Source organism: Amblyomma maculatum, chromosome 3 (assembly GCF_055883805.1).
Source record: "Amblyomma maculatum isolate TAMU_Amacu chromosome 3, ASM5588380v1, whole genome shotgun sequence".
In the NCBI taxonomy this organism is placed as follows: domain Eukaryota; kingdom Metazoa; phylum Arthropoda; class Arachnida; order Ixodida; family Ixodidae; genus Amblyomma; species Amblyomma maculatum.
This window is the reverse complement of record NC_139346.1, coordinates 112,707,037-112,779,125: the sequence shown is the minus strand read 5'-3', so window position 1 is coordinate 112,779,125 and position 72,089 is coordinate 112,707,037. Positions and strand designations below refer to the sequence as shown.

The window sequence follows — 72,089 nt, the reverse complement described above, 5'->3', positions numbered from 1 at the left end:
TCTGAGCGCTTATGCATTTTAGACGTACCAAAGAAACTCTTCACTGTAACTATATGCTGGATAGTGAGGATATAAAGCAAACTAGTTATCTATTTCAAAGACCGAATATGGACGCGTTTCGCGCCGACATTCTACGTCCGAGTATGGGTGAGCAATAATTCACTTGAGTATATTACAATTCATTTTTCCTATTTTGTAATGGTGATGTCAGAATGAGAATTCTAGAGTATATTGCTGATGATCAAATCTTTTTACACGGGGGTCATAAACCGTGCTAGCGATCCCTTTTGAAATCTCTTAGTGGCGTTGCCCTCTGTCATCTCACTTGCGTTCCCATCCATTCACGAGTGGATGCAGCGTAAATGTATTAGGCTGCTAAAGTTCAGACAGTCATCAAGCTATTTCGATTATTTCGTCTATCGCGCATCTGAAAGCTAAATAAATGCTCAGCAAGTATAAATTGAGTGCGTCAACTACCATGTTTTCGCTTGCGGTGAATAGAGAGCATTACTTTTTTTCTCAACTTTTCGTGACAACTTCTTTCCACTAAAAGTTAAAAAACTTTGCCATATTCCTTTCATGCCAGTCGTCCTCAACATCACTGGCGGAACTCAAAAATGTAAAGTAGCACATTCTAAGCTAATACCAAGCGTCCCTGCCCTGCTAAAGGGAACCAAGCTTAAAAGGAAAGGACAGCAATAACCCACTGAAAGTAAGTAAGGATGACTGAGAATTCCTACCCCAGTTTGCTTATAGTTTAATTTCTGCTAAAGTATTATTAGTAAATACTAATTCTAAAATTTTCAAATTACTCGCACGAGTAACTAAGTGAGAGTTCATACCTTGATGATCGTCTTTAAGCACAACTGATTCAAATGTTCGCATCAAAATAACGAACAAATTTGGAGTTTTGGGGTCTTTATCAATATATCGCACACAAATAACCTTCTACGTGGTTGCGGTGGAACTAGAGCGATTTCACACGCATTTCTAAAGACAAAATTATTTTTTCTTCGAAATACTCTTCCATGTAAGGTTGGCGTATTTGCTGTGCAAGCAATACGTGGCAGCTTCGAGTAGCGCAACAGCACCCGTTTAGACCCCATAAATAAGTTAGGTAAACGGCATCGCTGTGATTACTTCCACCAGCTATGTTTGAAGATGATGTTTCGCTTCTGGATTGAGAGCTTCTTACGCAAGCAAACATTTAAATTCTTAGCTAATTATCCTGTACTACTAAATGTTGGAGAACGAAAAATATTATAAGTATCCTTGTCTTCTTTGGTTCACTAATAGCAGCTGAGGCTGGTACTAAGCTGGCATTATTTGATGAATATTACAGCACCTTTATTTCTAAACATCACTAAGACCACCTTTCAATATGAGGACTTCAGTGGGCTGCAGACAATGCCCCCATGAAAGTGCCAGGGTATAGTGAATGTACACGTACGCGCCACGCCCGATGCCGCTCAGTATATAGCGTACGAATTGCTTCTAGACAACGCTGTAACCTCAGTTTAATAGGAGCCAATAGTCATTAGCCGTGACAAGTACCCTAAAACACCCAATCCACTGTTATTCCAGAAAAGTGAACAAAGAGTCAGGAGAAAGTCTCAGTCCAAAAGTAAACGTTTTGACAAGAGTATTGGTCGTCTGGGCTCATGTCAACAGGAATCGCCCAGGCGAAGACAAGACCTCTAGCAGAAACGTTATATTCAAAATTGAGTTTTCCCCCTTAATGTTTATTCGGTTTTCCCCGATAATGTATAGCCGTCTTTTTCTCCTCGTTTTTCTTGGAGTCAATTGTTCCTTGTTATCGCCTTCTTAGATAGAAATATGAATATGTATACAGTGACGCTAAAATGCAACATGCTTTATTATTTTTCTCAAATTGCTCAATCAGTTATGGTCCATAAGAGAACATTTAGTCCAGAATGATTCAATCTTTACATATCCAGAAAGCCCCTACTGACATGCATCGAACAACTGCAAGGTACTGTGATAGTAAAAGATCAGCAACATGCAAAACCGCTACAAGCTGTTCAACGATACGGCTAGGTACAGCGAAACCAAACTGGAGGACGCTTAACATTCGCATTTAAGAGTTTAATGCGACATCGTTTAAAATGTAATGCTTTGAAAAAAATGGATGGATGTATAAGGCATTGAATAGGGCGGCGGCTGGCGCCATCGGTTGCGGCAGCACCGTACGATCGAAGGCATTTGTCAGTGAGCGCAGCATCGCAGGTAAGCAAAGCAAAAATGTTCTTTGATATTCGCTTAACACTTCCTTTCGTAATTAGTTTCTTTCTAATGAGGCATCTAAACATTAGTAGACAGTCATAAGGCAATACATACATTAGGAGCACCTTTATTTGGAGAGAAGCAATACGGTTCTATGGCGGAGTGGTTGCGTGCTCGCCTGGCATTGGGAAGGAACTGTGTTTGACTCCGCCGCTTTTCGCAAGTCTTTTATCACTTGTTTGCTTTCTTCTGATATTCGCGTCAAAAGCACAATGCCTACGCCGGATTTTCTGCGATCAAGGGCATTTAACGATATAGCGTTAAAACAGCGAGTAAATGCTTGTCTACGCTTTAATCTATTGAGTGACAGCAATTATTGCATTCAAATGCCAGCAGCCCCTCCCCAAGCCGTATATCTCAAGCGCACATCATCCCTTTGATACAGACGACGTAACTGAGGCATCATGTACAGGCCGACATAAGCTAGCTTTAATAGAGAATCGCCTTAAATCACAAGCCTAACATGAAGCGTTTTTCGCCTAGAGGATGTTTCCGCCATAAGTTTGATGTTCTTATGCAAAGCAAAGAAGGAACATGGTAGAGTCCTCATCGTCGTCACTATTATGAGCTGTATCCTGCGTCCATTGCGCTCCAGGGCTACCTTATCGCTACGCACTGTCTGGACAGAGCTTCTCATGTCACTGTCTGCTATCTCCAGGTGCGCTGCCTTACTGTTGGAATAAACAGGATAGGTTTAAGGATTATCAGCCATTTTTTTTTATTCCACAGCTCCTGCACATCTTAGGTTTCTCGATTACAGCTAGGGTTTATTTAAACCCTAACCTTTTATTTAAATATTTTTACTTAAAACGTTTGGTGATCTGAAACACTTTGCTTCCTTCATTTATCTGTACTTCATGCCTATGTTTCTTCTGCGCCGCTTGCAGCATTGCCCTTAATTTGAGTAGAAGCGAATGTTTGCCCATATGCCGTTCTGTTTATATGAGAGCGCTGCCAAGGCGCAGGATGTGTAATTTCATGTTGAAAAACAAGGGTAAGTTGTTATTTACATCCTGAAAATAGCTACCAAACTTTTCAATCCGGATCGGTTTCTCCTATTGCACTTTCATAGTTAATAAATTAAGTTTTTACATTCTCTAAGTAAACGTATTAGACAAACACTTCGAATATTTCTTTTCGTGTCATAAAGAGTTCATTTCTTCAACCTTTTAATCACTTTCTTCGCCGTGTTGTTATACAACACTGAAAGCATCACATTCACAATTTGGCGTGCAAAAACAATATTGACGTAACAAAGACGCATAAGGGATATATGGGACGAAATTGAACGCTTTAGAGAAAATGCAACCTGTCCCCTTTAGTTTTATATAGAGACAGCGCTGACAGGCTGTGGAAGTGAGCTCTCTAAATTACTGCGAAGAAGCATCATCAGGCGAAAAGCGAATATGCTTAATCCACATATTCCAAAAATACAAAGACATTATTACGAATATCACCACCTTGCTGATAAGGCCAAAGCAACATCAATGTGAAATCGAGAGCTTCTTTTTTTTGGCAAGGGAGTGCAATCGGCTTGACCTTACCTACAAGTACCACTTTTTTACTGGGATGTTGGTTTCAAATGCGTATTCATGTGTTCCCTCTCCCCTTGCTTAAGTTCAAACTACCACTATACTATAATTGAAAGCGGTAAATAATGATTGAGCCGCTTTATAACGCTTTCCTCTCAGCTTTGAAGTAAAGGCGGGTATATACGCGCTTACATCGGCCTCACACGTCATACAGCTTGGGACGTGAGAGAAAATTCAGGGGGCACTTTGGCTCACTAAAAGGCTTCAAGGTGGAAGCCTTTCCTTGCGCACTGTTAGGCATTGACTGCGAGACTGTGATTGACTAGGGATTGGTTCAATACGAACTGACGACTTCAACGGCGGCGACAGATTTGTTCGTACATTGCACCACTCCCATTGTTACTTTTGCAAGACCGAGCCAACTGTTCGGCGCGGCACGTTCCCAACCGATGAGATCACCACGTTACCCCTACACAGCGCGTTCCGTTCCACTAAGAGTAATTAGAGACGGGTACCATTCGACAGTAAGACGTAGTTACCGGCAACCAAATGACCCAATTCTGTAAGCGTAAACTTTCGTTAATTGCCTATAACCAATGTGCTAATTAGCACAAGCACACTTTTAGCTAATTATTGTATTGCACTTCAGTCAATTACCAGAACAAGGCATACTTATCAGTAAACCTTATTTCCTGTTCAGCAAACGCAAATTTAAGCTAATTGTCTAATTAGCACTACAATGCTAATTAGCTAATTAGTAGACTTGACTATCACTTCGCTCAATTGTAACGACACCCTCACTCTACTATGTCCACATTTAGAAACTAATAATATGATTTAGCCTAATTAAGGTAATTATTCTAATTGGTTTATGAACTAATTGACTAAACTCAGTCCCACTTGCTTGGAGCTTCACTATATCATCCCTTTAATTGGTTACATAGTTGCTTGCCAAAGTACAATTGGCCCTGTTTGAAATCCGCGCACTGTGATGTCGCGACCACTTTTACCAATTGAAAAGCGTGACATTTCTGTCGACAACTCCTGCTTACAACAATGAGGCATTAAAGGCTTCCGCCTTGATAAGGACGCGTTTCATGAAGCTCCTGTCATCACCGAAACGCTGCCTTTCAGGCGAGAAAGAAAGACCTGCCACTTCCACTGTACTTAAGGGAGGGCTTTGTTACGCTCGCGCACAGTATCAAAATGACTATAGCGATGATTTCTACCCCGCTGTTGATGCTGCAGTAGGCTAGGAAAATATTGCTTAAAATAATATAAAGCTACGTTTATTTTGCATGCTATTGACCTTGTCGGCCGATTGAAGCTTTTAAAGAACTCTGTCTTTCTAGAATTGAACCCCACAGGGTCTTCCTAGCTTGACCTGTTAGATGAGCTAAAACATAACTTAGCTCACTCTTAACAACTACCTAAAACTTTTAGTGAAGAAGACCTCATGGGATTGGCGAGCTGAGCATAACCATATTTCTCTAAAAATAACCTCGATTCCGGCGCTGCCAGCCTAAGACGTTGCTGAAAAACACGTCTAGGCTTTATCCATAGCATCCACGTGACGACCATTGCTTGACACAAAGCCCTGCGGACCTGACTGTATGTTTAATGTACACACCTCCATAAAAAACTAGGGGGGCTCTTCTCGCTGAAGCAGTCCAGTTTCCCCAATATAATAATTGAAGGTTCATATTTGAAAGCGGTTTCGCCTTATTCATGTTTGTTTATTTTGATAAGGTACCTTTATATTCGCTATTTTACCAGTGTGTCGAGCTGCTACTTCGTACTGTACACAATTCAGTGATATAAATGTCTTCAGAATCTTGAAGTACCTTGCACTTGAACATATACCTCAGCTGCAATACTTCATATTACGTCATATATGAATTATTAAATTGAATGCAGGCGTTTTACATATTCAAGTTTAATTTAGAGTTGTTAAAGGCGCGCCCACAAGCCGACTAGAACGTTTACATATCTCTTTGTACAATGTTGTGCTATGAAAGTGAGAAGCCACTCTCCATGCTAGGTGAGTCAAGTTAAAAAACTGATATATAATTCAGCTGTGGTCTTTCACTATCTAACATCAATAGAAAGAGGCTATCCAGGATTTGCAACTCCGCTGTGGTTCATAGTTCAGCGGGAAGCTCTCCAGCGTTCTTTGAAAGAGTAATCCGCTTCATGTGCAGAATGCCTGGTTAAATGCTTCGAAAATGTGTTTTGCCAAATCAAACGATTTCCACAGCGTGAATATAGAACCCAGATCACCGCCCCTTCCTTGCATAAGTTTCTTTATTTGAAACAAATTTCTTGCGCCTTCAAAAAGCGGACAACCTGCCTAGTGCTTGCCGACTCTTTAAGCTCTTGAAGAGAAATTACTAGACATTATATGCAGCAGCTAAATTAGGCAGCACTCTTGGTATATTTCGGTATACTTCTGGGAAATATAACTGTAAAGTATTTCTTCCCAGTTAAAAAAAAAGTCCTGTTCCCCGAATTCCTAACACTGATAGAAAAGTTAAAACCCAAGAAAGACGCTGATAATTCTGCAAAAGGATTGTCGCAAACTGTAGTCTTTATTTTGCTTAATTGGGAGGCCCCGCTGCATGGCAGAAGGCTCCGCGCATGCGCATTTGAGGTATTCAAGTTCTGAAGTTCTGCTAAAAGCCCGTATTTGGTAAACTTATGATCCGTAGATCCCGTAGCTGCGCCTCCGATGTTCTACGTGGTGTGCATGTAGTCCGCAAAGACTGAGTGCAAGCAGCTGAAAAGGGCGCCATTCACAGAATGGGGCAGCCATAAGGCTGTACCAAATAAACTCCAGTGACTACAACCGTGGTGTCTGGGGGGTCAAATGTATATCCTCTCTTCTATAAGCTTTTCCTCTCTTCTTTTTCAATCATGCAGCCTGTTTTTTTTTTTTGTCCTTCTGTTCAAGCTATTTGAACTGTGTTTGATTTTATTTTTTGAGGGGAATATTGAAATGAATGGTTAACTTTGTTTTGAAGTTTTAAAATTGCTAACAAACAAAATTCTCCAAACCAATTTCCTTCGCAGTCTAAACTTTCTACCGAAGGCTCATCGCAAAAATTACAAAATCAAAACTTTTAATACAAATATCTATGCCCGTACCTCATAGCATGCTCATAGCAAGAATTCCAAAATCTAAACGTTTATTAGAAATATCTATGCACTTGTTGACCTCCCAAATGCCAATAAAAAATGGCGTTCCATATAGCACTGTTGGCCACAGGCGAAGGAGGTGCAAGACCCTTCTTCAGTCGTTTATGGTCCAATTTCAAAACTTAATTTTTGAAATTGATAAGGCGTCGTACAAAAATATGCGTAATGGGAGATTAGTATCCGTAAGACTTCTGTGCAATCAATTTTTGCACCTTCCTTAGCGCAGTGCGGATTACCGGTCCGCATTGACTACACAGTAGACCGCCGATCGGTACCAGTAGCAAGATAATGTTAGCTCTCCTCCGCCTTTCTTACGGGCGTAATGACCCCCATAAAAACTTAATTGCAGCCATTTATTAATTTTAGGTGACTTCTAATGAGTCTTCCTCCTCCTTTTTGCTAGTGCAAAATGGCAGCTCAAGATTCCAAGTGAGAAGTGAGCCTTAAAAGACGGTTGCTGCGACACAAAACATATTATTAGCCACGCGTTGATAATATGTTCGCACCTATTACGAACTTCGCGGCGGGACAATTTCCTCCAAGGTGAGATCTGTAATCACCTGTAGTGAGTTAACTGAGTGGTCTTGAAACCGGAAAGTGTACGCGGGAGCAGTGTCGTGACCTCTTTATTTTGATCTGTTTCTGGTTGTTCCAAGTCTTCCAAATTGCTGCGACGGCCTCAACAGAAAGCGGCTGGTAACACCTGCTCACGGTTAAGTTCTTGTCCATGCATAAGGTGCCGAGAACAGTGCCAAGCGTCAGTGTGAAAGTGATTGCGATTGGAGCGAGTGAGTTTTCATCCGGTGAGTGGATTCTCCTCGTTTGATATCCTTGCTATGCAGACAGTGTCTTCCAAAGGGTGAAATGAACTTGGCGCTTTGCAGCTGTCGCGTCCATTGTGCTGGCCGCACATATCACGACCGAATCGAGGTCGCGATGTTGTTTCCGCGACATATTTGTGGCCAATACTGTTCGCGAATCTTGTTTGTACTGCGCTTGAAAGCAATACTGTGTTTATCCTTATCTCCGAACACGGCGTTTTCTATGTTTTTTTTTTTTTTTTTCACGCAAAACTGTACTAGCTCGAAATATATCGAGCTGTATTTTGTCACCGCAATAAAAGCATCACTGCCATCTTGCGCTTCCTTGAATTTTGTTCCTTAGGTTTCCTTACAATCGCGTTTCTTTGATACAAAGAAAGGGTTCTCCAAATACTTAGTGTAATGTTTTAAGAAACGGATGTCCATGAACCTGAAAACGAAACTGGCTTCCATTCAAGTGAAGACGTCAGGACTGATAGCCCGGTGACGTCACAACTACTATCCCAAAGCCTTAGTATGTGCATTGTTTGATCGCACAGCTGAATATTAGCAGCAGTTTGGGTGACCATTGAGTTAGAATGACAAGCGCGAAAGTTTGTGCTTCAGCAAAAGTAGAGCGGATGTCGACGTCAGTGCGTCCAGAAATGGTACAAACTTAAGATTGCCGTTGAAGTTGTTTACTTCGAGGGCACAAGTAGAAAATGCCAAAGTTCATTTGCACTGAAATGAAACGGCACCCCACTGTAAAATTTTAAACAAAGAATTACAAAAAGACTTATAGATTAAGAAAGTTTAGAAACATCTTTCGAGGTAAAAAATGCACCCAGTTGTCCTCTTTTGCACGCTTTCGTTTGCAGTCTAACCTGTGCATGGAGCAGGTTTCCATAACTCAATCTCTATTCAATACAGATACACCAAAGGTTTTAAAAACAGTTATTAAGACGTCGTTTCTGCTCACATAACAGTTCCTAGCAAATTCAATATGGGACGAATGCGTAGAAATATAATATAACATGAAACAATGTATAATGGAATATGGGCCATACAGTGGGGCCGCCATCGGTGGCTTATGTTACCCAAAAAGGGCTACCTTACGACTCTGCCTGTCAGCAAATATATCAGTTCAGCTCCGTGGCTACTTTCTCGCTCTGTCGAACGTTTCTTTTGGCACGTTTCGTATTCGAACTACACAACCATGTCAAAAATACGACAAAATATCCTGTAGTTCCGTCTTAAACTTCAGATTTTTCTGTGGTTCTGTAGTACTTTTCAGGGGTTATGCAGTTTTTCAGTAGTATATTTCTGTTGTATGTATTTCTGTAGGACTTTTATGTTGCAACTACTGCAAATTCCGATCTTAATACAGAGCATCTTGTTATCATAACATGTTTCTCGTCAGAAACCGCGCATAAATTCTGTCGTAACCACAGAAAAGTTTCTGTAGTTTTTTCCGACTGCAAGGCTGTTTTAGTAAAGGCAGACAAAATGCAAAGCAAATAAATAACGTTTCGAAGTTTTGGCGTCTTGATAGAGGATACGCTCCTGTCGTCCCCGCTAGTCAGGCCGGTTTGCATCGATGGATCATTCTGTATTGCTCTCTCAAGAATCCCACCGTATTGTTCCTCTGTACTGGCCGGCCCGTGTGATTCGGTATATGAATGACGTAGTCTCGTACATCTCACCCGTAGAACTTGCCACAAATTTCGTGCTTAGAATCTGCAGGTAATATGTACTTATGCTCGGGCTATTGCCGACACCTCCGAAAAAAGGTTAAGGATTGGGGCTGGTGGATGCGCAAACGAGAATGCGGTCTTAGAATTCTTTGTATTCTTAGGAAAGCTGTACCATTACTGCGTTTTTAAATACGTATTGTCTTCGCGACAAAAAATTATTTAAAGTACTGTAGTGAACTCCGCATAGGTGGAACATCTGCAAACCATAACGGCAATATAAAAATTTCAAAGGAACGCGTACACTGAACACAGTAGCGAAAAAAGCAACTTTAAGACGCCTAATCAACTTCCGAAGTACTAAACCATCACCGCGAAAAGGCGGCTTGAGTCTACATCATTTACAAAGCTCAATTATAAAACATGCCTATTATTAAAAAGTTTATCTTTTTGCGCACGGATACAAAGAAAGGAGAGGTATTGAATTGAGCATAGGCGCTCTTGAAATCTGTTCTGCGGAAATTGATGCAATCAGAAAACACGTTCTATGCGGAGGAGAAAGTACAAGATTAACTTGATGTTTGTAAAACTAGATGCCGGTAGTCTCGCTTGGACAGGCACAAAATACTAAGCATTACCGGTCTGCGCTAGTCTGCATAAAAGCGAAAACAGCGAAAGCCACTTAATAGGACAGATTTCATTAACAGCGTCGTCGTTATCATCGTTACTCTAATCAAGAACGCTATCGCTCTATCATCATTATATTTATCCCTAACTTCAGCGTCATTGTCGTCGCTAATTTCATCATCATTACTATTATAATTAACTCTGTCGTCATTGCCATCTCTACTATCCTTAAGCTATACAAGGAGTACTACGACCTGTTCCTCAAGAACTCCTTGTCTACTGAAAGGAAGATAATCATGAGCCAGGCGTGTAGCCTTTTATGGCGTTTTATAAAATCACTACAAATAGTTCTTGTAAAATGCACATTTTCAGTGTAATAAATAGCATGTCCACGCCCGGCGTAGAGTAGCAGTTTACGCGCTCGCTAGGGATCGGAGATGTAGTGATTCAATTTATGGTGGAAACCAATTTTTGAACCAAAAATGTCACCACTCCATTTATCAGACAGGATCAACATTTCCCGCCGCTTGACCTTCGATGAGTCAGAGGTCAGTGTGTGGCTATTAAGTTTAACCATGGTACCATTTGTGATGCACCACCACTTGACCTTTGATCTTTGTAGTAGATTGTAAATTTGTTTATAGGAAACAAAGGTAGAACTTCTGCCGCACTTTCCCTCTAAACACCTTAACTGCGCCGTAATGGAGGGCAGGAAGGTGGCAGTGAAAGTAGAGAGAAAAAAAGAGGCGCCGTAGTGTAGGGGTACGGAGTAATGTCGACCACTTGGAAATCTTTAACGTACTCTGCCATTGCACAGCACACGGATCTCACTCATTCCGCCTCCATCGAAACGCAGCCACCGGTGGTCGGGTTCAAATTTCGAACTAGGGTACTCCGGTTCAGTATTCGAGCGTCTTAACCACATAGTCACTGTGGCGGGGCAACCTCTGATGGCAGATACAGCATCACGTGCTCCCTCTTATATTTGATGGCGTTTGCGACTCCTTAGTCTCAGCATATTAATCGCGGCCATACTATGTCTGCCCTTGCCTAAACCTAAGCCTAACCAAACCAAAACCAAGCAAAACCCTTTTCGGCTAGTGTAACTAGGTTGAGCAGGGATAAATATCTGCCATTTTTTGTTTAAGTGTCAGTGCGAAGGATATTTTGTGGTTAGAGTTAATGCCGACACGTTTTGCTTACGCCAGGAATGAGGGAACAAACGCCTTAACAGACTTAACAGTTAGACGTTAATGCTTAATGGCAACTCCTCGTTTAAATGTCATGGATAACTGCGATGTGTGACTATTTTGGACAAATTGCTTTTGCGACATGCGTCGTTGTTTTATTTCACCATATAACCATTGATCACATCTAAATTGCGCTGATGTATTTTACTAAACTAGTTCTTTTCTGATACAGCAGCTTAAATATGCACCTGAGAAGTGAAATTTTGGGTTAGCGCTCTAATTTATAACTTTATATAAAGCATTTGCATTCAATTTTCACGCCTTCGTTCTCATTAAGTTGAAGCAATTCGAATAAAGGTCTGCCATGATTATCCAACACACCGCTTTCCCAATTAATATGCCAAAACCCGGTTATTATCGTTCCAGACACCTGGTGAAAAGTAGAAGTAATATAGGTGTTCTACAGGAATGTACGCTGGGGCCCCTTTTCATTTTACTTTGCCATAATGACTTGCCTAATTGTCTCACATCCTCTTATAACGCTTTCTTATGACAGCGATGCTAAGCTCCAATAAGATGGTTATCCAACTTAGCCATTACATAACTAACGCCCTTGCTCGAAGTCAGCTAAATCGGCTTGAAGTCAGGCATGGTAAGGCCAATTTTCTGTTGTTCACTTCGTCTCTGAGATTGAATGATATGACTCAAGTTTCCATTCCAGATCATCACTACTCAGTTGTCTTAAGCGGTTCACGTGACTCCGTAAGGAACTGCAGTATTTATAAGCAAATAAATAAATTAAGTAGGAGTGAAACTCAACTTTGTTATCAAGAGTCTTCAACGCATTTACTATGATAAAAATTGCTTAGGGATGTAATATTTGTCTCCCTTTCTGCATATATTTAAAAAAAAAAACATACGCTTATGTCCCTCTATTGCGCACTCATGTACTCCCTTATTAACATTGGGGTACCCTCGTAGAGAGCTAGGCAAATAAATTTGGCAAAATGTCGGGATTAGGAATTAACGTTTCATGCCCACAACACCGACACAAAATGCCTAAAGGTATATGTACTATGGTAGCGAAGGCTCCACAAAAGCCCATACGTTGAAAACATGGTGGTTCATGGGAGTCCAGCATTCAATGAAACCTTGGGGGCCATGACGTTGAATGACGTCACGCGTACGTTTACTTTACACAACACGGCTTTTTATTACACCACCGCGTGGCATTGATGAGCTTCATTTTTTGAAGGTTATTACTTTTCGGCGCGTGCTAACTTTTGAAATTTGAAAGGACGGGAATTTCTGTTGTTCAGGCACGTGTTTATGAGCAGTTGCTCCAGCGCAATGAAATTGGTTGGCAAAGGTGGCGGCATAATAAGGCAGCAACACTTCCAAACATAGACCAAGCATGCAGATTTATAATTCAAATACCGCTGGAAGTGAATGCAGGTACTTTGGGCATGACTTTGTCCCTCAGCACAACAAGGTATGGTCCAGAAAAACTGGTGTAACCGGACAGTCGTCCCCAGTTGCGTACCCAGTTCGCAACAGAATGTACTAAGAGTACAATTATAGTTTTCACATCCTTAGTTTACTACATCAGCCAAGCAAATACAGCACTAGAGCACAAAAATAAAAAAAAATGCATTTCCCAGACAGCACAAACAGTAGCTTTGTTTAAGCAGGCTAATCATCTCAATGATCACAGTCGAGGCACGGAAAAGGCTTGAAGTGCCATAAAACATTTCGAGATAAGAAACATGTACAGAATACAAAGTCATGACGGCGGCAATTGAAATACAAAAGACATGAAAGCAGGTGCATCCAGATACACGTGTAACATGAAGCCCTGGGATTACTGTTCAGATGTAAATTCTTCAGCTGAAAGAATAAACCAGTTTTCAAGGCAATGGTCCGGACAGATTTAGCATCAACAAATGTGCTTAACACAGGAGCATTAGAGCATACACTCAGTCTCCGTACAACCTTCAGACATGCTTCTGATCAGCAACCAGAATTTGAATCAACTGCAATCCACAATTGGTGGACGTTGCAGGCTATACATGAGCATGAAATATCTCAAAAGTTTTCAGCTTTTCAAAGCACAAGGTTAAAACATTTATGGACACAAGAAAGTAAAATCTCGGTATTAGAGTACTAAAATGCTCCGTACATGAAGTAAGGGTGCTACAATATTTGTAGGTCTTTTACCACGTTTTTAGCAGGCATTCCTGTTAACTCAGGTGCACCTTAGAAATTTAAGGTGCGTGCTGCAGGCTACTAAATATTCTCGAAAGCATCAAGCTTGGTACGCAAGAATTCCTTTAGCTATGGTAGAGGCGAAAGCATTCCGAAAAAAGCTATGGAGCTAGAAGCAGACCACACTTACAAGATCTAGTAATACGCCGGTGGTTGAGTCTATGCTGCCGCAATGTGTCACCGAGCCTAGCTTCCTAACCTGGCGCGGGCTCATCTTGGAATAAAGTGCTAAGCGCTTCAACGAAGACCGAGAGGCGTTGTAATGCAATGTTGCAAAAACACCGCATTGCCGGCACGCCAAAGGAGACGAAACCAAAAAGACCTCTTCTTCAGGGGGGATATTAATCTTAGCAAACGGTGAAAGAGCAGCGGGCAGCAAGGATGTCGAAATCTTCGCAAAAGGGACATTTTCAGACTTAAATTGTTACACGCTTTCCCGGGCGCACCACAGCAGACAGCGATAAGAAACCCCTCCCTGACTTCATCAGCTTCGTTCCCTTGGTTACATCCATGATTGCCTACTTCGTTAGAGCCTAACAAGGCCCCCAAAGTCTCCCCAAGACCGATGCAACATCGCGGGGGCCGCATTAAGAGCGTTGCAAGATTTTTAAAATTTGAAGTATGTTTCAACAAAATACCTTGCCTCATTCCCATCCAAAGTTACAACAATATCTATTCTTATGTTGATTCATACTTTTTAATTTGTAGTAATATAGTTTCTGAATTTCAGTCTTTGGACCCCGATCTGTGACTATGCTGCGGTACCACTAAACCGCTTTTGGGCCCAGACTTTCCCACCACTTCAATTCCGCCATAGTGCCTATTGTTTGATAGTCATTATTCAAATATTTATGGTTCTTTTTCGACAGCCGTCGGCATGCGATCTTACCGTTGTGAATCTAGCGCGAGGATCACTTCTGTATACTTTGTTGGTTCCTGTTTGTTGTCGCAAGAGGTGGCTTTATCATTTCCTTGTTGTGGCAGACACTTCGAGATGTATCTCGATGGTTTCCAGCCCCGCGCTTATATCTGTACTATGTTCATGATTATATGTTCGTGGTTTTATATACATATTTCTAAGCCGCTTTTGGTTTGGTTTGGTTTGTGGGGTTTAACGTCCCAAAGCAACTCAGGCTATGAGAGACGCCGTAGTGGAGGACTCCGGAAATTTCGACCACCTGGGGTTCTTTAACGTGCACTGACAACGCACAGCACACGGGCGCCTTGCTTTTCGCCTCCATCGAAAAGCTGCCGCCGAGGCCGGGATTCGATCCCGCGTCCTTGGGAACAGTAGTCGAGCGCCGTAACCACTGCGCCACCCCGGCGGGGTTCTAAGCCGCTTTTAAATTGAGCGTTGACGAGTGAAACGGGCATTTTTTGTTCGACTACTACCGAGCATGATTGTTGCTATCGCCACCGCCGATTGCTTAGTTCTTTTAAGGGCGCAAGTTAGCCCAATACATTTAACTCCTTGTTTCCTTTTTTGTGCTTACAGCCTAACATGACAGCCTACATGACATCCGGTGGAGGTACTGTTTTTTGAGCTACGATCTATCCTTCAAGTGTAGACCTCAGCCTTGTTCCTGCCTCTGGGACCAGCCTACAGGTAACCGAGCCAGCCGCTGACCTCAAGAGCTCCAACCCGAATACAGTGTCCTGCCGGGCCTAGTTCGACACAGGAAGGCCCTGACGTCGACAACGGCCCAGTCTATGGTACCTGTCATGATCCAGCAGGCCCAACAGCTTCCCATTTTCAGCGACACCGTGGTTCAACATCCTAAAGAGTGGATGGACCAGTATGTGAGAGTTGCCACATTCAACAATCGGTATGACGTCATGAAGCTCTAGAACGTATTCTTTTCTCTGGATGGAACAGCGCAGACATGGTATGAGAACCACTAGTCTGCGCTGATGACGTTGGAGGGCTTCACGAAGGAACTCTTGAAACAGTTCACGAGCGTGGTAAGAAAAGAAAGAGCAGAACTCCTGCTTCACTCCAAAACCCAGCTCCCTACGAGTATGTCCTCACTTACGTCGAGGAAATGAAGCACCTCCTCCGCCGTGCTAACCCAAACATGCCCGAGGAGGAGAAAGTTAAATTGCTAATGCGAGGCCTAAAGAGATGCTTATTGCAGGAATTGTCCGAAATCCGCCGAAAACTGTGGATGAAATCGAAAGTGAAGCGTTGACCATCGAGAAGACGATGGACGCCCGAATGCGCCACTAAGATAGACCACTCAAACTGGTGTGCACAAGTCCCTACATCACCGCATCTGAGAGCGGAGAGAGCCTTCGGGACCTCATGCGGGAGATTGCGCTAAAGGATCTTTGCCGATTGTTGCCATCATACCAACAACCTCAAATGTCGACGCTCGCGGACGTCGTCCGCGAAGAAGTACCAGCACTAAGCGTCCCTCAAGCGACGGCTCCAAAGGCTCCGACGGCTCTGACGCAAGAGTCCGCTGCACTGAACTACGCTGTCACATTAAGCCGTCCTGTGCCACGATGAGATCTCCAAGACTCCGTCGACGCGAACAAGCTGCTTTTAAACGCCGCTCCTTGGCCTCCGCCCGCAAAGCCTACCAACGATCTCCAAACCTCAGGAAATGTGACGCCTGGATGACGTTTAACAACCGACCACTCTGCTTCCACTGCTGTGAGGCCGGCCACATCCTACGCCACTGCCCACACAGACGCATTGGCCTGCGCGGTTTCGCCGTTGACATCTCACGATCCCCCCCTGGCGAACGACCGGAGGAAATCGAACACTACTTGCGTAGGGCATTCACCAAGCCTTCGGTACCGCTCTCCATCGCCATATAGCGTCCGATTTACGTCACCGTGTCACATTTACGTCCAAGGAAGGTCTTCTAGCCCCGTAGGAGAAAATAAAGGCCGCAACCTTTGGAGGTGAGGTTGCTACACGGCGAACTAGCGAAGATCCTCTGCCGCCGACGAGGGCTACCGACGACGCTGCTACTAGGCCAACACTCCTTATGAAGACGCCCTCGACGAAGACGCGCTCAGACGTGTACTGGTCACCTGCAGCGTGCAGAAGAATTCAGACCTCTCGCCAGGATGCGCATCAAAGACCAGCGACGCACCGACGTCCGACGTTGCAACTTGCGATGATGAGACGCACAGTACAAACTAGGAGATCAGGTTTGGGTTTGGACACCGATAAGCCGTCGCGGACTGACTGGAAAGCTCTTGCTGCGGTACTTCGGCCCATACAAAGTCCTTTAGCTCATCGGACAGCTTAATTATGAAGTCATCTCCGACGGCATGACCACATCCCAGCGGCACCCGTCATGCCCAGAAGTAGTTCATGCTGTGCGCCTAAAGCCTTATTACGGGCGTTAAAGACCCTAATTATTTTAATTTCTCGTATTTTGTTTACCTTTCTGTGTTTACTTTTGAGCATAGGGGCGATGCGTTTTTAAGGAGGAATAATGCCCGAACCATTACAATCATTATTTGTTCTTTTTCGACAGCCGCCGGAATGCGGTCTTATCATTGGGAATCTAGCGCGCGAATCACATCTGTATTCTTTGTTTCTTCATGCTCGTTGTCGCGAGAAGCGGCTTTGTTATTCTTTCCTTGTTGTGGCAGATGATTCGAGATGTATCTCGAAGAATTCCAGCCCCGCGCTGGTATCTGCGCTATGTTCTCGGCTATGCTAGTCACTATTCGCTGTTTATCTAGATGTTTCTACGCAACTTTTAAATTGAGCGTTGACGAGTAAAACGGGCATTTTTTATTCGACGATCACCGAGCATGACTATTGCTACCGCTGAAGCCGATCGCTTAGTTCTTTTGCGGGCGCAACACAGCCCAATAAAGAGTTAATCTTAAGCTATTACGCCTTATCTTCTCTTTTGTGCTGATGGCATTGTCCCTACTACGTGAAAATATTTCCAGTCTTACCGACATTATGAAATATAATGGACGAGTTTTTTCGTGGAATTATTAAACAGTCAAACTCCTTATTCTTAGCACTCTTAGATATTTGTGTCATTTATAGATACTGCAATCTCACATTTGGTATTTCAGATGGCTGGAAAGAACAAATCAATACAGCAGACAATGCAATGGCAAACAGTGGCCATTTGTAGCATAAAAACAAAAAAGTCCGTTCCATAAAATGTTGCCGAATGGTGAAAGCAAATTATGCCCGTGATGATTGTGAAGCTTCGACGCTACTCAGGTTACTCCAGTTAGTCACCGTTCTTACAAAAATCAAAGACATACAACAGTTAATAGGATGCTGGAATAGAGCTTTAGTTAAATCATCCCTTTGTCTAGTAGCATAACCAGTTGTGAAGGAGATAGTTTTACAGAGGTCGGTTTTACAATGTCCTTTAGTTACTTTGATTAAAAACATCGTCTGCTGAGGCGATTTCTTTGAGGGCAAATCAGTTGTAGTTAATGGGGCTGTGATTGAATCATAGTTCAACCTAACAAAAATAAACCTTACTTCATTTTTATGTGTTTATTCTATCTTATTATTGGTAATGTTTCTATAGGGGTCACAAATACAGAAATATAATGTAAGATAGGAATAAGAATTCACTTTAGGCAAAAATGCGGAGACTATATTTTTAAATATAAAGTAATTTTGGTAAGGAGTAAACCACCTATGGAATGCAAGCAGTTCACTTGTCACCATTTTTAATCCTGAAATACTCTAAATACATTCACACGCATTAACAAGAAATTGTTCAGGAAAGCTTAAAGAAGTTATTCATACTAGTAGTATGTATTTTTGTGAGTGCAGAGTGTATTGCTTCCCGAATTCTGGAGGTAAAGCACATCACTTTGGAAGCATTCCTGTTGCTCTAATGCCTTTGAATCACTCTTACATGCTTGTCACCCTCAGATGCTTACACTTTTCCTCTGAAATGACCTCGTAGTCACCCTCTATGGCACATGTGCCATTTACTTGCGCGAGAATTGCACAGTCTGAAAGCTCTTTGGGAGCACACAAGATCCACATCTGCAGATACGAATTCCTCAAAACATTATGGTACCTCAGCAGTCTCTTGGATGCTTACCACATCTCTTCAAAATGACCAAAATACTCAGGCGTCATACAGAACTCAAGATGTCGAACTATTCAGCCATATGATGGCGCAGTTCTGTTTGAGACATTCTTCAGCTTCCAGAGTATCTTTATATGTCCTAGTTTTTGTTTTCACGAACTTTCACGTGATCCAGTGATATCTTGAATTCTTGTGGACTTTTTGTAAAAGCACGTAGGGATTAACATTCTTACACCATACTGCTCTGAATGCTGTTGTGATATTTGCCAAAATATTGCCGCTTCTTTTTGAGCAGCACTTGCCCTGTACGCAGAGGACATTCCAATTCAATCGCTGATTACCGGACCGCGTCTGGTATTCACTCATAAACTGTATTATTATATTATACTCATTATACTTTGTATTATACTCATAAACGAAATAAAAGCTGTTCTCATCTTCTCTATCCTTGCACTCCCAATAATTACGGCCACCAAATGCGTGCGCCCTTAAACCCACAATTTCTTTACAAAAGATTAATTGTAGCAGTACTCTTGACATCTGCTCAGGTAATGGTTGACATATATTTTGAAGGGGCAGCGTTTTGTTTGTAACCTAACCAATCATATTCCTTTGAATGCGTCCCTAACATCTAAATGGTTTATACGCTCTTTCTTAATCCTTTGCCATGTTGCTTTTTTAGTTTCAAGATAAAGTGTTCGGATTGTTGCAAACTACTAGTGAAAATTATCATCCTGTAATATTACAAATATTGTAATTTTTATGCGGATGCTAAAATATATAAGAAAGCCTTTGTCCTGGTGTGAACTTCGTTAGGAAGATGATACTTAATAACTTATAACATCTATTTAATAACCAGTGTAGTTTATAAAACTGGTGTCCACAACAAGGGGTGTCAAAAACATAAAACCTTTGCTTTCCTGGACCTATTATTTTGCTGCTCTTGCACTTTCTGTAAGACATACAAGTCCACTTCGATGCGGTTCACAAACAGTGTCCAATTCCCCTGAGCAATGTAGTTTGCTTCGCGCTTATGGTTTTCTGCAGAAGACTAAGGTAATGTTTAACAGCCTCGCGAACGAACAGTAGTTTACGTTAGATTGTGAAGCACTAGAAGTAGTTGGCGAATATGTCTACTTTGAACAAGTAGTAACTGCAGCTGCGGACCATGAAGAGCAAATAAGAAGGAGACCAAGAATAAAATGCAGCGCATTTGGCAAGCACTCGCAGATTATGACTAGCAGCTTATCGATATTGCTCAAGAAGAAAGTATACAACACTTGCATCGTACCTGTACTCACCTATGGGGCTGAAACGTGGAGGCTAACCAAGAGGGTTCTACGTAAGTTGAGGGCAACACAAAGGGCTGTGGAATGAAAAATGGTAGGGGTGACATTAAGAGATAGAAAGCGTGCAGAGTGGGTCAGAGAAAGAACTCAAGTTACTGACAATCTAGTGGAAATCAAAAAGAGGATATGGGCATAGGCAGGACATGTAGTGCGAAGAGAGGATAACCGATGGTCGCTTAGGGTAACAAACTGGATTCCAAGGGAAGGAAAGCGTAGCAGGGGGCGGCAGAAAGTTAGGTGGGCGGATGAGTATAAGAAGTTCGCAGGGGTCACGTGGATGCAGCTAGCACAGGACTGGGTTAATTGGAGGAATATGAGAGAGGCCTTCGCCCTTCAGTGGGTTTAGTCAGGCTGATGATGATGATGATGATGTGGCTTTTAATGTCCCAAAGTAACTCAGGCTATGAAGGATGCAATAGAGGAGGACCGTGGATTAATGTACACCACAGGGGTTGTTTAGCGTGTAGTGACATCGTACAGCGCATTGACGCGTCTCCGTTTCGCCTGCGTCGAGAAAGGCCAACTCCAGGATATTGAAGCAAGGAGAAGAATTATGCATAGTAACACTGACGCCCATTTTTTAGCACTAAGGCACTCGTTCACGGAGTGCAAAGCGGCTTAGCATTCAAGGTCTTGAAATAAAATAGAACAACTTTGGATCACTCGCTTAGCAACCGCGAAACGAAATGTCAACCGACAAAAGAGCCTTGGGAGCGAAGCGAATAAGAAATCAAAAGCATCCTGTTAACTTAGTGTGTGAAAGCTCGTAGCTATTGGTGCAGCCGATCATCCAGCGTGTTAGTCGTCTCTCGTGCAGTGCACTGCACGTTGTGTTCATCAACTTCTAAATGCATAGCAAAACCATGAACCTTCAAGCAAAACGCTTATTTTGGAACGTAGGCTCGCTTTAATACGTTGCAACCAGACGACATATATATAACGCGACCACATTATTTTTCTTCGATACATAGTGACTTTCCAAGTCTTGTTAGCGATACCTATTTTGAGGGCATTGGAGCTTTTATAGTGCCTTAAGTGAAGCTTTTCCTCTAGTGAAGTTTTTTCACCTGATGAAGCATAAGTACGGTACCCCGGTTGCGAGAAAGTCATAAATGAAACTTGTGTCTTGAGAATTCCTTGGCACGAGCAATCGTAGTGATATAAACGACGTCATCTTTTTGTCTCGACGAGCTCGCACTTTCCGTCTTTACAAAAACCTTCCGTGGTTTCTCCGCCCACCATTTGCTGAAAGTAAATGAGCAGAAATTAGCGATGCGAACCTGGAAGCATTTTCTCTTCATCAACACTGCCCCCATTTACAAATATTTTCGCTTTGCATAGAGCGCAGTCAGCAGGCGATTTGATGCTGATGCTGACGGGCAAGTAAAGCAATCACCTATTCAAAAATGTACCTCATGTGCCGTTCCTGAAGAATATCCTATGTAGCAAGAAAACCTCATAATTACGACGAAGTAGACTAATTTGTAACAGAAAAGAATTACCAGCCCGTACATTGTTTTGCGCGGACAATACATTTTACGTTTTGGTGATCCTTAGAAACCACCGAAACATTTTTTTGCACACAGCCAAAATATTTTGGACAGAATCGGAATCCTGAGCAAAATGATCGAGGATTTAGGCCTTTTGTGCGGTAGGCAACGTTTGGACAAAAGGCCTAAGTCTAAGGGACATAGGTCCACTTGCAGAAATCTTGAAGCGCACTGAGGATTTCTCTCAACCGTTTATTGCTCGCCTTCTACAGAGTTGCTTCTCTCAGACCTCTACCATAAAATGTAACACTTCTGCCTTCAAGTGCCGCAAGTACTATATGCCTGCAAATAAATATCATGCAAGTAACCACATGCACCTTCGGATCAGTTTTTTTATTGCGAAAGCAATACTACTCTAGGTTTCTAGTCTTCAGCGTATCGCGGCGGCAGCCACGTCTTGCCCACGTGATGCTGTGAGGTCACACCCCACGTGAAACTACGGTGAGAGCTGGGCTACCAACTCAAGCGGTCGGTGTGGCGCGGTCGGAGGCGCGGCTCAGTTGGCAGGAGCTGCGAACTTGGGTCTCTCGTTTCACATGGGACGGTTATGTCAGAATCAGCCTGCTAGGACCCTGGCATTCACGTTACCCATAGGTAACGTGAATGCCACTTAGGCACGTACTACGGCTTGGTTAAAGCGGGGATTTATATGTGAGCTGAGGAAGAAGAAAAAGAGAAGAAGAACGCTCGGTCACCCGCAGCAAGTGCTTTCGCTCAATGTTTGGTTCAGCAGCGTTAAACTCTTGTATTTTGTTTTACCGCACATTTTCATTTTTGTCTGCATGAAGACTCATAGTCTGTGCTGAGTCATGGATTAATCTTTATAGCCTTATTTTCAGTATGCGTAAAAGTTTCGTTGAGCCAATTTGAAACAAGTAACCACTATGCTAACCGCAAAAATGAGCGAGAATAATAAAAATTCAAAAGCGTTGCCTTGAGCTTCAAAAGGAGTCGGGCCAATCAGTTTATTTGCCACCTACAGATTTCCAAATTGAAAGTTCTAGGCGCAAATAAACTGTTTATAAGCAATTTTTGCCATCTTATAAAAGTATAGTATTCTTCTTTGGAATACTTGTTTTGGCTAGTAGCTACTCGGAAATTCTTTAACATTGTCTCACCACACATGGTGTTCCGTCGTACTCCCAAGACGACCGATAGGGCAGTCCTTCACATAGGTATACGCATTGGGCTACGTACTTCCCTCGAACCATCTGGAAAAAAAACAAAAAGTGAGTTTCGTAACCGAAAATTAAGGTTACAGTACTGGACCTAGAATAAATAAATGACGGCTTTTTATTGCTGCTATGATGGCGCGAAAATCAGGAATGAATAGGGCTTTCAATTTCGGAATATCCACCTAAATGTTTTATTTATTGTTTAAATTGACAAGAAATAATTTTTTTTTAGAATTTAAGCATTCCAATTCTAAAAAGGAAGCCAACTGATTAGTTTTGTCCAGAAAGCCTAAATCGTAAATGTTTGTACGCAGATGCTCACAAAATGCCCGTGTCGGTGGAAACTGCAATCTTACACAACGGATATTTGCGAAATCAGCAACATAGGGATTTAAGAATTTTTCTTGCTTCTTCATTGAACCTTACAGTAGTGTGATTAAAAAAATACTTCTACACTAATATCTATAATATCCTATTCTATCTTTCTTTCTTCTCCCTTTTTTCCCTTCCCCATGTGTAGGGCAGCCTGATCGGCATAGTCTAGTTGACATCCCTGGCTTTCTGTTCTTGTTTTTTGTTTGGTTTTTCTATCTTTCTCTTTCTACCCTTTTGATATAATATTGAGCGTCACGTCAGCTTCCGGCCGCTCAAACGTAAGAATCAAGCTCTCTATTAGAGAAATCATAAATAAGAGTGACCGGACTTCAACAATAAGTAACCTGAATCGGAGCTCATCATCATTGACGTTATGCCTACAATATTCAGTTTCGGTCTCTTGCAAGGGGCTAAGCAGCTTGCCGTTAAGTTATCGGACACCAGTGACCAAAGTTAGATCATCACATGAACCTCAAATGACCAATGAATAATGAGATATTATAGTTCCTTATCTACAACGCGATAAAAGGGAAAAGAGAGAAAAAAACATATAACTACAAACACAGCGCTGACTGACAATGTCAGTCAGGTTGTCAGGTTGTCAGTCAGCGCTGTTCTTGTGGTTATATGTTTTTTTTTTCTCTTGTCCCGTTTATCGCACTGTAGATATGGAACATCGTCACCACCTCGTCCAACAAATTACCTTGGGTACCTTATAGTAACAAAGCGGGATCAGTGGCAACTTGGTGCGTAACATGAGAAGCCGAAAAGGCGGCACACCGGCGAAGAAACAATGAGAGGCAGATGTCTCATCACGTCTCCCTTTGTCAGCTGTCGTGATCTGCACTTCAAGTTCTTATACTTGGCCGTGCTCTTATTGACCGGCTGACTACGTGACGTCACTAGACCAAATGACATGGCCAAGTTGGTTGGCGCTACCAACTCGGGTATACTGTTTGAGGATAGAGCAGGCAATGAGGATCGAACCCGGAAATCATGCACCTTTTGTCACATACCTAGGCTAGCTTGTATGCCGTTTGGTTTCAGCGGGGCTTCATATCTGTATATGCCTGGTGGTCTTGTGCATAGTGTGATATCTTAATTTGTGTGTTATTATTACGTGTGAGATAACTTAAGCATAATTTAAAGGACAAGCTATTAAGGAGGAGGAGGAAGATGAGGAGGAAAGGCAGGGAGGTTAACCAGTAAAAGCAACCGGTTTGCAACCCTGCACTGGGGGAAGTGGATGAGTGGATATAAAAGTTGTGAGAGAGGGATAGTTGAAGTTAATAGTCCCATAACAGACACGCCACATTACATCACGTTACAGTCATGTCATAGCAAACTCATAGTCTTTCGATTAGGCCTGTGCTTCTCATAAAGCGGAGCAGTGCCTCGGAGGCCTTCGCCGCACACTATCGCCGCGGCCAGGGACCTAAAATCTTAGTTTCACTCAATGGGCTTCCATCTAGATGCTCCAGCGAACGGCACAGACACTTCCTTTGCTCACTGTATATCGGGCACTCACAAAGAATTTGGCCTGTAGACTCATCGAATCCACAGTTTGTACATGTAGTGCTGTTTGCCATGCCTATCATAAAAGAATACGAGTTTGTGAATGCTACACAAACCCACAGGTGGCAGAGCAAAGTTTTTTCGCGTCGGGGTAGGCCAGGTGGAAGGCGGAGCTTCAGGTCAGGGTCCAGGGATTTTAAGCTAGCCTCTCAATTATCTGCAAATGGTGTCTTCTGGCGCGAGTAACTATTGCTGTCGCGTTATAAGCTTCAGCAGAACTTCAGTACAACGGAAACATGTGTTCTTCATTTGTTTGCAAGTACTTAAAGCTTCTTGTTTATTTGTATCAGTAGGACAAACTCGCACGAAACGAACAAGTTACTGCTAGCAAGAGCACAGGTTGATGAAAAACATGGAGGTGGCACTTTACACTTTTTTCTCATTGCACCTTAAAAGCTTTTACGACAAAATATCCTGTAGTTCTGTAGTAAACATCAGACTTTTCTGTAGTTCTGTGGTTGTTCTGTAGTATATTTCTGTTGTCTGTAGTTCTGTAGCACTTTTCTGTTGTCTCTACAGAAATTTCTGATGTTACTACAGAATCTTCTGTTGTCACAACAGGTTTCCCGTCAAAAACCGCGCAGAAATTTTGTCGTAACATCAGAAACTTTGCTGTAGTTTTTTCCGACAGGGAGGTTCAGAATTCAGTTGACATAAGAGTGTTCAATATTTCTTTTATTGCCATCGAAAGAAAAACGTCGGAAGAGGGTCGTTTTGGGTCGTGTGCTTTTTGCGTCTGACCTGAAATTGCGTTTTTAATTTCAACGCGCTAATGTACAATGACGCTTTCAGCGGTAGAGCGTTTTCGGGTTGGGTTTTGCAACGCTTGTTTTACATGTGACACTCTCATAGTAAGGTTTAGAAAATTCAAAGTATATATTTATGGGTCATAGAGGATGGTTGTCTCATGCTTGCTGCCTTTATTGCCGCGGCTCTGATACAAACGAACAGGAAGGACATATATCGAAACGCATGGTAAGTAGTAAGCTTACAAAATTAAGAGCCTTTCTGCAAGTTGGAACCAACGGCACCTTGTCCGGAAGAAGCAGCAATCCTAGAAAGAAAAGCCGTGGAGGTCAGTTGTCACACAATATGTCACATCACCTTTATGGCTATCGCGCCTTCTAACGCGCAATCTAATTTGATTATTTTACTTTAATGTAGAACTTCAATACGCTTCCGGTGATCCATCTGATATTTAAGGTTTAAAAAGAGGTGATAATTTCGTCTACGTGCATGAGGATTAATTGTCCTTTACAATTCTAAACGTCAAGCGCGTAATAAACACTCAAAAACGTTCATATCGCATCATAGAGCTAAACAGTTGTTTCTAAAAGGTTGCATTTCTCGCCAAGGTTGAGCTCATGAACGACGGCAAAAAATGACGTTTTATTAACCCCATGCATCTGCAGTATTTTATAATATAAATGAGCAATGCACAATAAAAAATGTTAGTGCGCAACTTCTTGGTTATGCCAGGAGTAGTCGATGTTACGAATACGCATACCTGTGCGTCGTTCATATCGACTGACCATAGTGTCCTTATATGCTTATATACTTTTCTAATAGATGACATGTACGCTAAAAATTGTTTTTCAGAGCTTATACCCTTGCCACGCTGGCATTTAAAAGCCCCTCAAACTGATTGTTCGACTTAAATGACCCTGACGGCTGCTACGCGGGCGCCTCAATTGGGAATTCAGTCAATAGCCTGTCTAAGCAGCGGAGAATTTCGAAGCCCTGTTCATATCTCGAAGCCTTTTGAATGGCGGCAGCGTGCACGTTTGGACGTGAAGCACTAGTAGCAATGCGCTTGAGAATGAAATGAGAGCAGTATTGTCGCTCGAAAATGTATGAAACTTACGATGATGTAACTTAACTCTCCGAAAAGACTGTCCTCCTACGAGGAGCTAGTGATGATGATAATCGTCCTTGCTAAACTCATTATAACGGGTGACGTGAATCGGCAAAAAAAAAAACTGAAATGTTACCAAAACTAAAAAAAAAACGTAGTTATAACCGGTTGCTTGATTGGCTTCAAATTGTCTGTAGTGTGCGCCACCAGCTGTCCAGCCGCCACTTAGTAGCCGGAATGGTATCCCACTTCGCCGGGTGTTTGAAGTGGGAGACCAGTGCTACCGGCAAAGGGTTGGAGACGGAGGGTCGAATAATTGCAGCTTGAGGACAACGTGGCAGACAGACTCGGTGTCCGAGGTGCATCGTCGGCAGCTAACTCCAGATCGCTCATGTTCTTGGCTCGAAGTATTCTTATATAGAGCACTACACGCGAAACTCGCTCAGCAATAAAGCTGCTCCCTCTTGAGTTCTCATGAAAATATTTTTGGTCGATGATAGCTTGCTTTGTAAGGTATTACAGGCATTGTCTTCTTCCCCTGCCACGCATTCCGCCACCGGCCGAGCTCAAACTTTTTGACGAGTTCGCCCACCTTTCGGCAACCTTTCGGGGGGGGGGGGGGGGGGGGAGGGGAAGAAAGAAGCATCAAAACGGTCCACGAACACGTTGCACCTCTTTCCGAGACATCTTATCCTTTTCACCCATTTCGTGCTTGGCGAGCAAAGGTGCACATCTTTTTACACCTCTCGCCCACACACAATGTGGATTTTGATTCAATCGCCGGTTGAAAGCCAGTTATGGCACTGTTTCGCTTATAAGCTTTATTCGATGTGGAGCCGTGAATAACCAGGTCGGCACGTAAAACTTTTCTTTCTAGTGTTTTAAGAGCCAACCAGCCCTGTAGATCACGACAAGCAAACCAAAGCGTTTCCGGGAGTCTTCGTACTGTGACGCACTTTCATAGCAAGTTGGAACGACGACAATGCAACTGCTGCCATCGAAACAAAAACAAACAATACTTGCATGCTGAATAGTGCATAAACCAATAAAACCTCTTGAAAAGAACTGCATTATTTTCAAGAGTGAATGACAATTTTGCAACAAAAAAGTAAATTTGTTTTTAATATTTTTAAGGTTAAATCGTTTACGCCAATGGCCTGCATGCCTGTACAATTGTTGTGGTGATGGTGACGCCAGACCACCTCGGTGTTAGATGATAGAATCTTTGACGATGATCGAGGTCATGGCCCAGCGTAACACAACTTCACTGAATATAATCCCGACTGACAACCTGGAATGCTCTTGATACAATAGATTTGAAAGTGGCCGTGTGACAGGGGTATTTCCTGCATAAGAGTGTCGGAACGTTGGTGTGCGCACTGATGGCCATATTACACGATTTAAAACACTTAACGTTGCCAGAATTATCTTTACTTGCGTATTTCAAATTGCTAAATAAAATTACCAAAAAGCTGGCAATAGAGGTAAGTTGCCAACAGCGGACGGCTGATAATCGCCCTAAACACAGCTAGCGTGGTCGCCATACTGCTGACTGCCTGTCGCTTACAATCAGGCCTGTAGATTTTGTGAAAACCTGGCTGGTCGCAACAGTCACATAGGACGTACAGTCAAACGCCTGGTGTTGTTCCCATTCTCAGTATTAGATGACCGGGTGTTGACACTCGATGGCTAGACCATCACCGCCTCCGGAGAGAACTCTTTATTATAACGTTTGCTGTCTAGTTTGGCGATAATTTGCACTTGCAGCAATAGAAGCTTAGTCACAGCTAGGACGCAAACAGCTGAGCTAGTTACCAGCGTTGCAATTACTCCTGTTATGAGTGTAGGATTCATCTGCCCTGGCTGAGAGAGTTCGCGTAGCCAACTGAAATCACTAGTCAGTAGTAGTTTAGGGGTGGAGTGAAGTGTGTTTGGTAGGCATGCTTTACGCATGCAAGGCCGTACAACGCTGGCTTGAGTTGGTCACGCTGAACCGCTTATCTTTTCATATAATGCCTGCGTCTGGCATGACTGCAATAGATGCAAAGAATGTGCAGATAGATGGTGACGTGCAACCGTACCCAGTGGGAGCATATAGTTAGCTCGCTGGAATCAATTATGTAACCTGGTACGTCATTCTAGTATGACTATTGCAGCGCTTTGCCATTGCGTCCTTGTACTCAAACCTATTATTTTCTCGCTTTGCGCCTCCTTTTCTTCTATTCTTCTTTCATCCCCTCATTTAGGCGGTCATTGACGCAGCGTTAACAGGAAACACGTCCCTAACAGCTGCTCACGCAAAGTGCTTTCCCTTCTGGCGTCATCGAAATAGGTCCTATGGGCTTGAACCATAAGCAGGCAGTCGGAGAAAACAAGCACCGGTGAAACACGGTTGTGATTTTCTACGCTACACAGCAGGCTTAAAGCCACGTATAAAATATGACTGCGCAGCATTCAACAGCAAAAATGAACATGAATGAAAAGCAAAAAGACTGAACACCAGGCAGCTTTGCGCAGAACGCGCAAATTCTATGGTACGCAAGCAACTGCGGGAGCAATCAGCGCCAGTTGTGGGCGCAATTTCTGAGAGTATTTACAAAAAGAGCGCATGGTTTACTACTGCCTTAGGCATCGGGAGCGTAAAGAAACACATTTCCATTTTACCTTCCAAAATTGTACAATTTATTGAGGATGAGGTTACCTTAAGAGTTTCGAAAATTTCAGGAGACGTCCTTCGCCTTATACCGTATTATCAGGTATTTGCAACAAAAATTTGTTGGTGCACTTTGCCTTCCTGATACGTTATTCAAACGCCATTTTTGAGAGTATTACTCGCCGGCTTAGTGGGTATAGTGTTTGCAACCTAAAGCCAAGAACACGCACCGAACCCGCAGCAGCCAGAGTTCGAAAAGCTGTATGGAAAAATGCCTATTTACTTCACCCCGCCAATGCATGATAAAAGAACCGAGGTGGTCAATATACTTCCGAAGCTCTCCACTGTAATCATTATCGCACATCGTATGTCCTTTCATAATCTATATGTGTAGCTCTGAGACGCTAAACTGCGCCACTTTCTTACAGAGGCGTTGATTGTCAACATTCATTATAATATCGCTGATGTGCTTCACAATTAGCGCTTTTTGACATTATGGCAAGAGCAAGAAACTATATTTCAGCCTGCCATTTTTTGCAATGAACTGCAGAGATCAACAGTTCTTTTATCTAAATATATATTTACGTATATGTCATATAAATTATTTCTTAATATTACTATTGTATTGAATTTCCCAGATGCATAAACAAGCAGAAATCAACCGCGGCGAGAGATTCGAATGTCAATGTGCATTGTCCAATATATTATATGTACCCAATTTCTCATTTAAAAGAGAAACCGAAACTTACCCGTGCTCAGGGCTGTATGGAACATGACGCACAGCAGCATAAAACGTCGCATACTGGGCGCAGTAAACACTCTCGGCACTTATTAACAGTGTAAAAGCTTTAACTATTAACCGACGAGCTTTTTGCATGCGTACCGTACCAGGCTGGCTCTACAAAATGCTATACCAGAGAAAGGAGAGAAACGTATGCGGACGCGTGCATTTTTGTATGGCTACGTTTCCAATGACTCAGCGCACAACGCCCCCAGTAAAACAGCCATAGTAGAATCCGGTGGAACCGCTTCCGCCACGGCGAAACGTAGCCCTTATGCTGGGGAAAGCAGCCGGGATATTCCAACAAAATATAAAGACTCCTGCGGACGTGCCTAGTTGTGCAACTGTGAAAGCATAAAAATGCTTGAAGCAAGGCTTTCTAGGCTGGTGCACATCCTGCTGCTCCCATCTGTTAGAGGCAGACAACCTTCGTTAATTTGGATTCTTCCCACATGCTTTCGTGAGTGGTGGCTCATGTGACGTGGTGAAAAGTCGCAATGAAACACGTAGCCCATCTAGCGCAGCGTTCCGTTTAATGGTTTATTATTGGCTGAGCCAGCGCGTCATTTACGTGAATTAGGATGAGTTTTCGCTTCGTGTCTACCTCGAAATGTGGGGGTTGTAGGCAATTATTTTAGAACAACAAATGCTCTCTGTCATTTTTATTCTCGCTGGTGTAAACAAACATCAAACAAACAGTGTTACAAAAACGTGTTTTGTTTGCAGAGCAGTGAATAAGCTTGTATAGATTTTCTCTAAAGCCAGGCCTGCGCAATACAAGTAATGCTACGTTCTAGGGCAGTAAAGGACACAAAAATGCTATTTTTATTGTGGAAAGAGGTCCTCTGAGTGTTAGCACATTGCATCTGACATGTCAGCAGTAAAAACCAGCACAGATGTTAACATGGCGTTCTTCTCAGACAGAGAATAACATTAGTCATTACATGATGAATGAGGAGCAAGGTGGGGTGAGCAGCTCAAAGCTTGCATTTTGCAGAAATAGCGGTACGAGTGCCGGGGGTTCCAAATCAAAATCTAGACAGTTCGAAAGCAAGTAATGAAGTCAATATTTCAACTTTTTTATGCGCACGCTATATACACTAGGTAAGCGCATTGTGAAGTGATAATTATTTTTTTGTTCTTATTATGTAACTGAAACAATTTTTCATTTTCAGTTCTATGGCTCGAGCGAATACGTGCAACGGAAAATTATGCGTGGAAGTATTTTTATAATACTCTATTCTTGAGGTATATGCTAGCTCGTGCGTAGTCGGACATATTAAAGATTAAGGTTATATTCTGCATTCCCACAACTGCGCTTTAGCATACTAGGCAAAGGCTTTTAGTACATTCATTGTGGGCCGAGGATTGGCGGTGAGTTTTTGTATAAAAAATGGACAATTGCTTCTATAAAATCTGCGTTCAGCAATTCTGAGATTGAACTGCGCTTTACGCATTTATAAATTTGTGAAGATATTAGCTCTCTAGTTCGAAGTACATAAGGCTCAAATCTTTGCTGCAAGACATGCAACACAGGACAGGAGGTGATTAGCAAGAAATGATTGTTCCTTGAAAGCACTACAAAACTTGTTCAGAATATAATAGGTATATTCTTCCCTATCAGGGCTCCACTGTAAAAATAAACCCTCCACATTTAGACCAAGATACATGTGTGATGGAACTGCAGCTTTCTTTATTAGAACGTGCAAGTGTTCATGAACGTGAGGAAATGCGCATGTATGGGAAGGGCTGTACTCACTTGCCACAGGATTGGAGGAGGTCAGTTTACATCCCCATTCCAAAGAAAGGCAGTGCCAACGATTGTTCCAACTACCGCACGATCGCGCTTATTTCGCATGCTAGCAAGCTGATGTTGAAAATACTCCAAGGTAGGCTGCAGCAGTGTGTGGATAGGGAGCTTCCAGACGTGCAAGCTGGGTTTCGCAAGGGCAGAGGAACTAGAGACTAAATTGCAACCTTCGCTGGATCATGGAAAAAGCAAAAGACTTCAAGAAACCCATCTACATCTGCTTTATTGATTATGCGAAAGCGTTTGACTGCGTAGATCACAGCAGATTGTGGCAAGCTCTCCAAGAGATGGGAGTTCCAATTTACCTCATCTGCCTCCTCAGGAACCTGTATGAAGGGCAAGAGGCCACAGTCAGAACTGGGCATGGTCTTAGTGATTGGTTTTCGATTGAGAAAGGAGTGAGGCGAGGCTGCATACTGTCGCCCTGCCTATTTAACCTATATGCAGAGTGCGTCATCGCCCCGCCGGGGTGGTGCAGTGGTAAGACGCCCGACTACTGTGCCGGAGTTCCCGGGATCGAATCCCGGCCTCGGCGGCTGCGTTTCGATGGAGGCGAAACGAAGTGGCGTCCGTGTGCTGTGCGATGTCAGCGCACGTTAAAGATCCCCAGGTGGTCGAAATTACTCCGTAGCCCTCCACTACGGCCCCCCTTTCTCTCTATCCACTTTCACTCCCACCTTCATCCCTTCCCTTACGGCGCGGTTCAGGTGTCCACAGAGCAAGTGTGACAGATACTGCGCCTTTCCCTTCCTATGAACCAACCAACCAGAGTGCGTCATGAGGAAGGCCGGTCTGGACGAGTCTTCAGCTGGAGTGAAGATTACTGGAAAACGTATCAACAACCTTAGATATGCGGATGATACCACTTTAATGGCAGAAAGTGAAGTGGAACTCAAGAGACTTCTGATGCGCGTACAAGAAGGGAGGAAGAAGTTTGGGCTTAAACTGAGCATTAAAAAGACAAAGATCATGGCGTCTTGCCCTATCAAGTCCTGGAGCATCAATGGACAATAAGTGGAAGCTGTGACAGATTTTCTCTTCTTGGGCTCCAATATTACCTCGGAAGGAGACTGCAGCCATGAAATTAGGAGACGCCTGCTTCTGGGAAAGAGAGCAATGGTTAGCCTTGACCGCCTAGTAAAGAGCAGAGACATTAGTCTGCCAACCAAGATCCGTATAACTCGTGATATGGTCTTTCCAGTTGTGATGTATGGATGCGAGAGTTGGACTGTGAAAAAGGCTGACCGCCGAAGAATTGAAGCGTTTGAATTGTGGTGCTGGCGAAGACTCTTGAGAGTTCCTTGGACTGCCAGAAGATCAAATCAGTCGATATTGTCGACCATAAACCCTGACTGCTCATTGGAGAGTCAAATTCTAAAGTTAAAGCTAAGCTACTTTGGTCATCTGATGAGAAGAGAGGAGTCACTGGAGAAAGATTTGATGTTGGAAAAGGTTGAGGGTCGCCGGAGAAGGGGTAGGCAGCGAATGCGATGGTTAGATGGCATCCTCGAGGCACTGCAGATGAAGTTATGTGATGTTAGGAAGATAGTGAGAGACCGGAAAGCGTGGCGTGACATGGTCCATAGGGTAACGAAGGGTCGGACACGACTGAACGACTGAACTGAACTTACTGTACTCACTTCAATGACACCCAGTCAGGAGATGGAAACGCTATAATTACCACGGCGCTTGGAGTAAAGCAGTCCTGCTGCACGTTACAAGAATACCTAATCTATTTCAGTGCTCGTTTTTTCTTGATTCAAGACAATGCACAAAGTACACGGATAGAAATATTCTGGTGGTAAATGGATCAGCAATTGCTACTTTCTCTATCTTTTGATGAACTTGAACTTGGTTCTGCATTGTCATATCTGACAGTGTGTTACTTCTCTCACATGGCTCTGTTTATGGTCTGCAGTATAAATACATAAATAAATTTAGGCCGGAATGCGCACATATCTAACGCATGTTCTTCTTCGTTACGAAAAAATAGCTTCTAACACCATAAAACAACGTATACCGCACCAGGTCCAAATATTAGCATATGAAACCTTCCTAAGGCCTAATGTGTACGCATTTGGAAGAACCCCCGTATTCTCATGAACGTGCTCTCATTTTGTTGAAAAGCTGCACGCTTCGTTTTGTTGATGCACAGCCGACCTGCTTCAGTCACAGCCCTTGTGAAGGCTGCGACTGGAACACACACGAAATTGAAAGACACGACAGTGGAATTTACAAAACACCTATCAGTCTCAATCAGTAGCATTTCCTACGGCTGAATTTTCTGTCATTATTATCTACCAACGAACTAATTATAAGCCACATTTATCCCTTCCGGGAACTCGAAAAACCATACACTTTTACACATTTTATTTCACTCCGTGGTTTCCAAGGATCAATTTATTCGGCACGGTTGTTTTCCGCAGACGATGATTGAGTGAAAATGCTGCCAGCTTTGCGTTCAGTCTCTTGATCGTATAAATGATCGGCTTTATTAGTTCTTTTCTATCTACGTTACAGCCACAATGTGGTGTAGGAATGTAACTCTGTTCTGCTTCTATCCTTCATTCGTCCTTGCACTTTGCCGCTTGCAGTATGTCTTGATGAAATTAAATGCCTATATGAAATTTATATCAATGTACTATCATGTATTGCATTTCATATTTAATGGTAACCACTCCGTAACCGCTCCCGCATCTTTTCCGTGAAGGACAGCTGATACCCTCAATGGCAGCTCTTATTTTCAAAAACAAGTTCTAGTTTGCCCCGGTTACATCGAAAAACTTCACTCCATAAAATAGTCACATTCAACCAGTGGCGAGTTGGTCTGCGCAGCAAGACGAGGAAGTGAAGAGAAATTGGATTAGTTGTGCCGTAGGTTAATGGGGTTCTTTAGCAAGCCAAGCGTAGTTGCTTTTTATTGGAGGTTTTCTAACTATTTACTATAAGCGGATGCAGAAACCAATTTAAAACACAATAAAGCGGTAGTAGTCTCCGTAAGCCTCCTCAAGGTGAGGTACTACTAACGTTGCGTTTTTTTTTTTCGTTTATTGAGCAAGCCATAGTGCCAACCAAATAAACGAGCGCTCAACAACACATCACGCCCTACCTCGGGCGCGGAGACAAATTCCGCACTGTTTACCTGTGATTTGCTTTGCTTTACTTTCCTTCCAAGGACGTAACAGACGCAGGTGGCGTATTTTTCCTACTGGTTGCAGTCCCTAGCCGGGCATATGCAAAAGAGCTCATTGGTCCGATGAGAGTGCTTATTTTCTGCTTACGCGGTTGTCGCGCGATCTCGTACCTTGTACAGTAGACTTATAGCGGCGAACGTATTCTTCAGTGGCAAATGCAGTATGTCGTGTAAACCAATCGTCTCAGGAAAACAATACATCCTGAAATTCAGTCGGCTCCAACAGACCCAGTCACCACTGCACTGGTTGCCTTTATCACTTGGGCTTTTGAGACCAAAACATCAATCTCTAAGCGGAAGGTTGTGTCAGTATTCTATAAAGATCCGGTGATAAAAAGGACACCAGTTCCAGGATTGAGAATAATATCTTATCATCCCGGCTACTATACACAGAATGTTTCCAGAAAGACTGCCAATAGAGGCTTTTGTTTTATATTGGCCAAGCCATTGATGCGAAAACAGATCTGTCGTTGTGTACGTGACAGTTATTGGAACCGCCTTCCAGCCGTGACCACTGTTGATACGGACAACGCAGACGAATTTTTATTTGAACTTTACTACTTTGCACGTCTATGCCGCAAATGATTACAAATGCAATCCTGAACAGTTTGACCCTTGGTTTGTTTACCGACTTGCAATATATCAACCAGACTATGTTATAATTTCAAGTTGAGATAGTTGGTAACGCTTTCCAGGAATAATTTTCTTAGCGGTTTAAAAACAAATACACATATAAAGACGACGCAGAGGAAACCCGCTAAAATACGGGACCCTCCTCACTATCCCTGCCTAGACACTACTCATAATATGTACTGTGAATACGCGATGTATCATACGGCTTACATTCCACAACACATAAATCTAGCTTCCTGCGCCGAAAAGAAAGGTGAATAACGCACCATGCAAAGAAAATCTTATCCTCACTTTTTATTTGAAGGTGTGAAGTAGACCACAGGCAGTTGTTTGTAAGTCTGGTCTGTTATTGAAACTGACCCACCCGCTTTTGCCCGTCTCTGTGCGGCGCGTCGTGTAACCATCGGTTGGACTTCCGTCGAGGTCCGTGAGGACCTGCACGTTCCCCTGTGCACTTTTTGTGCGCAGTATGGCCACGCTTTGAAGAAGTGCGAGCTCAAGAATGACCCTTCGAAGGCGTGTTGTACCCGTTGTGCGGGGTCACATGCTTTGGCGGCTTGCCCTCGCTCCGTCCGGGACCCCAACATTAAGTGTGCCCCCTGTGCTGCCGCCGGTCGCCCGTCGAATCATCATGCAGGACATGAGTAGTGCTCTATTTTGCACGAACGTTCGGACAAAATCCGCGCACGAACTCAGTATGGGCCCTAGCAGTCAGGTGGCCTCGCGTCCCTTGCCCGTTGGCACCCCACACCATAGCACGAACATCGAACACATAGAAATCTGGCAGTGGAACTGTAGGGGCTTCAGGCGAAAACAGGGTTTGCTGAAACAATATCTCTGCGCCACCCTCATCAGACCTGACATTATCTGTTTGCAAGAGGTAGGAGCCGACAGGTCACCGTCGCTAGATGGCTGCTACACGGTCCGCCAACCCCACATGCCGTCGGTAGCAATCCTCGTCGCAAACGCCATTACTGTAATCGAGCACTCCTTACCCGAACCGGAAGTTGAGCACTTAGCGATAGAAATAGTGCCTAACAAACGAGGCCGAAAGAGTACATTCGTCATCAACATGTACAAGCCGCCACGACCCGCAAAGGCCGACTTCACCAACCTCCTTTCCGAAGCCACCCACCTGGCGCAAGCAAATCAGCTTGTCGTGGTCGGGGACTTCAACGCGCCTCACCGGGACTGGGGGTACCAGTCAAACTCAGCCAGAGGAGTGACAGTTGCGCGAGCAATAGAAGCCCTCGGCTTGGAACTCCTCACCGACCCTCTATATCCGACAAGGGACGGCAACAGCGTCTCCCGTGACTCCTGCCCGGACCTCACCCTGATCAAGAACGTTGCTGAGGCTACATGGACGAATTTAGAAGAAACCCTGGGAAGTGACCACTGCATACTAAGCGTTTCCATATCATCTACCAAAATCCGGAGGGATCTGGGCACTGCCCACATCACCGATTGGCCCAAATTCCGCAACGCATACGTCCCATCAGGTCCAATTCAGTCCATACAGGACTCAAGCGAAGACATCAGACAAGCACACAAGCAAGCCACCGAAATAATACAACGCACACTGGAAGCCCCAGAGGTAGACCGCCATCTTCTAAAGCTATGGCAGAAGCGCAGCCGCCTTGTGAGGCGATGGAAAAGACAGCGCCTAAATAGACTTCTCCGTCTGCGGATTGCGCAGCTCACGGAGGAAGCCCAGACATACGCCACCAACCTAGCACAACAAAATTGGCAACAATTTTGCGAGTCATTGAGAGGAACGCTGGGAACGTCCCGTACTTGGACAATCCTGCGGAACCTGATTGACCCCTCTAAATCAAAATCCGCATCTACACGGACCCTGAAGCGTATTGCTCACCTTTTTCCAGGAGACGACGCCACGCTGCTTCAAGCTCTTAAGGACAAATATATCGGCACCAGCCCAGCTCCTCCTTGCTCTTTGACCTACCAGGGCGAGGAAAATCCGGCACTCGATGCTCCCATTTCTGAAGCCGAGGTGTATGCTGCAGTTCGATCATGCACCCGCAACACGACGGCGGGAACGGACAAGATCAGCAACGCCATGATCCGCAACTTCAGCAAGGGACAAATCAGCGACCTCACCAAGTATTTGAACGACTCGCTGTGGGAGAAGAATGAAATTCCCTCTGAATGGAAGCGCTCGGAGATAATCGTAATTCCAAAACCGGGCAAGAAGCCGGCGGTCGAAACGCTACGACCCATATCACTCACCTCGTGCCTGGGCAAGCTCTACGAGCGAGTCATCCAGACGCGACTTCAACACTACATAGAAGATAACGGCCTCTTCCATCCCTCCATGATCGGCTTCAGATCGGGCCTGTCCACTCAAGACGCTTTTCTTCTCCTCAAGGAGGAGGTACTTTCTAGCATTCCGAGAGGAGGCGAGCACCTCATTATGGCGCTAGATCTAAAAGGCGCGTTTGATAACGTGTCTCACGAGGCAATCCTATCCGAGCTCAATAACCTAAACTGCGGAGAACGCACCTTCCGATACGTCAAGAATTTTTTGTCCAACCGAACGGCAACGATAGGAATGGGGGACATCAGATCGGATCTTCACGACATGCCAAACAAGGGCACGCCACAGGGATCGGTCATCTCCCCGCTCCTCTTCAACATCGCCATGATTAGAATCGCAAGGGCTCTGCAACAGGTTCCGAACATTGGATACACCCTGTATGCTGATGACATTACGATCTGGACAACCACCGGCTCTCTAGGCCAGAAAGAAGAGACACTTCAAGCAGCCGCAACCTGCGTGGAAACAGAGGCCTTTCGATGCGGGCTCCAATGCTCCCCAGATAAATCTGAAGTCATCCGTATACGTGGGTACCATTATACATCACCAGGCAATCTTAGCATCCTCCTGCATGGGGTCCCAATCCGGGAAGTGCCACTCATACGAATCCTGGGTCTCTGGCTCCAAAGCGATAGAAAAGTAGACCACGTGCTCCGCCTCCTCAAGAACACAACACAGCAGATCTCTAAAATTATCCGCCGGGTGGCAAGAAACAGAAAAGGCATGCGGGAAGAAGACACGATCCGTCTGGTGCAGGCGCTGGTCATCAGTCGCCTCTCCTATGAACTACCTTACCTCACCCTGCTCCGAAGAGATCTCAACAAAGTAAACGCAATGATACGTGCAGCTTACAGGAACGCGTTAGGCCTCCCACCATACACCTCCAACGTCAAATTGGAAGCTCTTGGACTGCACAACACATTTGAAGAAATTCAAGAGGCTGTCCTCCTGTCCCAAAGGGAACGCCTTCTGTCAACTGAGACTGGCCGGCTCATTCTCGAGCGCGTTGACTATCCTTCGGACGTACAAGCTATACAGTCAACGACTAACATTCCTGTTCCGTACCGGGCAAGAGTATATGTGTCCCCGCTCCCAAAGAACATGTCTCCAGTCCACAACGAAGGCAGAAGACACGCCCGAGTGAATTATCTTAAACGTGCAGTGGAACGCAGTCCGAAAACTGTCTATGTGGATGCCGCTCTATACGAGCATACACCGAACGCAGCAGCAGCCGTGGTGGTGGGCTCTTCATACACAGAAGTCTCCAGCATGTCCATCCAGCACTCTACTATCACAGAAGCGGAAGTGGCGGCGATCGTACTGGCCATTACCTACGGAGACGCGACCAATCGAGAGCTGCACGTAATAACCGACTCACAAGCGGCGTGTCGGCTCCTCCTTGCTGGCAGAATACCTAAAAAATTATCTCGCTTCACAACTAACCCATTGGCTACAACCTCACAGCTCAAACATCAGATCACTTGGGTTCCGGGGCACTCTGGATTGGAAGGTAATGAGGTCGCGGATAGGCTAGCTCGAGGTCACACAAACCGAGCGGCCACTAATCCCGATCTCACAACCAGCATTCCTGTCCCAGCGACTAACGGCGCGCGACTTAAGTACCTACGGGAACAACGTAGGATTTATCCCCCTCCACACAAGGGTCTAAATGCACAAGAAACGCGGGAATGGAGACAGCTTCAAACCAACACTTACCCCAACCTACATCAATACAACATAATGTTCCCAGAACACTACACAGACATATGCCCTTGGTGCAATGACCAGCCCACCGCCTACCATGTCACATGGGGGTGCACAGGCCCCAAACCTCCACACATAAACATGCACCATTCGGGGCGCAGTGGGAGGCCACTCTGCAATGCTCTGATCTAGAGACCCAGCGTAGGCTGGTAACCCAGGCAAGAGCGGCAGCCCAGGCCACTGGGGTCTTGAAATGAAGACTCCACTCACTGCCCCCCCCTTTTTTTTTTCTTTTCTTTTTTTTTGAAATAAAGTTTTCTCTCTCTCTCTGCAGAAATATAAAACGCTTTATTATGAGCTATGCTGAAATGTCATCAGGCTCTCTCCGTCTGGGAAAATCAGCAAAAAATAGAACGCAGTTGAGCGTTCTTCGGTCTTCTGGCGGCTTTATACTTTTGAGTTTGTCGAAATAAAAAAAAGCAAATATTGTATAACTCTTCAGTCCATGCTGTAGTCTTTATACATCGTGAATTATCAGGCTAGAAAAACTCCGTCGTGAAAGTAACTGAAAGCTAGGGGTTGATGACAGCTCTTATAAAATTGAAAGTATAGACCGAGTGCGGCGCAGAGGTAGAAGAGGTCTTTTAGACATATACGCTGATCACTGCCATGTGGAAGACTGTGGGATGGTAGCCATTGGTAGCGTTACTGCAGCGATGTTTTTAAAAACAGCGCTTCGTCAAGTTTCAAACACAAGTGGCCTAGCTAGTGAGAATAATGGTAGTGGTAACGTATTTAATCTGTCGGACGTGCGATATCTTTCCCACACAGGTAGACATTGATCAAGACCACGACGTGGAATACAAAGCTCGATAGTGTGTTCCAGTTTGCATGTTGGGCGATCGGCTGCGGATATAGATTATTGTTTCAGTGCAAAACATACCAGGTTCTAACTAAAAGCGGCGATACCTAAGTCGTTCTGTACTGGCTTCCTACTAGAAGTTCTTTATTCTCCAATCCGTTTCGCTCGAAGGTTTTTTTCTTCAGTATGAAAACCGTAGAAAAACGAAGCGTTAGACGATTATGCTAGGCAGTATCCGGGCTTTACCATGATAAGGCAAACGATACTTCTTGAAAAAACCCCATTTTTTTAATCACCCGTGCAAGGACATGTGGCCTGCAACGTCATTGTTCCTCGGCTTTGACAATCGTATGAAGGCATTCAAAATAATATTTCACACGTTATTGATGAGATCCATGTACCACATAAGCGCGAACGTTTCGTCTCTGCAGCACGCAATCTAGTTATCTTGCCGACTACGCAGCGGAATGCCAGGGGCATTTTCGCTTACCATTTTTGAGGCTGCCAGATTTAAAGTAGGAAGTGCAAGCGGCCCGGCATGGTCGATTCCTATCTCAACCTTCAAAATTAAAGGAGCTGGCCACGCCATCTGGTCTCCCGACGTCGTATAACCAGCCGCAATAATAAATGTCCTGCTATCTCTCTTACCGACTACCATGTTCCAGAGGCAAGCTCATAATTGTTAGAGGTTACGAGGCTTGAAACGTTCGACTAAACCGAACATTGTTTCCGCTGTAACATCATAAGTGGAGATGCTCAACACTTGGTGTGCCCACAGTTTAAGCCTCCCTGCCATAATTGTGTTTTCACGTTTTGATAGCTACATGTTAACATTGCCTTGTGCGGATTGAGAAGATGATGAATTTTAGACAAACCGTGCCCTTCGTCTTATGTGAGGCAAAGCTATGTAGACCTGAAAATTGTCCCCGTCAGCAGAGTCACGCATGCAGGTGCTCGTGCCGCCACTTGCGGCTCTGGCAATGGCCCGCAGGCGGTGGTGTTGCAACAGCAAACGCACAGTGCCAGGGTCTGCTCGTTTGTCCTTTGCAAAAACACCTGCGATATATTCTATACGTCAGTTGTTGAAAGAATTTCATTACGCCACTACGTGGAATTCTTCGGAAATTTCCGTCAGCAGCCGCGCTGGCTCAGTGGCAAGAAAGTTCGGTTGATGAAAGGTAAATTATTTACCGCATTGATTCGAACCAATACTTCTAGCTTTTCAGGATGCATGAAATGAAAATCTCTATTTTCCTCCTGTGATTGAAGGATTTATCAATTTTGTAATGCACGATGGCAGCTCCTCTAAACGGTTCATTGGCATCCATGGGCTGCTGCACGAATTAACAAAGGAAGACAGAACTCTTGACACTACTGTTTCTAGCAATAGCCGACGAAATTATTTTCAGATTGGTGGAGAGTGTAGACACCCTTCGAACTACCACATAACCTGCCCGGTTTTTCACTTTACACGAACATTGCTAGAAAGATCGTTAGGTGCGAGGTAGAATATTTTCACTTCACATGATAGGACCAACTGCAATTTCATAACTGTTCACGCCAGTTATATCCGGTGACAAGCGTAGCACTACTACCCTGAACTAGGACCTCGAGCCGCCCCCTTGTCGTCCATTCCTCATCTTCTTCCTCAATTCCCTCTCGCTCAACTTCAATTTCTTCTTTTCACGCATATTGGGATAGTTTCAAGGAAGCATCACCAATTCACCCAACTTTCTGCTCTTCTTACTACTTAGACGCATTTGCGGATGAGAATACCACCGAGCCAAAATCATCGCCGGTTCCTTACTATAAGAAAAATCCAGGGAAAGTTACCTAAGTGAGCATAGGTGCACGCCTGAAAATATTGTGGTATACAGGATATTGGCAGCTGCATATATGCTGACGGCGGAGAGCATGAAAGGCAGACAATGAGTGTACACTTCGGACATTGATGCCCTGACATTATAACTACACACTGTTATACACTATTGCCTATTTTTTTTCTACCACCCACAATCCTTCTTAAACACTTCACAGATCCTTTAATGGGGCCCCCAGAGTTTAGACCACAACGCTAGTTTCGAATATGTATATTTTACATAGGTATCAAATGTCGTCTAGGTGACAATGCATATGGTTGATGTCATAAAATAAGCTGTTTTACTTTAAATTGGAATGTCACTTCAATATGTTCTCGATATTTCAGAATGTAATAAATTGCCGAAATCAGTTTATGATTTGCTAACATTAATGCGGTATCGGACCTCGCCAACAAAAACGTTTTTACTGGTTTAAAGGTGCAGTTGTGCCTTAAATGCACAGCATACCAAGACGCTGCATACTGTCCTCCCCAAAGTTTGTGAAAGAAACGTACTTTAAACGCATTCAGGGCCACATAAGCTCCGCCCTTAGGTGTCTGACGAGAAAGCGTTAATAAGTGCCGCATGCACCAGCCCCTGCCAATTATTGTAATATTTCTCCAATAGCTTTGACCACAGTCTTTCATGTTTACGTCTTTCTTACCTCGCTAATGATTATTAGAGTGCCGTCTAAAGCTGAAAAATTATGTTTTAGTCCAACTGACGTATAAACGCAGCTCGGGATTATTTAGGGTACGTTGTCTTGCCGGTGTGACTTATGAGTTACTGTCTGACTGAGGATGCAAGGTTAAAGGTGGTTAGAATCACATCTCGCCCTCCCATCTGAAAGCATTAGCTGTAGTTGGCAGCTCCTACCATATGGGTGTGGTCATATGGCCTCACACGACACGCCGAATAGTTACGTATCTTCGGTTATAGCCCATTGCACCAAAACACGTCTTTCTACAACCACATATTAAAGAAGCGCTCGACATTATAAATGGTTACCTCGAAGAACCCATGGGCATCCATGCGAATTCATTATTAAAAGCGCAAGAAGACTACTGTTGTTCTGCTTAAAGCAATCATTAACTATGGTGTTACATGCAAGAGAAACAAGAAGGCTTAGAAATTTTAACCTGATAGATATTATCAGTTATCATCACCGCTTAAGTGGTGCCACATGTTCGATTAAGGAATATTTCTCATCGCACTAAAAAACAAGATGGTGTTGGCTTGCCGGTGACATGACGCAAAGAAGCGCTCAGTTTATTCGGGCATCAAGGTGGCTCACAATCAGTATACTTTAAACTGTCGGGAGAATAATGTAACGCCACACAACGACGTAACTAACGGAAAAGAGCTCTATCTACCTGAAAGTAATTATATTTCTTATTAAACAGAGTTTTCCTTTCAAAATGCATTCGCCTGCTTTTTTGTGGCAATATGCTAGCCCGGTGGCAGCCACTGTTTTGCAGATATGAAGTTACGGAAGACATCACAAGAATGTGCTAATTGAACATCTCTTAAAGTGGCGGCAAAATCTCAATAAAGTGTACCCGAACTGATAATGGTATACGGGATTATACTGGCCACTCAAGTTTTGTTATTTGGAAGTAGCCATTATAGGATACTCAAGAGGCACGGTTTGCACTTCCGAGCTCTACCTTATTTTAGCAATCAAGAATGCATCCAAAGTGTATTGTACGTCTCTATGGTATTTACAATTTGGCCATAGGAGCGCAGGCCTCATACAGGGCTTCAACCTATGGTTGAAACAAAGCGCTATGCAATTATGTAAAGCAGATCACTCTGATGCGAACAATAGCAATTTATATTTCTCAAAGACACCACCCGATTTATTGCGGCCATCACTGCAGGCGCGATGAAGACACACCGCTGAAGTTTTACAGGATATTAACTATTACAGTGAGTCAAAACACACGGCCATAGAAAAAATAGGGGCCATATGCGCGTGTACATGTTTTAGCTTTGTAAACCCCACAGCTGCTTTTCTGAGTGTCCGTCTGCTGACATGCTCGTGGCTTACAGATGAGGCCAGACAAAGACACTGCCGTCCATATATGCGTCGAGCATCAGTCTGCGCTGTCACTCGCTCACTGTCACTCTGCGTGTCTCGTTGGGGAGCACAGAGGAGGGTGCGTGTTTTGGCAATGTTCTTGTTGTTGCGGTGTCTGTGCCGAGAGATGGACTGCCTAGCAGCGGGCCTGCTCCTGGATTGCTTTATGACCAACCGGGGAGGTTGCTGATGGACCACTGTCTTTATCATGGGAAGGTGGGCGGCCAGAGCAGGGAGTCACGACAACCAAATATAATAATAAATAAATTGGTTCACAGGAAGGGAAAGGCGCAGTAACTGTCACACTTGCTCTGTGGACACCCGAACCGCGCCGTAAGGGAAGGGAGGAAGGTGGGAATGAAAGTGGAAAGAGAGAAAGAGGAGCCGTAGTGGAGGGCTACGGAGTAATTTCGACCACCTGGGGATCTTTAACGTGCGCTGACATCGCACACAACCAAATATAAGAAATGTCATTTTCTGATAAGATGGTTGTAAGCTTTCGAGCTCCAGTTTACTCAAAGGTACACTAGGGTAATCTTTGTGCACACGTTGGGCGAATGAGTCTTTTGACTCATTCATACGGCCAGCACTTATTTTGTCTAGCGCTAGCCCAACCTTCTGCTCACTGCAGTTGCGCCCTCAGAGGTCCTAGGAATATGTGGGTTAAATAATAAATAAACTAGCAGCATTAATCAACAAAAATTTAAAGTCAACGAAAAACGGAATAAGTCAATAATTATATATATATATATATATATATATATATATATATATATATATATATATATATATATATATATATATATATATATATATATATATATATACATGCAGATCAATTAAGGGGAAATGAGGGTGCTCGTTATAATACATGAAGGAAAGAAGCCAACAGTCGGCGAGGCCAAAGAAAGCGTTGGGGATGGTACTTTGTCTTTTTTTTTTTTTTTTAATGTTTACTTGGATAATCACAGAAATTAGTAGTGTAATCTGTTTAGGGGAAAGATATTTAAACACAAAGTAGAAGAAAAAACAACGTGCCGATGGTGGGAGCCGAACCCACGACCTCCGAATATCGCGTCCGGTGCTCTACCAACTGAGCTACATCGGCCGCTGTCCCCCCTGCTACTTGCTTGGGTATTTATGTTGTCTGTATACGAACCTTGAGAGTGTTCACCAGCGCCACCCTCAGCCAAAGCGGCGGACGTGGAACGTCCTTTGTTACCGCCAGCGTCACGTAGAACGTGATCAAGAGCGAGGGCGAAAGCTGTGCTATATATATATATATACACACACAGAAGCGCTATGCGATTTTTAAAAACGAATGCTAAGGAAGACGGAATGTTTTTTAAAGAGAACAATTTTATTTCGCACAGTAGTCACCAAAAGGGTGAACGTGAACCGTATGGTCGATGGGAATGCGATGCAGCAGATCACGAGAGCCCCACAGAGATAGAAAAAGAGCAATAACATGTTGAGGGAGCAACTTATTACTTTTGGCAGGGCAATCACTTGTAGGCCAGCCCCCTTGTAGTAGGCAAATGCGTTGAAATAATTAAAATACCAAATAGGCCATTTGGTTGCAGTTGTGTACAAATCCTGAATATGAGACTATAACAAATTACTGCGTGTTTGTGAAGTGGAAGCAATTCTAGGTGGTAATTTAAAATGGTTTAAAATAATTTTACACACATCTATTACAGTAAAACAAATCTGGCAGTAGCTTAGTATACTAAAGGAAGTGTACAAAAGTGTTCACAACAGAGTTTGCAACTGTTCATGCAGAAGCAGGCGGCGGGAGAGCACAGTCGTCTTAATGCAACATGAAGGTAATGACGACTAATGATATTTTTATGTTTTCTACGTTTATTTCAAGCCATATATATATATGGCGAAATTTCGTGTTCTTCTAATCAAGCTACAACTTTTCCAATGCATCTGGCGAACAGATTAGTAAACACAGCATAAGAATGAAGCGTCGAAACATCAGCACCATGGCATTTAACGCTAGCAGGAATAGAACTTTTCAATAAAGATAATTAAGTATCAAACAGAAATAACTAGAGATATTTGCACGCGTGAAGCAATATTTAAATCCCAGCGAATAACGTTTCAATAGGAAAGAAAAGAGGAATGAGACCAAAGTTAAGTATGGAGCGGTATTTCTGGTTTAACATTTTTTATCATGCTAGAGTTGGTAAGTCGGATACTGCAGTAAACTAGCGATTAATAAAGAAGCATTGCACTGATTACTTCCAAAATCTTAGGAAAAAAGCAAGAAGAGCTGTACTAGGAGGCATGGGTGGCTAGTTCTTCGAAGTATATGACAATCACATAGGAAAGTATCAGTTCTGAAGGTACTACGAAAAGTGCAGAAAAAGGTAGCCAGCCAATGTATTCCTTTTTTGTACAATTGCGTAGTGGCTGGTAATTTTTAGAAACCTTAATGCATTTCCTGGTAGGCTGCCCTACACATTCAGCTATCAAAAGCATAACGACACTTTCAGTTGCCTTTAAATCACGCTATAGGGAAAAACATTTACTCTGCAAGCAACTCTTTTTGGCTGAGAATTTAATTGCAGAATCAAGAATAACGCCCAGAAAGCTAGTGTTATCGGAAGCGGGAATTGTATAAGAATAGAGGGTTAATGTAGGAGTGCGTGAAAGGATTTCCTGGCTACTTTTGACGACAAAAAAATTAACTTTAGTGCGGTTAATAACCAGGTGCTTATTGAGACATTTTGTTATGTTACTAAAAACGGTATTCAAATCAACAGTAAGATCATCAATAAACCTCTTAGATAATGACACGGCAGTATTGCCAGCGTATAAAACACAGTTTGTTGTACTAATAGAAGTAGGAAGACCGTTACTATATAATATGAACAGCAAAGTCCTAAAACAGATCCTTGAGGAATGCCTTAGTTAATAGTTTCATAATAAGTTTCATAGCTTCATAATAAGGGTTTCATAATAAATTGCTTTCATTAAGTTTCTTATTTAAATTTAAAAGAATGTCTGTAAAACTGTTGGAGAGTAAAGTTAGTTATGAGCCGGTAAATTGGCGCTGATGGTGGCTTAGACCCCACGCCGATAGGATGATTATCTGAATATTAAAATTCAGTGAAAAGTTATGTCACCGATGGAAATGAAGTCTTGATAAGAAAAGTATCTCGACATATTTCTTTATCCGGCGTTTACTTTGTACACGCTGTAATCCCTCGCTCGCTCCGTGCTAATTTTGACGATATTGTCATCTCGCGAAGTTTCGTCGTTTCTGGACAAAGAAAAGTTTCATTTATGAAATTTGAAGTTGTTGGAAACATTATAAAAAATGATTACAAAGAGGGGAGGAAAATGTCATGTGGGTATTAAATTGCTTATATTGTTTCCCACCAAGATGTGTTGCTGGGCAAGTCGGTCACAGATAACCTTAGAAAAAGCAACAAAAAAAAACGAACGAAGGAAGAGAGACACACATGAAGGCTGACTAGCAACTGATTGTATTTATCACTGAGCGAATAAATACACAGAGTTGTTTTTGCTTCTTCGCATCTGTCGGTCTGTGTATTTATTGGCTCAACAATAAATACGGTCCGCTGCTAGTCAGCGATTGTGTATGTCTCTCTTTCTTCGTCCAGGTTTTTTTTCGACCCTGTTGCAAGATGTTTTGCACCTTCATATCGTTTCTGGAAATGTACAGTGAACAATCGTGTATATTAACTTTTCTACACACTTATCTAACCTTGTTTTAGATGAATTTTTACCTTTTAAAAATATCTTTACACTGTGTGCTGAAGCATACAGCAGATGGTTAGGCAGGCAAATACATTTTCTCTATGTTAGAGCTCGTGCAGGAGGCTCGCAATAATCGACAGACGTTTTTCAAGGATGAAACCTAGGTGGGCTTCGTTACTCTGTGTTCGTCTGCAGTTCTTGGGATCTTAACCTGCGGCGCCCTTTTACAGTTTAACTTTATGATTGCGCATGCCTACAAAATTTTTGCGAGGAAGGCGCCGCCTTTAACAGAAGTAAAGAAGCAGTGGGGCGTAATTCATTTTACTTTGAGCAGGTATGGCACCCGATAAGCTATAAATCTACGGAAAGAAATTCTTGTTCTCAACGTTCACCTATTTGAATCTATGGGTTATCAGAAAAAATGCATATACCTTGGAGTATCAAACCTCAGGGCCTGCATGACTACTTATGCTGAAGACGTGCTTACAGGTTTGACAAATGTAACAAGGTTGGTGGCTTTCACCATGAACCTTGCATTTTAGAGTCATCGCAGACGCATCGGAGCGATGCGTCTGCGATGACTCTAAAATGCAAGGTCACTTCTGTGGTAAGCAAACCTCTTGTTTCTGTCGGATAAGGTTTGTTTTGGACGAACTTGGTACTGTAATGGGTCTAAACACGACTGAAAAAAAAAAAATGTTGCCGCCTACGTTCCGCAAACACAGTACGTACACGTTGGACTATGCGCGGCGTACTGAGTTTGCGTCCTTGAAGCGAAACAACTGTAATTCTCATTGCAAGTGCATCTTAACCTGAACGCATTTCTTGCTTTATAATTAGCGTGGATGGGAGTTGGGAGCGTAATGCGCCCATGCACTGTTCATAGAGAAACAAACGTTGGCCGTGACTGGAATTCGAACCTGCGCAAGAATGAGAAGATCAGTTGCTTTGGCTCAGAGATGAGAGCATGATACTAACGCAGCTTTTTTATTGCACTCAAAATATAGCATATAACCAATTACCCTTCGGCGTATCTGACTCAGCTGACATGGCTAAAATTCTTTAAATGACTTTAATATTTCACACTATTGGAGTCACTTAGATGCTTGATAAACAAGTTTGGTAAGTTTCCTATCAAAAATGGTTTCCATAAACGATTCTCCATCTGCTCGTGTGTAAAGAGCTGCGTGACGCACCGCCATCCTGCATCTGTACATAATACACAATCATATGGAATACCTTTCTCTTTTTCAGTCAGGATATATAACGTTAGGAAAAAGCGTAAAATCTTAGAAATTATTTGGATGACGTCATAGACAAAAACAGTCTCAGTAGTTCAACGACATGCTACATGGTTTCCTCGTTTTAGCATAGTGGAGAGTGTGCTCCCTAAGAGAAATACTACTTTCTCTTGAAACCACGCCTTAACCGGACCGGTCCCGCTATGCAGTCTAAAAAATGTTTTGGCCGGAGGAATAAGGCCCAATTTATAATTTTTTTCAAATATCTTTACAGGGTCCGCACTGTACATGGGCCTATAAAATGATGGAGGGAACAGTGAGTCAGATATATTGCTGCTAAAGATTTTCCGTACAAGTCTCAGACAATCTGATGAAACTTGCTATGATGGAAACAACCAACTTGTAGACCACCCTTCAGACACTTACGAATAGTTAATGCAAAAAAAAAGAGTTGCAGCAGCAAATTCAGGCAAAACTGATCACAGTCTCAACTGAATAACAGCCCGTAAAAAGGCGTCCTTAGCCTGCCTAAAAAAGCAGTTTCTAACTGGCGTCCTGATAAGTGGCATTAACCAATACCTCCAGCGCGTACTCTTCGAAACAGATTGGTTTGACTGGTCCTTGCGAAGAGGTAATCGCACAAAATCGCAAACTTCCTATGACACTTTTGCACATTTAGAGGGGAACGGTGCAGCACTTGCATCATATATACCATAGCTTGCTGATCAAGAAAGGTTTCACAAACTGTTGTAAGTACGAACATTGAGTGGTTCAATCAACCACACCCTGCTATTTTGTCTGAATTCTAGGTCCTCTCGCAACATTCAAATATGGCTGTACTACACTACGTCTACAGCCCATCTCGCCTCGAGTACTTTTTCTTCTACTGTCGTAAAGGGCACACACCTACGAAGGATTATTGGCCACATTTCAGTGGTAAAGCTGCAATGAATACTGTCGCGCTGCGCAGTAAACCTCGTAGTCTTGATAAAGTTGCAACTGCTACACACTTTCGCACTGTGCGGTGAACATCACCGTCTTATAACCACTCCATCTGTATCCCTCCTTCATTCAACCTAGGTATATAGGCCACACACATGCGTCATCTGGGCAAGTACGGATGAGGTCCGTGAGCATAGTGTTGGCGGAATCCACCAGGCGGGCTTACAGAACTAGCAACTTTAATATTTGTAAAACAGTAACAAAACGTCGGATGAGGACAAGGAAGACACGGGACTAGCGCTGACACTTAATTTATATGGCGCCCTACCATGTGACGCTTATAAAAAAAATACAAAGTACTTCCTACGTCACACCAAAATCGATAAAACGAGAGGCAGAGAAGCGCGTGACGCTCAAAGGTCAACAAGGAAAGCTACCACTTTGTCACTGAGAGTGACAGAGAGTTTGCTGACGCAATTTGGCTCTTGACTGATATGGAAGGCTTCCAATACTTTCCGCGTAGTCTGATCACGGTGCGTGCAGAGCACCTCTGTGCTACACCACATGGCTCTTATAATTATCTTTTTTATTATTTCACACTTTTTGTAGTGGCTTACAAGGTATGAGAGTTCTTTGCTGGTGTGTGAATTATTTGAGAGTTCCAGAAGCATTTTGTTTAGGTAGCAGGAGAGTAGAATTCCGTAAACAATCCCTTTGCAGCAAGCAACAAACTTTTGCCTGTGCGCGGTGCCGCACCCTTTTCTTTTTTTCAACCATTCCCTCTTCCTTTGGATTGCCGGACATATACACTTTAGTTTAATAGGAGCCTATAAGCTACATTTATTTAATATCGACTTGGTAGCCTTTGAGGGTCGCGCTTTCCTGCCTATTGTTTTGTCGATTTCAGTGTGACTTAGGATGTACTTTTTTTTCCTTTATAAGTGCGAGGTGTTGACATTAAAACCTTAGTTTAGTGTCAGCATCCGTACCGTGTCTTTCTTGTCAGATGTTATTCGCGCTGTTTTACAAATATGCATATTTACAGACTAGCCCAACTGAACGTTCTGCTAGGAACTAGCAACGTTTTTTTTTTTTATTACTGCACTTTAGCAATATTCAATACACGCCCGGAATATTATTATTACGACGAAGAGAAGAAACCAGTGTTATCTTTTTTTGAACATGTTTTTGCCTTCCTGAAGACAGCGGCATATATGTTGTATCATATGCCTCATATCTAAGCAAAAGCACAACTGTGCACATACACATTAGCATAATGCGCACGCAGTGATGAGGAACAAATGAACGAACCAACCAGCATGTTATTTTCTTTCGATAAAGCCACCGTTGTGTTCTCTGTGTATATGTAAGCAGGACTACATAACTTGGCGCGGCCTATTTTGGTGGCGAAATATTTAGAAACAATTCCACAGCTTTCAAGATACTTTCAAATGTTTCTCCAAATTTTATAGTTGTTGAATGAACTTTAAATTTTAATAAGCTACTTCTACGGCGCAAATTTGAGGTCTCTTCCATAAAGTTAGTAGTCGAAAAGATTTGAAAATCCTGCGGGACATAAAGGAACCAAGCGGAGGCCCCTTAACTTTCGATGAAAGGTATGCATTCTGAGTGCCTGTCCTGTAGAAGAAAACATCGGAGCTTACACAAATATTTCTTCACATTCTAGGGAACAAGTTTGACCCCGTGGACATAACGGTGTGAGTGAGAACCGGCAGCGATAGCGACATTGAAAAAGCACTGCAACCAAGAATGGACAAAAAATTGCAGCTCGATAATAGAGTGTGTCTCTCTTGCTCATCAGAAGATCCCAGTTCCAAATTAGAATGCCTCGCCCGCGCATTATAAGGTGGACACGAGCAGTGCCGCTTTTTTGCCAGAAGCGCGAACCTTCCAAATTCTTGGGATGCACAAAGAGAACAATGAGAGAAACTAACTGAAACTCAACCTAACAAGCTGATTAAGCGCATCGGAAACAAACAGGGTATGAAGGAATCTTATTTAAGAGGATTAATATAGTCATCAGTACTCCGCCGTACAGCTCTTCCTTAACCCATATTCACCCATTTCAGGAGAAACGAGAGGACTGTCTGATGAGATGTAGAAATCAGCATTCCCTGTTTCCCGATACACGGCTAATTAAAAAGTGCTCGAATCAGGTACTGACAACAGTTTTGTGGAAATGAAGGGCCCATGAAAAGCTACTTACGAAAGCTACGAAACGCGCTAAAGCAATAGGTATCCCATGAGTCTTCTACGCATTGCGAGCAGAGAAACCTGCAGATAGACCCAATCCGTCAGAAGAAACGTGCACCCCGAAAACCACTAAGAGAGAGGAAAAGCGAGGATAAGAGACCTGCGTGAGCATACTCGAATCTGAAGGAGACAACGCATTTCCGATGTCGTGCAATACCTTTCCAGTGATCCCTTTTCAATCGGCATAGTAGGTTGTTAACAGAGGTCATTATGCGATTCCTTGACAACGCCTATGTGTAAACGTGCAGAGGCTGTGATAGCCTTAGCTATCAGTGCCATAAAAGCAAAGATAATATTCAGCTACTACAAAACAGCGACTTGAAAAATTGGCAGTGAACCCTTTTGACCTATCGTTCATATGCTGATGGAACCTAACCCACCTGACCACCAAATTGCAATTATGAGCCCACCAGCGCACTCCTCGCATCCAAGCTACGAGGTTGTCCGCAACAATGTGCGAGGGTTCATCAGCCGGGCACTGGGTGAGCTGGACCTTGGCTCAGTCAGGGTTCGCTCGATTACATTGAATCAAATTCCGATATATTACCACGATAGTACGCAGAAGAATTTTTATTTTTTTCAGGTGAGGCACTGGGTGACATCGAGCAATTTACATAGAGGCAGCTTAAAAAGGCCTCATCGCTAATCCGTTATAAATATTTAGCTATATATATGTGCTCTATTTTCCCGTTTTTGTCTCCCCGTCATTTACTATGATCTTCATCAATAAGATAATACACACATGCTTGCGACTCCCCCAGTTTAAAGCCTAAAGCACAATGATCGATAGCAATTTCGACTGAGAGACTGGGATGTCCAGCTCGGACAGAGCGGGTCAATTGTTGACCGCTGACTGGGGTTTGGATGTCGCCGATAGTCAAGGACTGTTGCCCACCTTACGTGACCTAGGAAAAGCATCCCAGCGAGTTTAGTAAATTTTATTGAGCTGACGGAGATAAATATTTTCTTTCTGTTTCTCAAAAGTATATATAAACTGGATATTGCAATAAAAATAATAACAAAATTTGCAGCTCGTATAGTAGTAAATAATCCCCTCTCCGATCCAATCGTCGTGAACCGTGACAGTGAGCCTTGCCGGTACATGGCAGGGTTGTCCGCCCTCCTCAATTCGCTTTGTGCTTTGCACAGAGCTCATGCTGCAACCAATGCAGGATTGAAAATCAATGCATGGCTTCCCTCTTCCGGGCCAGTAAAAAAGATGAAAACAAATATATAAACGTCTTGGCCTCGTGATGTACCTTTTTAAGAACATAATGTACAAGCTACGTTTCTTGAATAGCTTTGGTTAATTTATTCCATCTGTTTCATTATAAAATGCTATGGGTTTTACGCCCAATCATTCTCACATATTTAGCCCCGCCGAGGTGGCGCAGTGGTTACGGCGCTCGACTACTATGCTCAAGGACGCGGGATCGAATCCCGGCCTCGGCGGCCGCTTTTCGATGGAGGCGAAAAACAAGGCGCCCGTGTGCTGTGCGATGTCAGTGCACGTTAAAGAACCCCAGGTGGTCGAAATTTCAGGAGTCCTCCACTACGGCGTCTCTCATAGCCTGAGTCGCTTTGGGACGTTAAACCCCACAAAACACAAACATTTTCACATGTTTAAGCATGTAGGCCCTGTACGCTGAACATACATGCTAAAATTCATCCTGACTTAGAATGCTAAAGTTGATAGTACTTTTCCTATCAATTGTTGTACGAATGATGCTACTTCGCGTTTATATATGCATCGAGTAAAATGGAACCCTTTATTCTTTATTTTTTATTCAAAAGGTACCCCGCATTGCCCGAAGGCGTTATAACAGGGGGGTTACAGACTGGCAGAAAATACATCTTCACTTGCAGAACCCACCTGCAGTTCGGAAAGCCAGTTCCACTGTTGCACTGTTTTAACAAAAAATGAATTTGCAAAAAGGTTCGTCCTGGTACGGTACTCTCTAATTTTGAGAGAGTGGTCATGTCGTTTCGAAATGTAAATTGGCTGTTTTAAATAACTTTCAAAATCAATCCCCGTTTTTCCGTAAATTAATAAGTACAGACATTTTAGCCTCAACTTTCTTCTACGGGAAGCGAGTTGTTCCCACTGCAATTCTTTCATTGCTGTACATTGCCATCCCTTCGCCCGTACCTCCCCAAGACGAACCTTGCTGCTCTATTATGATTTTTGATGGGTCGAACACAAGAGAGAAAAGCAGTTTTCTTGAGGTTTGGCTGCGAACACCTTAAACTTCGCTGTATAGAATTTAGTGCCCTACCGGCTTTGGTAACCTCATGGTCGACATGAGCATTCCAGGAGCAGTCATTTGACCGTATAACACCTAAATATCTTCGAATAAACAGCACCAGTCTGATATTTTGTCATGCTCTACGAACTATGGCTGCACGCTGATTCATGGCACACGTGCCGCCTGAGCTCTCAGTAATGCGGATCTACATCGCTATTGTTGTGAGCTCTTTAACTTGGGATCATTCACACCAGAAATAGCTGACGTTTAAAACGTCACAGCATGCCATAGGGGGACTCTAGAAAAAATGCAAAAATTATATAAAACAAGATCACGAGGATGAAGTCACACCGCGGAACTGGCGAATTTATAAAAGGATATATGTGGCCTGCCAACTGTATCCTGTTTCTTTCGTGGCAGATATGCTCTCTGCAGTTGGTTCTACGACATTTTTCTATTTTTCTTAAACGTTTTTCTAGTCGTATTTCCTTTATGACGTCAACCTGTTAACTTTAGCATTACTTTTGCAGTTATCTTGGAACGTTTTTACAAGGGAAGCTGTCTCGACGCACCCTTTATTGGTAGTTTTCCAATCGCGAGGGGAAATGTCAGTCCCAAAAGGACTGCTTTCACCGTTTAAAAGGCCATTTTCATACAGTGAAAGAATTGTTAGATTATAATAGCTGCACTTTCAAGGTACTGTCATAGGACACTTTGTTGTACGTCAGTATGACTTACTGTAGCACGCATTAAAGAAGCACGCATTAAAAGAAGAACCGGTGTGGTTATACATAAGGAATGGGCGCTTTGTGGTTAGCTAAATCCCTCAGCTTCACAGATATACGAAAGAAATTAATCACCTTCAAATTAAGCCTTCCGCTGTCGATGTAGCAACTAAATGAAAGAAAATGTGCCACTAACTAAAGTGGTGTGAATTATACGTTGATGTTTGAGTCTAGACAGACATCTAGAACATTCGGAGATGCGTAGCAAGATCCGTCTCTCGGACCCTATAGGGTGGAAAACTTGTCCAGCTAACTGCTTCCAGTCACAACGCTAGTTAGCATATGCAGTGCTGGAGGCGGTGTTAGTTCCAAAAAAGAGCAAGATTTGACTTTTAGGACGTTTTCGGCCTGTGTACATTAAATTTGTATAGTTGAATTTACACCTGAACTGGAATTTTAGCTGGCTGAAATCATCATGCTGTTACATGGCGCAAAGTGTTTCTGAATCCATGTTCCCTCTCGATGTGTGCGAATACTGGCTCTTTTCTCTGGAATGGTTGTACCGCTGTCTATACTTCGACACATTCGTATTCTAGCGACACTACTGAGTGTCACCAGCGAATGAAAGAGTGGAGGAATAAAAGACTTGAGCTACCAAATGGCCCGCGAAGTGGAAGAGAAAGAAAAGAGGCAAGGAGAGACACAGTGCAGTGGTATTTTTGCAGGAGATGGAGATGACGACGACGAAGCCGAAAACGTTACAGGTGAGGAAGAATGAAGTAGGCATATAAAAAAGAAGTGGCGACATGGCCAGGGGTGCAATGTTTCAAAACGCCAAGAAGGCGAATAGAATATGAGGGATTAAAATTCTAAGCACACACTCTCCTGCACAGCCGTCGGTTGCAGCTAGTTTTCGATAATGAGGGCTTCAAGTCAGGCGTGGTCTCCACGGACGTACCCTCTGACACTGTGCATCACAACGCGGACCCCGATTTCGGAACACGGGGCCTGTGTAAACGCCTCCAGGACGCCGACACAGCATGCTGCTACCGCTACCAACGTTACTCTGTCACAAGTTCCCGGACACCAGATCGCCGATTTAGAGCTAAGGCCAGGTAGCAGCATCTATGAGAAGTAATTTCTCCTCTTGGACCTCTCAAAGCCACCTATACTGGCTCATGGTCAGGGGGGCTGAGTGACATAGGCTGGACAGGGCCGCCGTTCGGCTCATGTGAAGGAGCGCTTCAGCACAATCCGTATATAGAGCGCTCATCTCTTTTTTTTTAGGCTACACGTGCAGTATTCTCTCTAAATTCAGGCATTAAATCATAGCAGAGAACCATGTGTTTTCTACAGGCATCTGTGGTTTGCTCATTTATTTGTCGAAGTTTGCAGCTTCCGATCTTACTCTTGTTGTCCGGATCAGACACCTTTTCATTCAATCGTCGAATGAAATTTTTGAGGAGAATGGTTGTGCTGCACCACAACACATATTTCAGCCCTATCTCATTCGTGTGTCCCTATTCACTGACGTCGAAGTATGAAAACTCTTCATCACTGAGCAGTTGCAGTGCGAGTTCGCTAGCCACTTGGCGCTGGCTTTGGACCTTTAGAAATTCTGCTCGCTTGGACAACTTTTCCACCTTGTGGTGAGCCGCAGCATTCCCAGCTGGCATTGCTGGGTAACCCGGCCCTCCACTGTCAATTGCTTTGACAAGACTGTGCATGGGATTGTCAGGCGAAACTGCGACAGTCTTCTCAATTGTCAAGAGCTCATTGCATTTGGCGATTTCAACCTCTTCATAGCGATGTGCACCGAGGAACAGCCACATAAGCAATGACTGGAATGGCATCCTTACTTTTTGACAGCGCCTGTTCGGTCACAACAATGTTCAATTTTCCGCTTGGCACGGCTGCTTTCATTTGAAGCTCTTCCCAATTTTGATTTTTCTCGTTGTTGATTGCAGATACCGCGCTCATTTATGGAAGTATGCTCAGTAATCGCAACTTATTCTCACATTCATAGATTTGCCTTGCAGACAAATGATATTGCGAACCAGTCAGTCGTCGGTAGCATCCAAAGCGGTCTTCTAGAAGGTCCGTCTGGAACTTCCCAAGAAGCACGAAGGACATCTTGAGCTCCTCAAAGCAGTCTCTTGCAATTTCAATAAATGCTTGAGTCGTCTGGATCAAAGCGCCATGAGTTTCATCAGACAACTTACAGGCGTCGGGACTCCTTTCCTGCCATTCCTGCAACCAGTCTAAGAAATCGCTCAGAAAGGAAAGCCTCGATTCGAATGGAGAAGGGTATACAGTGGTTTTTGATATTCCTCCTTTAGTCTCAGTCCTTTGAAATGCGTTTTGACGTTGACAACGTTCCGCCATTTTACCATTATACCGAGTAATACCGACGGTCAGCGTTGTAATAAGAACGAGGGGTGGGAAAGCTACGACTGTGGCAATTACGTGAAGTGTGGCCGGCTCGACAGCAAATAAAACAGATTGGCCTGTCGTCTCAGGTGCGCCACTTTGCAAGATTGTGACTAACGTAGCGACGTGGGGGACCTTGGCTAGTGGTTGCAGCAGCCACTACAGGAACGTTAGGATGCGATGGTGACGAGGGCGCTACGGGGTTGGAGGAAAGACCGACGTTGGCAAGTTCCTGGCAGACAACAGTTTGTATCACGGCCACGGTGTCAGGCCGTGGAGATGGGAGTGGTACAGGAGCTAAGGACTCGAGTTCTCGCTGGACGATCCGAGTCATGGTTGTGGAATGAGAAGGCTGTTGCAGAGGAAGCAGATCATCGTAGGATGATGTAGCTGCTTTGTTCGGAAGGCGCTCAAAGCGATGTACGAGGCGTTGTTTAGCCTGCTCGAATCTTCGGCAGACTTGAAGCTCCTACTCGACGGTAGAGCAATCCATGCAGAAGAGGATCCTGAACGCATCATCTGCGGTGCCCTTGAGGATGTGCTCTACCTTTTCACTTTTCAGCATGGAGCTGTTCGCCTTACGACACAACGCGACCACGTCCTGAATGTAGGCAAGGTAGGACTCCGTGGTGGATTGAGCGCGAGACAAACGGTTAGCTTTGGCTGCAAAAGTACCGTCCAATAGGCTTCCCGAACAAGTCGTGAAGCTTTTGCTTGAAAATTTCCCAAGTCACCAGCTGATTCTCGTGATTTTAGAACCACGTGCGAACGGTTCCCGCCAAATAGAAAATGAGATTCGCCAGCATGATGGTCGCGTTCAACTGGTTGTTCCTGCTGCAGTGCTCGTATTCATCCAGCCAATCGTCAACATCTGTCTTTTCTTCGCCATTAAAGATGAGAAGGAGGCGGATTTTTGTGAAGACGAGTGACGGAGCCGATGTTGCTGCTGTGGTAGGAGCTACCTCAGAGGTCATAGTGGCCGCTGTTGACGCTGCGATCCCAGGTAGGTGGTGGGCACTGCACAAATCCAGCTTTTGGCTGCTTGAATGGATTTATCTGTGCACACGGGGTTCTTTAGTCACCTCCACCAAGATGACACGTGGCAAGGTTAGTCCACGAAGGTTAGTCTAAGATAACATAGTACACAGAACACAGAAGCACAGTCGCGTCAACCTTCTTTTAGCACTAACCGTTGCTACCACTTTATCTTCTTGTGTGTCTCTGTTACTGATCGTTGTCTTCTTCAACGTCCAGCAACGCAGGGTATGTATGTCACAATATCTATGAACCTGGCGGTTTCTTTGTGGTATTTTAGGTTGGGCTTAGCTCCAATCACTCGGTTCGTTCGGTCCGGAATCGCTGAATATCGGCAAAGCAAGTTTAACATTCTGTTTCTCAATGTCTGTTGGAGAAACAACGTTCCTGAACAGAGCGTAGCCGTACAGAAGTAACTGCTCACTCTCTAAAATATATGTGTCTTTGATGGTCTTGAAAAACGCATAATGAAATAGCTTTCAAATCGCAAAGCTTGTCTGCTTCGTCCTCATTCTTGGCAGCGATAATTGACTCCGCGAGCGCTTTCTCAAGGCCAGCGGCGTCTAAGCGCATTCGCTTGTTCTCTGGGTTCTCTCGTATAGTCCCTTCTCTGGACAGGTAGCTTAGGCAATCGGGGAATACCGTCGGTATGGCCTCAAGTTGAAGCCGCAAACGCGAGAGCAACGCGGTCACTGTGCGGCCGGTGGCTTGGTCAATACAGTTTGCTTGTCGAACGATGTATTCGGCTTTAAAGTGACGTTCGCAGACCGGTATCGCTAAAGAGGAAAGTATATAACAGTTGCATCTTACCTGTACTCACCTATTGGGCTTAAACTTGGAGGCTAACCAAGAGGGTTCTACTTAAGTTCAGGACAACCCAGATGGCTATGGAACGAAAAATGGTAGGGGTAACATTATGAGATAGGAAGCGTGCAGAGTGGGTCAGAGAAATAACTCAAGTTACCGACATTCAAGTGGAAATTAAGCAGAAGAACTAAGCATGGGCAGGACATGTAGTGCGAAGAGAGGATAACCGATGGTGGCTTAGGGTAACAAACTGAATTCCAAGGGAAGGAAAGCGTAGCAGGGGACGGCAGAAAGTTAGATGGGCGGATGAGGTTAAGAAGTTCGCAGGGGTCTAGTGGATGCAGCTAGCACAGAACCGGGTTAAGTGGAGAAATATGGGAGAGGCCTTCGCCCTGCAGTGGGTATAGTCAGGCTGATGATGATGAAATATACCCTAAAATAAGTACGGCTACTTGACATCGCGAGCTATGCCTGACGCATTTATTTTTTACGCGCCACAAAGAAGTTGTAAGCAAAAATTGCAGCCCCAAGGGTAGAAGCAACTTGCTGGGAAAAAGTAAGTAGCAAAATGTCTCACCCTGGAGTTTACAGACACGACCAGGTTTTCGCGTGGAATTGCACGTATCAAGGCTTTCTTTGCTCCGTCGGCTTTAGGGAACGAGAAGACGTGCATTTTGGAGCCTGTCTTGTAGTTGCCATTGCACGCGGCACACAACACTTCCCAGGCATTTCGCAGTTGGTTCTGTTTCTGCACAGCCCTGTTCGGAACACATAACACGCGATAAACACCGATGTCAGTCACCATTACCGTTCACGCGTAGAAATAAAGATTCGAGCAAGAAACTACGCTTTTCAGCGACCTCGGGCGCGTCCAAGCATGCCACTACAGCCGCCACCGCGCCGAAGACGACTGCCCCAAAACGATGACGTATGTTCACGTGGCCCCGGAAGCTGCCCAGCCTGGAAGAATTTCCTCTAGTTGGCGTTAGATATCTCCATAGGATGCACCGTGCTCGAGATGATATGCTGACCACCCGATGTTTGAATAGGACTTCTTGAGTATATCTTTTTGTGTTAAGTGCTGAGAACATTAGTGTGATAGGACTGCGTTATCTGTCGCTTTATTTTCTTTTATGTCTGGCGTTTTCGTTGTTTGTAGTTTTCTTTTTGTCTTGAATAAAGTGTGGTGCTTTACGTTCCCCCTTCCAAGCTGTCTCTCTGCTCCATAAGCTTGCCCACACGCAGAACGCTTACAATCCTACAGCGTGAGTTCTTTGCGACTATTTTGAGCCACCTGACAAGATTCTATTTTTGATCCATTTGTCGCGAATAACTGTTTGATGGTATGTTAATTTTTAAGCCAAGATCAATTTCAAGAATATTTTAGTGCTTACGTTGAAATTAGGGTTATTAAGGATTATTCGCTGGCTAGGTATTCGGGCGATGTAAAAACGAGTATAGAGAAAATAGCTCATTTTAAATCAGCCAAAAGACGAGACAGAGGACATAAGAAAGCAAGACGAGGCTGGACTAACAACTGAATATTTATTGAAGGAAAGAAAACAACGAATATCCGTTTTGAAATGCGCGCGCACAACCCAACCGGTGAAATAGCAGGAAAAGAAGAAAATTCAGAGTTGTGGCCTAACTATCGATTTTTCTTACAGAGCGAATTCCTTCATTGTCTTGTTCTCTTCTTTCCTGTGTCTCGTGTTGTGGCTGGTTTAAAATAAACCGTTACCAACTCGTCCAGTCGTCAACCTTGTTGAATTTTATTAGACAAAATAGCACAAGCTCGTTAAGGGGACACTGCAGCACGTTTTGCAAAAATCGGCCTTTCAGCAGAAACCGACAGCGTTTCATGCTGAAAAATCTAATATTAGATTGAATCCATGCAAAAAAAAACGCAGAAATAGCCTTTTTCCAACACAAAATACGTAGCCCGCGCGACAGGGATAGACAGCCGGGGTCGCGGCACTGCCTGTGATTGTCCAAGTCGTCACGTGACGACAATTTGAGGATCGAAGAAGCTGCCGATGCCGCTCCGTTGGAGCGCTGTGTGCTAATCGCAGCTCTCTGCGACTTTGTGAATGTCATTATGGCATGCCATTTTCTCACCAATGGCCTTCGGAATTTTCACCGCATGTATCCGTACCAGATGCGTCCACAAACAATTCAGCACTTGCGTTGTGGTAAGCGCAGGCTTTGGATGAAATCATGTTGTGGTAAAGAGTAAGGCATTTTGAAAAGTAGTGTATGTCATTATTATCAGAATCTAAATGCCGCTCAGCGAGACCTCCTCGCGCATACTCCTGGGAAGGAAGGGCAGCGAGCGATGACTAGCCGACTACGTCAATCTAAGGGCTCCTTCCCAGCCAGAAAACCATTGTTGTGCAAAAGGGCTCAAAGAATGGTGTAGCAAATTCTGTTTTGAGTGCAATGCTTTATATCTTGGGAAAACGAAAAAAATTTATGGTAAGAGTGAAGCAGTACACAGCTACCACCAGAAAAATCAAGTGTAAGCGGATCACTGTTGCCGAGCTCTGTGATGCACGCAAGGTATGAAACCTCTTGGGCTTGAAATCAAGTCAAACACGCGCAAAATACAGCTTGAGTCATTACATTCAGCACGCTTATAGGACTTCTCCGTTTTGTCCTACACAGACAATATAGGATTAGTGAATAGACTGCTGTCGTATGGGGAAAGCCAAGCTGCAGCTCCACCGCACCAATATACATTTACGAGAAAACCATGCTCTGAAATGTTTTCTTACAAGGGCCTCGTCGGTTTCATTTTAATTTCATTTGCATCCCGAAACAGGACAGAGCTATGTAAAATGACGAGGTAGCAATTTTTTTTGCAAAATTACGAGGCGAGTTATGAACAACATCTGCTATTACTTGCTTGGACGCATCAAATGAAACCTCTCAGTGCGCTCCATACTTGAATGCGCCCATTCTCAGCTGAGTGTTACACGCCTTATATTCTAATAACGCTCGTGTAGGTGTCCCACCAACCTAATAGGCACGTGCCATGCATAAAAGGATCTCGCAAAGCAGTCACAAATTAGCTACGATGCAACTGTGGGCTCTGCCTAATCATTTGCTCGTTAATTCGCAAAGGTTCATCAGCGCGTGCGGCTGATGAGTTGTCTGATGTTTAGCAAAGAAATCACTGCGCATAAGTTTGCGCAAAAAAAAAACGAGACGCGCAATTCAACCAAATGCCGATTCTGCCTGCTCGTCCCACCGCGAAACTGCACTACTTGAACAGATTGCAATCAGAGCGAAAAGCGATTGTTCACACACGAATCAGACCTGAATATTAAGAAAGTAATGGAACAACAGTCAGAAGTACAATCCTTACCTACTTTTTCTTCTTTCAATACCCGCAGTTCTAGAGAATGGTGACTGGAACGACCCTATTCTGCGAAGAAATAGACGGAACCACGCCATGGTTCAGCTATGCCTTTTTGGCAAAGCCCTACAGAAATCGCATTAGTAACAAACTGCACGTATCCATAAAAACGAATATGCTTCGAGTATAATGTTTTCTTTAGTCGGCTTGAATTTACCTCTTTCCAGCATCGTCCCACTGCGCCGCGAGCGTTTGACACAGCAAGAAATGATGGAAGACAACCTCGTAGCGGCCACAGCTTCTCGTGCATCCAAACACCACGAGAGCATTGCTGTATCGGGCACACAACACAAAGCTGACATGTTTAGTATGTCGACAACGCCCGCAAGACAAGAAACAGCGCACACCGAACGCTTCCTCTGGTGACTTTGAATGCCTCAGGGTCCGCAAAGTGATGTCACAAGAGACGTAGAAGCGAGATTTCTCTTTCTGCTTTTATCCTCTGTAGCAGTTGCGAGAGGGGGGAGAGAGTTGAATTGCTCGTTTTCAGTCGGCGATTGGGCAGGTCTAATCTGCTTCAGAAATATACCCTGCTGAGATTACCTGCTTTAGAAATATCAAGTATTAACACATTTCATGACAACCGCAGTGTCCCTTTAAGATGCCCGCGAGACAGAGGAACGCCAGGAGGAGGAAAGTCAGGTAGCAAGTGAAAATGAAAAGGAGGAACGCCGAGTAGCCCGTTCCAAACGCAAGGTTAAAGAGCTTTCTCCTGAAAGAGAGGCTCAAGAATGCGAAAGTCAGTGGCTAAAAACAGTGAGTTGCAGTTAGCGAACAGCAGGGTCCGTAAAACGAAACGCACTCGATGGCTTCAGTTGGGTAGTCTTAGGGTGCGCTTATAGGTTGCCCGAAAACACTAATGGCCCCGTTTCATGAGAAGACAGATGACAGATATTTACCTCCATCGTTTTGAGATGCTAGTGCTAGGACAGGTTTGGTCGTAGAGCAGGTTGACTGCTGCTCTGAGCATGTGTCTGGTGGCAGAGGCCCTTGGCGTCTTTGGATGAAGGCAGCCCCTCTGCGTCGTTGGAGTAAGACAGGTAAAAAACAGATTTTTTTATTATAATTGTTTCAGTGCACTGGAGACGGGTTTGGTGAAAAGGCTTCGCCTACAAACCCTGAGGACGCCATGGTTGCAAATCAGTTCGTATGTCGTCTTTAAAATTTTAATCATTGGATAAGACAACAAGAAGGTTAAGAACCGCGATACTAATAAACAGTTTTTTCAGCACGTTGCAGCTTTAAGCTTTAAGTATTTTTCAAAGAGCACAAAATGATGCCATGAAGAAAAACTGCTGACTATGCTAATCAGTTCATAGAGGCGCAGCAGTTAAGAACTTAGTCAAGATGAAAGATGGAACGCTGAAACAAGATTCTCATGTGTCTCGATACAGAGCCCCTAGTGAGGTCTCCAGAAGCGCACAACGGACATTTCTTGTGTAGTCGTGTAAGAATGCACAGTGGTCAACGGTCTGTTAGGCTGTGTTCGCGAAAAGGGCCCCCCAGTTTGCCAAAACGGCAACAGAAAGGAACTCGACACCATTGAGTGTAAACTTCGACCACGGGAAAGAGATGCTTGCGCTCCTCACCCGGAAAGAAAGCTGGTGGAGTCGCATGAGAGTACACGCGATTGTCGCTTCAAAGCCGTGACGCGCACAAGTGAGTATCGATGGTTGTCTTATAACGAACATACACTTACGGTGGAGGATGAAATTCATGGTAGGTATACCTTTGTGCTGCGATATAGCGGTGATTGTATGGCTTTATTGAGAGTAGACTCTTTTACGTGATCCAGAATTCAGTTGAGCAAGACGTCAGCGTGGTATTGGTCAACAGCGCTGGGCGTCGAATTCCAGAAGTAAGGAGCGTGGTGTCGACCACATACTAATAAGCGTGGTTAATCGCGAAGTTTGTAGAAAATGCGTTGTATGAAAATTAATGGAAATATTGGTGGGAACGACGTGCTGGCGATCCCGAACTAAATTAAATGATGACATTGCGTACGGGAGACAATGATGCTCATCATGTCAGTGATGATGCTTAGTTTTATGATCAAGACGATGCATCAGATGAAACACTTCGCCGGAACGAGAGAGGGAACGCAGGCGCTCTCTGCGGCTATGGACACCTCATCGGCAGCACCCAGACCTAAAATAAGTTAAAGTTGAATGAGGAAATATTATAACAATTTTATTACTTCTCAGGTCCCTACACAATAACTAAGAACCCTGCCAGGTTGGCGCAGTGGTTACGGCGCTCGACTACTGTTCCCGAGGTCGCGAAATGGAATCCCGGCCTCGGCGGCCGCTTTTCGATGGAGGCGAAAAGCATGGCGCCCGTGTTCTGTGCGATGTCAGTGCACGTTAAAGAGCCCCAGGTGGTCGAATTTCTGGAGTCCTACACACAGCGTCTCTCATTGCCTGACTCATTTCGGGATGTTAAACCCCACAAACCACAAAGGACCAGTCTCTTTTGGACTGTTTCAACAAGGCGGTGACTCGCTGAGAAGAAAGGTAAGCAAAACGATACACTCGTTCCGGCTTCAAGCAGACCAACTATATGGGCGGTGTTTCTTTAACACAACAAGAGAAATCACCTAATTAATGACTGTATAATATCTGACACAAGGGGTCTCACGCGTAGATTATAACTCAATTTTAGCTGGACGCTAGAGTGTCAACAGCATATGAAAGACAACAGAATGTTCCTTTTGGCCGAGAATTCAAAGCGAGATGAAAAGATGTGTGAAATCATGCAGCACTACTCCTGACACAATATAAAGGCGCAAAGATGGGTCCAGTACTTTCAAATACAGTGCCCATGATCTACCGACCATTTTATTGAGTAGCTGTGGATGTTACTGGAACTATAATATCGGCGTCCAGAAAAGGAAATCGTTACATACTCACTCTGGTGGGTGTGACAATGAGGCTTCATGAAGCAGTGCATGTGAATAGGATTGATATTGCTAGGTGGCAGAAAATAAGATTTCAGAATTGTGTTTTTCAACCAGCCGCGCTCTATACTTCATGGCTCAAAATTGTTCTGAATGCACATTCCAATTAATATGTGAGAACGCTGCTATTTTCTGTGGAATTATTGTACCACGTCGGTTCTCTCGCACATCCGCATTCTGCCCGTTTGCAACATTACTGAGTTGGCATCTAGCCTTATTGCACATTTCTTTAATTCCCAATTGTCGGGTCACCTCCAAAAACTTAGCTGAGTACAAATTATCTAGTCTATGGCAATAGCCATCAGTACCGCGCAGGACATTACATATCTGCACAGTATGAACCGTGATCCGCAGAAACACCATGAATGGCTAGGGTGGCAAAAAATATGTTTCACCGCGTGACGGCAGGACCCTACTGAAAAACCAAAAGTTCTACGGGGCAATAACCTCATAAAATCTCATTTAATCGCATAGAGTCTCACACGGTGCGCATCATTATCATAAAATATCGTACATAATTTATGATAATGTACAAGAAACTAGGAGGACTTGTGCAATTATAGGCGACTTGTACGTGATTTCTTATGTGAATTGAGTGAGATTGTGTGAGAAGATGTAAGGTTATTGCCCCTTACAGTTTTTTCAGTAGGGGAGTGCTTCTGTTCCCTGTCTCGAGTTAGCTGCGGCTTTCTTCTTTCCTTCAGAGTAAAGCTTACCTTTCTTAAGTTAACAGTCGATTTAAAGATGACATGTATTCTAAGTAAACAAGCCCTGTTTCTTAATTATAGCCTTCAGGTAAGCATAACGGACATCATACGAACCACTGCTTACCTTGTCATAGAAATATGTCACCATTCATCATATCCGTAAAGGGCGACCAATGCGATACGGCGAAACAAGTATTTTTTTCCTTAGTGAAGTAAAAGTCCGTTATGTTACGCGTCGGCTTTTAACTCAACTGTAACTGAAAACTAAGCTTAATAAGCGGAATTTAGGTGTGGATATTGTATTCGATATTATTGTTACTTTGCCAACGCCTTGGACCAAAGGTGTGCCTTGACCCTTGGAGGTTAACGATCGAGAAGATAGCTTTTGATAAACCCAATCAGCCGTTCTTCAGTTCATTTCTGTACCTGGGCTTCTATTTTGTTGTACGATTTGAATGGTTCGCGACATTACTCACCCATAAAAAAAAATCATAGCCTCGATGCTTACAACACCGACAGAGAAAGGTAAACGAAATGGGGGAATATAAAGTAACTATAGCCCTTCAGCGCGCGTAATAAGGCTTTAGGCACACAACGTAGACGACTTCTCGACGCGCCCGGCGCCGCTGAGATGTGGTCGTGCCGTCGAGGGTGACTTCATAGCTAAGCTGTCTGATACGTCGAATGATTTTGAATAGGCCGAAGTACCACCGCAAGGCCTTTTCACTGACTCGGCAACGGCGTATCGGCATCCAAATCCAAACTTGATTAACTGTTTTGTACCCTGCGTCACGTCGTCGTAAGTTGTATCGTCAGGTGTCGGTGCGTTATTGGTCTATGATGCGCAGCCGGGCGAGCCGTCTTGCTTTCTCTGCATGCTGCAGGTAGGCGGCTAGGTGTAGGTTGTCTCCTGTCAGCCACGAAAACATCGCGTCGAGCGTTGTTATGGGCTCCATACCATACGCAAGCTCGAACAGGATCGCTCTGGCTGTCTCCTGGACAGCCGTGTAATACGCGAAGATCAGGCAGGGCAGCGTTGTATCTTAGGTCTCGTGCTCAGAATCTATGTTCATGGCGACCATGTCTGCGATCATTTTGTTGAGGCACTCCGTAAGTCGGTTGGTCTGAGGATGGTACTCTGTTGTACATCGGTGGCATGTATAACTGTAGGTCAAGATGGCTTGCATAAGCTCCGCAGTAAATGGTGTTCCCCTGTCCATGAGAAGTACTTCTGGAGCGCCGTGATGCAAGAAAATTTGTTCGACAAAAACCTTGGCGACTTATGCAACGGTCCCATTGGAGAGTGCTTTTGCACCGGCATAGCGGGTGAGGTAGTCAGTGTACGACCTGCAGATGAATTCGGAAAATGGCCGAGTACATCCATCCCAATTTGTCGAAAGGGTTTGGTCAAGGGTAGTAATGGGTTCAGTAGCCCAGCTGGTCTGATCGAGGGCGTCTTGCGTCGCTGGCGCTTAAGGCACGTTTTCACGTAATGGGCAACGTCGGTAGGTAACTGTGGCCAGTAATACCTCTCTTTGATCCGATACAACGTGCATGCCATCCCGAGGTGCCCTTCTGTCGGTTCATCGTGGAACGCCTCGGAGTTCTTTGGGCACGACAATAATGTATGTGGTCTTGTTCAGCATAGAGTTCTTCACGAGGACCTCGTTGCTCAGCGCGAAGAATGACAACTGACGTCTGAACATATCAGGAGGGGAAGTGATCTTTCTTTCTCAGTAGTCCGCCTGGTCATTCAACTCAGTCTGAGCGCTGCTGTTGAGCGAAACTGCTGGCGCTTCTTGCTCTCAAGAAGGCGTCTTCGTCATCGTCTTTTAGGGCATGTCCACATGAGCCCGGGGCATACTGCATGTGAATACTTGCGACCAGACCTACAGACCACTGAGTTGTCCAATTCTCAGTGTCGTAGGCTCCATCTAGCAAGGCGGCCGGAGGGGTCTTTCAAATTGGCGAGCCAGCAGAGTCATGATGATTGCTTATTAATTTGAACGGTCGGCTGTATAGGTACGGCCGGCACTTTGAAGTGCCCGGAAGATTGCAAGGCACTTCTTTTCGGCAGTCGAATAATTGGCATCGGCTTTCGAGAGGGGCCTGCTGGCGTAGGCAAATACTTTTTACGGTCCGGAATTCTAAACATAAAGGCGGCCAGGCCCACACTGCTCGCGTCGGTGTGTATCTCAGCTGCGGCGCTCTCATCAATGTGACCTAACACAGGAGGAGTCTGCAGGCAGTGTTCCTCGAAGCTTCCGCTTGGATGCATCCAATTAATATGGCACACCTGCCTTTTAAGCTCCGTCAAGGGTTCGGGGAGGCACGAAAAGCCCTTGACAACACGTTGGTAATACGCTCATGGTCGAGGAATCGGCGTGCAGCTTCTTGTCACTTGGCTTTGGTAATTGTTTGGTTGCAGCTTTTTTTTGTTGGTCGTGACGAACCCGCTCTTTGCTGACGATATGACCCAGAAAAATTTCTGGCGAAGCGTCACTTCTCTGCTTTCAACGTTGAACTTGATAAATTGATTGCGTCAAGCACTGTTAGAAGCCTTTTCAGATGTTCTTCAAGGTTCGAAGAGAAGATCACAAAGTTGTCTAAGTAAACCAGACAAATTTGCCAATTCAAGCGGGCCAGTACGGCATCTTTACTCGCTGGAATGTCGCTGGTGCGGATCAGAGGTCTAATGCGCCTACCTTAAATTCAAAAAGGCCTTCTGGCGTAATAACGCAGTCTTCTCTCGTTTTCGTTCGTTAACCTCAATTTGCTAATACCAGCTCTTCAGGTCCATTAACGATAAATGCTTAACGTTAAGAGATGATCCAGTATGTTGTCGATGCGGGTGAAGCGGTTAAACATCCTTCTTCGTGATGCTATTCAAGCGGCGGTAATCAATGCAATCATGTTAGGTCGGCGGATGAGGTCAAGAAGTTCGCAGGGGTCAAGTGGATGCAGCTAGCACAGAACCGGGTTAAGTGGAGAAAAAATTTGGAGGACGCTTAAGCTTTGCCTCCAAGAGTGGAACGCGATAGCGTTATTGCACCTCGTTCGCACCGCCCACTAAAGAACTCGGTGTCACGCGATGCGCCATGAAGGCGGACGCGATCATGGGGCTGATGCCTTGATGGGATCGTCCTCTATCTCGCTTGGGAGCACCACGCAGAAGCATGATTCCTCGGAAGCAGCTCGGCACACATCGCAGGGGACGCTTTCTCAGCAGAAGCGCTACGGCGCAGCGATCACGTCAGAGGCGTCCGGCATCAGACGCTGCACCTAGCAATCGCGCTGTGAGCGGAAAGAAGAGCCGCGTCGCCTAAACACCACTGTTCGTGTGACGCACGCTGGATGTTGGAAGGGGAGAGAGCGAGAAAACTTATTAAACGCAAGGGTATTGGGGCATCCTCGCACCGGTACCCGCGCGGCCCGAAGGGGAGAAGCGGGTGAGCGAAGATAGTGATCTAAAGAAGGAAAGACGCTTGATTCTACAACCCGTGAGGGTGCACGGCGAAACGTCAGGGGCGAGTGGCGTGCCACGTGTCGGGGCAGCGTCGCACATTGCGAGGAGGGGTTCTTCTGTGTTTGCCGCAAGATGGCTCTGCATGTGCGCAGAGCGCAGAAGAAATGTAGCGGAAACGTACTTCGCTACTCGTGTAACTGCGACTTCTGTAAGTAACATGCTCATAATTACCGATATACACCGCAGTATAACGTTCTACGGCACGTTTCTAAGGCAACACCGCATTCACTGGAAGCGCTTTTGTACCGCTTTCAAGCATCGAGTCAAAACATGGATGGAAGAAAAGGGCCTTTTCATACCTTGGGGCTCAAACTGTCTACTATGTAGGAAACCTGAAACAGTTGAGCACGTGTCCCTGGATTGTTGGGATGTGGTGTTTTACTGGGAGTCTCTGGTTCGATTCCCACCCAGCCCATCTTGGAAGTTGCTTTTTATTTATGAAGTGCATGCGGGGATTTATCACTCACGGCCAACGCCGCCGACGCCGACGACACCGGCTTTTCTGCGACACGAGCTCCTTAACGCTACCGCGTTAATATCGAAGAGGCGTTCGCCCTGCAGTGGGTATATTCAGGCTGATGATGATGATGGTCGAATCAATGCACGAACGACGTGTTCCATCATTTTTGTCACCAGGACGACAGGTGCTGACCAGGGACTCTGAAATGGCTGGATTACTGTCGCACGAACAATTTTATCGACTTGCTCTACGATGGCTTGGCGTTCTCACGGCGATATTCGATAGGGGCTTTGAAGAGATCCGGCGTATTCGTCAATGATAATGCGATGATTTGCCAATAGAGTTTGTTTACCTTCGACGCCGATGAAAAGAACTCGCCGTAACTTTTAAGAAGACAGCGAAACTTATCTCGTCTGCACCGGTGTAATGCTGGGCTGACGTCGAACGTCGGCAGATTTCCTTGGCTGGGTACATCGCCAGCGGCCTAGTCGGGTAGGACGAAGACATTTCGAGTGACCGCTATAGTGCTTCGAGAAAAGCAATCGACTACGGCGCTCGATCGGGGCGGCATGGTCAATTCTTTGTCCAGGACGTTCAGAGGGGCAGATTGCATCGAAGGGGCCGTAGCAGGTACGGCGTTGTCCGTCGAAAAATTGATGAGCTTTATTCGAAAGTCGCTGATCGTTTGCTGTTTACTGAGAAAATTCATAGACAGGATAATGCCTCAAGAGCAAATCTTTAGTACCACTATGCTCGTAGGATAAATAAGTACCTCTAATCGCTCTCACTATTGCGGTGCATCTCCTGGAAGACGTAATAACATTACCATCAGCGGTTTGCTTTAGCGTGCTGTCCCAAGGAGTCCTAACATTCTTGAGCTGGATGGCGAACGCTGCACTGGTCACATAATAGTCAGCTCCGGTGTCCACTAAAGCGGTGGCCATGCGAATGTCGACAGGAACGTCTGGGTAACTTGTTCGCGTCCTCATATTGGACGTTGGTTTTGGTGTTCGATCTCTGTTGCGTCTTATGCTGAGGTCGCAACCGGGGTACGCCGTCGTCTCTTCGCTGGGCTGCGGTGTCAGCTTGGAGTCTGGTCGAGTCGTCGTGGTTGCTGTCATCGTGCGTAGCAGTGATGTGAACGCTCCAGCG

General features: G+C 44.2%; 2 long non-coding RNA genes and 1 pseudogene across 3 annotated transcripts; 1 reads left to right on the top strand and 2 right to left on the bottom strand.

Annotated features, from left to right (window-relative positions):
• Window positions 1-12: 12 nt before the first annotated feature.
• Window positions 13-19,091, top strand: LOC146195717 (uncharacterized). Of its 2 annotated transcripts, none has more exons than XR_014706042.1 (2): window positions 13-147; window positions 15,100-19,091. It is a non-coding gene; the product is annotated as an uncharacterized LOC146195717 (long non-coding RNA). The 2 variants fall into 2 exon arrangements; XR_014706041.1 differs by lacking the exon at window positions 13-147 and adding an exon at window positions 11,911-11,991.
• A 1,813-nt stretch (window positions 19,092-20,904) lies between these two features.
• LOC146195716 (uncharacterized) lies at window positions 20,905-30,089 on the bottom strand. Its single transcript, XR_014705587.1, has 4 exons — window positions 29,928-30,089; window positions 25,663-25,724; window positions 22,664-22,756; window positions 20,905-21,240 (listed from the first exon to the last, which is right to left on the bottom strand). It is a non-coding gene; the product is annotated as an uncharacterized LOC146195716 (long non-coding RNA).
• A 27,029-nt stretch (window positions 30,090-57,118) lies between these two features.
• On the bottom strand, window positions 57,119-72,058 carry LOC146195715 (uncharacterized; annotated as a pseudogene).
• Between the last annotated feature and the right edge of the window lie 31 nt (window positions 72,059-72,089).